This window comes from Panicum virgatum, chromosome 6K (genome assembly GCF_016808335.1).
Source record: "Panicum virgatum strain AP13 chromosome 6K, P.virgatum_v5, whole genome shotgun sequence".
Taxonomy (NCBI): domain Eukaryota; kingdom Viridiplantae; phylum Streptophyta; class Magnoliopsida; order Poales; family Poaceae; genus Panicum; species Panicum virgatum.
Window position 1 is genome coordinate 15,848,061 of NC_053141.1, and position 72,089 is coordinate 15,920,149.

General features: G+C 44.2%; 2 protein-coding genes, 1 non-coding gene and 2 pseudogenes across 3 annotated transcripts; 4 read left to right on the forward strand and 1 right to left on the reverse strand.

Moving 5' to 3' along the window:
- Positions 1-9,921: 9,921 nt before the first annotated feature.
- Positions 9,922-10,681, forward strand: LOC120639110 (copper transporter 4-like). Its single transcript, XM_039915148.1, has one exon. The coding sequence runs from the start codon at positions 10,030-10,032 to the stop codon at positions 10,534-10,536; it is 507 nt and encodes a 168-aa protein (XP_039771082.1). The 5' UTR covers positions 9,922-10,029; the 3' UTR covers positions 10,537-10,681.
- Positions 10,682-16,640: 5,959 nt separating this feature from the next.
- LOC120639111 lies at positions 16,641-17,894 on the forward strand (annotated as a pseudogene).
- Positions 17,895-29,844: 11,950 nt separating this feature from the next.
- On the forward strand, positions 29,845-31,287 carry LOC120639112 (BTB/POZ and MATH domain-containing protein 1-like). The gene has a single exon (XM_039915150.1). It carries the CDS (start codon positions 29,898-29,900, stop codon positions 31,035-31,037), a length of 1,140 nt encoding a protein of 379 aa, XP_039771084.1. The 5' UTR covers positions 29,845-29,897; the 3' UTR covers positions 31,038-31,287.
- An 11,095-nt stretch (positions 31,288-42,382) lies between these two features.
- LOC120639415 lies at positions 42,383-42,489 on the reverse strand. Its single transcript, XR_005661418.1, has one exon. It is a non-coding gene; the product is annotated as a small nucleolar RNA R71 (small nucleolar RNA).
- A 26,111-nt stretch (positions 42,490-68,600) lies between these two features.
- On the forward strand, positions 68,601-70,044 carry LOC120711883 (annotated as a pseudogene).
- The last annotated feature ends 2,045 nt before the right edge of the window (positions 70,045-72,089 follow it).

Here is a 72,089-nt window from a genome sequence, read left to right on the forward strand (position 1 = left end):
GAGTACTCGGGCCATGTCTATTCGCATGTGAGCCCATAGGGTCACACACTTAAAGGAAAGAACCCTGATAAGGATGAGATCCGAATTAGACTGGGCTTAGGTGCACTAATGACTCTTTTAGGCCCAAAAGGGGGCGCCCAAGGTGGGGCCCAACACAGCCCACCTAAGGGGCTATATAAACAGAAGGGGGGCGCACCTAAAAAACCCTAATTGGTTGTTATGGAGATGGATATTTTGGGGTAACTAGGCCTTATGCTTTGCCAAGAGATTGAGAGATTGAGGGGGACTAGAATTGTTTCTTCATTGTTAATTGCTTTTCTTAAAAGAGATACAATCCCATTCTTATATAGATGGGCTGACTTGACCCTTAAGAAACCCTGACTTAACTCTTAAGAAACCAATCCCTAAATTTAAGGAAATAACAAACCAATCTAATCTAATCTTTCCTAATATCTGAGCTCTGTTACTGTTCACAGCCGTGAACAGTACTTCCTACCCATGACATCTCCTCCCTCCTTCGAAGACAGCTCGCCCTCGAGCTGTGGTGGTCAGGTGGAGGCCATGGCTCCAGTCCTTCATAGCCCCACGGCAGATGTACGCGGGTGCTGGAAGGATAGCCATCTAGAAGCTGCTTCTCTGCTCCCAAAATGCTTCCACAGGAAGGAACTGCAGGGCCCGACGGCGTATGAACAACGTCGGCTCCACCATGAATGTAGTCCCCATGCAGAACGACAGTAATCACTGCCGTGTGGTTGAGCGCCAGATGATCCAACAATGTATCTGGTAGCTTCTCCTTGCGTAGAAGCTGCAGTTGCTGGTGTCCCTCGATGGTAGTCGATGCTAGACTCGAAGTAATCGGAGAAGGGCCTGAGGTAGTCGGAGGAGATGGCGTTGGGAGCGCCAAGCATTGGGGCGACAGCAGGATGTTGTGGTGCTGGAATTGATGGGGCGTCGATGAAGGCGCCGCTGTGGTCGATGCTGGGCCTAGCGGTGCTGTCGGGGCGGGGCTGGCAACCCTAGGCGCTGCGGCGATGGAAGGATGCCATGGTGTTGATGGCGAGGGGGCGGGGGGCGGGGGTGCTGGTGCTGGGGGAGGGCCGAAGCGAAGATGCAGCAGCTCGGTGAAGCGGCGCCATGGTGGCGTGCCCTCGTCGGGCTGGACCCGGATGTACCATAGATGGGCGCCGGCTTCAAAGTTGGAGGAGGCCATCCAGACCTTCTCCTCTTCCATGATGCGCTGCTGAAGGAAGTAGGACTCGCAACGGTTGATGAACGCTAGCGAATCTGATTTGCCATCATACTTGGGGAAGTCCATCTGCTGGAATCGAGGCGGCCGATCCTGATGGTGCTCGCCGGAGCCGAACCGTGGACCGGACGAGGAAGACGACGACGGCTGCTACGCCTTGTGCAGGCGTTGGATCGCCAGGGAGTTGGCCTCAACCGAGGCTTGCAGGGACTTGAGGGAGGCGGCCAGCGTCTCCAGCGTGGTTTGCAGGGTGTTGCTGTTGTCACCCATGGCGGCAGGGTGGTGTGGTGCGGGCGGCGTGGACGCAGAGCGTTGCGGCGGCGGCGGCGAGGGTGGGCGGCGCGGCGAGGAAGGCCTGGATAGTGATACCAGATGTTATGGAGATGGATATTTTGGGGTAACTAGGCCTTATGCTTTGCCAAGAGCTTGAGAGATTGAGGGGGACTAGAATTGTTTCTTTATTGTTAATTGCTTTTCTTAAAAGAGATACAATCACATCCTTATATAGATGGGCTGACTTGACCCTTAAAAAACCCTGACTTAACTCTTAAGAAACCAATCCCTAAATTTAAGAAAATAACAAACCAATCTAATCTAACATAGTCTTTCCTAATAACTGAGATCTGTTACTGTTCACGGCCGTGAACAGTACTTCCTGCCCATGACATTGGTGCTACAGTACCTCAGGCTTTCATCTGCACTACACCGGCGCGCTACAGAAGTTCCGCAACCGCGCGTCTAGTGGTAATCCCGTGATCTATAACTGCAGTAATCCTAGTTTATGTGGTAGAAAATTTTTGTTTCTGCCACCCCATATTCTTACAAAGGTTTCATATATAAACATGTTAAAATTATATGTAGGTAGGATTCAAAAGAAAAAAATATGAAGATGATGAAAAGGCATATATAGTAAGTGGTAACCAATGCATATCACAACAAGATAAAAATAGAAACATATGCCTTTATAAGTATTGTGTTTGAATATGAACAAGTGGGAGGAAAAATAAGCAATTTCAAATAGTTAGTTGTGGCCTCAACATTTATTCATAAATTTGTAACAATTGTATCTCTTGCAATTACCAACCTGAAGCACGGGTCGTTCCTTGTTATCCTACATATAAATGGGTGAACTACATGTAGCACAAAAAGGTCCATAATTTACAATAACATGGGTTGGAAAAGGCTGATACAAAAAGGGCATATAACAAATACATACACTTTTATTTTGAAGGCTAGAAGACAGAAATGTGGTATGTGGCGTGTGCATGTGAAACACTGAGACCAGGGGTCAGATCCCGTAAAAACTTGAACTTGGACTAAATTTACTGTAGCAAATTTCAACTGAAGGTTAACGATTAGAAGAACTAAACATGATTTAATTATAAAACTAATTATGAATGGGCATTAGAGGAACTAAATATGATCTAATTATTAAACTAATTATATGGATGGACAGGAAATCATGAGACGAATCTATTAAGCCTAATTAATACGTATATCATTAGAGGTTGTTTACTGTAGCACATTATTATCTAATCATGGTTCAATTAGACTTAAAAAGATTTGTCTCGCAATAATATTCGGGGTTATGAAATGGGTTTTGTCAGTTATCCACATTTAATACTCGAGCTGTAGTGCTGGAAAAATTTTAAGATGTAAACACACCTGTTGTTTTGTAATTAAAATAGCCTATGCAGTTTGCCAGGAGGGCGTTGAACTTGGTTTGGCAATTTGGCCTAGACCACACGTCAAAAGCTGCTAGTGCTGACTAGACGCACGCTTGCCTGCTGTACGAGGAAAGCCTGCTATTTCCAAATTTTCCTGCCGAAAGTGAGGTGTTCTTATCCAGAAAAATAAATAATTAGGCGTTCTTCTTGCTTGGGATAATGGGAAGTCTGCGAGCTGGATTGATTTGACGCTGCCCAAACAGTGCATGCGTCCATGATTTGGCTATGTTTTTCTTTTCCAGAGAGAGAGAGCATTTCTTTGTTCTTCGTACAAAATCAAATAGGATATGCAACTGAATCTATAGCGCAAATATTTCTATACATATATGATGATTAAATAGAAAAAACGTATTGTGAAGGCTAATATATAATGCAAGCCTATCCGAGTTCGAGATTTGCATTTTCTTAGGAGTTGTTTGGTTTCAGGAGCTAAATTTTAGTCTATGTCACATCAAAGAGAATCTTAGTATTTAGAAGTATTAAATAAATGTTAATTATAAAACTAACTGCAGAACCCTAGGGCCAAACCGCGAGATGAATCTAATGAGATATATTAATCCATGTTTAGCGGATGATACTGTAGCATCACTGTATCAAAGATTAATTAGACTCATTAGATTCGTCTCACGAATTAGCACTCAGCTGTCAAAATTTTTTTATAAACATATTTTATTTAATACTTCCAAATAGTAAAATTCATTTTAATGTGACAGAGACTTAAAGACTGGGACTTAAAAAAAAGTCCCTGTAAACAAATAACCCCTTAATATCAAAGTGGGGGTGGGGTGGGTGGGGTGGCGGCTGTCTTTCCCATCAAGTTTTTTTTTTTAAATAGGGTTAATGACGTGTTCAGGCTTGAACGTGATGGTTTGATGAATGGAGTGTTGATGTATATTTGTTTAGTGATGATCCTCTGACGTCGCTTCACTTCTACTCCAGCTTACTAGGTGTTGAAGATTTAAACCCCCTCAACCTTGCATATATTTTCATAATTCATACCCAAAAAAGCAAAGCCGGAGAAGTTGACAAACAGGTCACCTGTTTATCTTTTTTTTTTCCTGAGCAAAAGGTCCTCTGTTTATCTGTTCCAATTCCTTTTCGCAGGCAATTTTCGAGGCTGCACATGGAGCAACGAAGCGTGGGGAACTCACGCGCCACGATCGGATTCACTAATCAAATTAACCGGTAATTTCTTCACATCATTTTTGTTTGAGGCCATGGAATTGATCCAACGAAATCCAGCCCACAGACACAGAGGTCAGCAGAATGGAGCCTGCAACCCTGCATAAGCCCCTTTGTTTAAACTCCTCTCAAACTAACCCCCACAACTGAAACTTTGGGCCCATCAAGCCCACCTTATGCTTCGGTAGTCCTCCAAGGTCGTTTTGCCATTTCGTGATACGTAGAGTGTGTACATTCGCAGCAACTATATGTCTTCGCGGGCTATAAAGTAAGGATCCATCGTCGGAAGAAATTTATGTGAATTGAGAATTCTAATTCAGCTCAATGTACAATGTTTTCTGTGGCCCAATGTGAATATCAGCCCAAATATTCATCTTGTGGATGCCCGAAGCCTCTGTATCCTTGTTTTTGCTGTTGTTTTTTTGTTTTTGTTTTTGAAGTCTCTCTTGGTTGGTGCATGCAGCATGCATGTGACTTTCTTTCTTCCTTTTTGAAGGAACATGCGTGTGACTTTCACATGCCTGGCGGACACTAAATCTCAAAAAAAAAAAATCTGTTTCCTCTTTGTACGTTGGTTTCATTTAGTTTCTGGTACTTTTTTTATCTTCTGTTTTCTTTCTACCGCCACTTTCTTTTCTTTCTTCCAATTTTGCGAATATATTTAGTCCGTTCCTTTTCTATTTGTTTCTTCCCCCTTTTCTTCATCCTGTCACTCATTTTAATTTTTAATGTTTTAAGTGTGTGAGTGATATAATACATTAATACTTGGCATTTCTACTTACTGGTATGTTTTATTTTTATTATATTTAGTCTGTTATTCCTATCTATTCATTCATATTTTAAAATAGCTCATGCTTAATGTATACCAATTTTATTTGCATACTCAGTTGGTATGTAAAAGAATTTACTTTTTTCATATAGTAATATTTGTTTCGTGTCCATGACGTAGTTGTTTGAGGCGTATAATCTATTTGTTCGCTTTGTATATTATATTGTTCGGCCATGTTGATTTGTTTGTTCGTGATATTTATTTTTTATTAGCTATCCAATACAATCAAATGTTCGTGATGCTTAATACTTTGTTCGTAGTACAATATTATTTGTTCGTCATGTTTAACTTTTTGTTCATAGAAAATAATTATTTGTTCGTGTTGTTAAAATATTTGTCCCCACTAGCTGAAACTAATTAACTATTATTTAAATTTTTTTTATAGATTTTGTGGAAATATAGGCAAGTGTGGTCTTGTTTCGAATATCTTTTCATAAGAAAGATGATGGTGCAAACCAAATTTAGTTTGGACACTCAGTTTAATACTTATAGATTTTTTAAATTTTAGACCTACATGCATGTGAATGATGTCATCGGCTTTATCCTGTTAGCATGTCTATAATCTCTCTCCTCTTTAAATGGAATCATCGTGCAACGCAATATGTGGAAATAGTCCCGTAGTTGGGCTGATTAGGGCCTACTTAATATATCTTCAGGCGATGGTTTCGATGGTTGTTGCCTTGAGTGATATATAGACTCACCCGTGTACATTGCCACCATGTTGGTCGTGGCCAAATACTATATAGCCACAGTATATCCGTTGCAACTACACACTGTATATCGCCATGGATACATGGTTTGGTGGCAATAATTTGTTTTGTGACGGAAATTGTTTAGAGGTAAGAAAAGATGCCACAACAGAAGATAGGTCAAGGTTATTTAGTATTACGGCATCACTCAACTATGGTGACAATAAGTTGGTTTTGCAATGAAAAATATTTAGAAGCAAGAAATGATATTGCAACAAAATGTTTGCCAAGACTACTAGGTATTTTTTCAATGGTATACACAGAGTCTAATTTGGCAAAAGTTTAAGACAAACTTACAAATGGGCACCCAAGTGCAAAGAAAAATGTACAGGTTGGTGTGTTTGTTGTATGTTTGTGAAAAAAAATCTCTCAAACTTGAAGGAACCCATCCGTATATGACATGTATATTACTTGTTTCTTTTGATATAATCACTCGATCTAAGAAGTGTCAAGATAATCCTCTCCATCAACATCCCCACAAGGAGAGCAACTACCGTCCACTACTTAAAAAAAAAGTGTGGTACCTGCTTCTGCTTCTTGCAGCTAGAAACAACTGTTTATAGGGGTGAAACATGTCCGCCCCATAAAAACCCATTAACCCGCCCTTGGAAATCCATTTTCAGCGGCGGTTGAGCCCATGCTTCACCCTGAAAATGGATTTTCATGGGTGGCTTAGGGCATATGACCCGTCCCTGGAAACATCCGGCTCACCAAAAAAATCATAGATTTGAATTTTCAAAATATTTTTTTGATGTTTTTAAAATTTAAATTCCTACCAATTTTAATCTATCTAGACAGTGCACAATTGAATGTCGTAGTGATCAACATAGATCATAAATATAATTAATCAAGCATCCAAAATTAAATCATACTGAAATAGAACATATATATTATTACAATGCATTAGAGTACATTATAAAAGTGCACACTGAATATATAGTTTGCTCCTATTCCCTACAAACGCTAGTGGAGCCGGTACGGTGCTGCTGAGCCTCCCACTCAGGAAGACCAATGCATTTTTTTTCCAGTTGCCAATTCGTGTTCAGGGTGAACAAAATCCCCCTTGTATTGATCACTTCATGCATAATTAAACAGTATAAATCAACGACTACATAGAAGTTCTTTCTCATGGAGTTGCTAATTGTGGATTGGAAGCTGTATCTACAATTAATAATTAAGCTAAGTATTTGATAGATGTAAAAACAATATGTACATATGCATCTATCCCTAACAAAGAGTAGCCTCTAACATGTTTGGGATTAGCAGTGTATCTCCCGAGCACCCTCATGTGCTCGCACATATGTAATACCCGCAGTAATCAAGCCTGCAGGTTGCTTATTATGGTACGGGAAGTTTTCTTCTGTTCTCCTCGAGGATGAATTCCTCCTTTGGAAATGTAGCTAACATGTTGAGGATACCTGTGAATTCTTTGTATCTTTTCTTATCCCAATCAGCGGAGTCCAATACGAGAACTTTTCTAAGCTTTGGCTGTATAAGAAAATCAATCAAGTCATTTCTACAAAAATATTATATATAATTTTTAAACATGGATCGGAGCAAGTGCATACTATAAAAAAATGATTCAAATGACACTAGACGTAGGCACCCATATGACATCTCTGTCTTGCCAATATTGCATCTGAAGCAATACATGGATCCACCATCTTCACAATCTCTCTAAGAAGTTCTTTTCTTTTCGCTTATTTCTCCTTGCGTGTCTAGTTTGACACATCTATTGCTTATTATGGTTGTTCATCCACCACATTGGCCCAAGGTGCTTGGCCTCGCAAATAGCTTGAGGGTCAAGAGACCCGACCTTACATTTTAGAAAAGGCATATTTTTCTTGCATCCTGTAGGATATAATGTACCATGATTAATTAGATATGCATATATAGTGTTGTAGGCCATAGCATATAAGATATTACTATCGATAAGGCACTTACAGGCACCAGAGTCTAACCATTTCTATGCATAGTTCTCTAAGGTGGAATGTATTTTGGATATCTTGAAAATCGATCATATGATATCAGTGATGCTAATATCTTTAGGTCTGAATATATCTGGTTCGTACCGAGCCCATAGGCCAGTGAGCCCAAGTCTACATGCTCTCGTGTACCAACTACGCATCCTCTGCATTTCACTTAGAATACCCCACCCCCTCCCCAATTGGCCTGTTGGTTAGAAATGGTTTGCCATACTCAAACTGTAGAGGACAATCCGCTAAGTCTGGAATTGTATGGACCCCAACTTCCTAATAGTGCTCAGTGTTAGTGCGGGGCAAGGAATAACCTGGTCGTCTACTGGCACTAGAATTTTAATCATCCTTTGACTTAGCCTTTGTATGATCCTTTGACATAATCTTGTTTGTGGTGTGCTATATATCTGCAATCTCTTACCCCTTTAGTTCTTGTAAGACCGTATCACTTGTAGAATTTTTGGAAAGGAGGCTAACTCCGCTTGTTCAGATTTCCTTTTCAATCAAAATTCTACACGCCCCACACAGCAAAGCAACACAAAATAAGGCCTTGTTTAGTTTCTCGTCAAAAACTTTACATATGAATCACATCAATATTTGGACACATGCATGGCGTATTAAATAATGTAGATGAAAAAAAATCAGTTTTCACCGATTGCTTGTAAATTACGAGACGAATCTTTTGAGCCTAATTCGTCCGTGATTAGACAATAAATTACTATAGTAAACATGCGCTAATGACAGATTCGTTAGTCTTAATAAATTCGTCTCGTAGTTTACAAACGAGTTATGTAATTAGTTTTATGATTAGTCTATATTTAATACTTCAAATGTGAAAAGATTCTATTTTAAAAATCTTACCCAGGGGAACTAAACAAGGCCTAAATATGCAAACATCATTTTTAGTCTCCGTTATCCAGTGGGTGTGCCGTGTGTGCATGCATATGAAGGGGCAAGGAAATAAGAAAAAATGGTGAATGATGTCATCGTGTTCATGCATATGTGAGGGGAGAAAAAGAATGCATAGCTGTGGGCATGCACATAATAATTCCAAAATGAAAAGACCTTAGTTTCAAAATCGAGCATCAAAATCAGAATCCGATTACACAATCGTGTTTGTTTCAATAAGAGCTTCAACATAAGAGCTCACACCATTATATTTCAATGATATATTTTTTGTGAGAGAAAATACTTTTTAGTGTGCTCTAATTTTCATATGATGTTTGCAAAAATTCATGTTGTGAAGACAGATTGTTTGCAATGTTTTAAATAGTGGGCTATAGGATTTAGCGGTAGGGTCTTCAAAATGCTTTTAGTGCCGCTATAGCCTGCTATAGCACGCTGTTTTGTACTGCAGTTGTAGCTCTGCGAAAAGCCGAAAACCGTTATAGCCCGCTATTTAAAACACATTGTTTGGTGTGATCAGTTGATGCGTGTAAACAACTTTACTTGGTATGTGAATGTTTATTACATGATCAATAATAGACAACTTTACCATATCACTTGAGCATTTTAACTACTTTATATTCATATTTTCCATTATAAAATAATTTATGCGTCTTTGAAAAATATTTTCAAAACATATACAAATGAGATCTTATTTTGAAAGTCCCATGCATTAAAAGGGATATAGTTGCGAATTTGAATTTGATAGATAATTTATGAAATACAATTTTTTTAAAAAATTCTGAAATTTCTTGCACGCTCTTACTTGCCTCTATGTGCCCGCCAGCCGATAATCCGAACATACACCCTTCAGTTACAGTGACAATAGGGGGTTCCATGAATAATAATTATCTATGTTTATTTGTCCACGTCTACCCAGAGGTTAAACACAGCACCACTGGGCTTCGAGACAAAACAGTGCCTCGTTTTCTCCGTGATGTCCCCACTCTATGAACACTAAGCCTAAGCACACCACAAAACCAAGTAGTTTTCTTGTGTGTTCCTCGTTCTTGCCGTCATCCCTCTTCTTTCCATTACACTCCATAGGAGTTGCCGCCTTCCACAGCTCGCTTTCCATTACATTCCTCGTTCTTGCCGTCATCACTCTGTTAGCCGGACTGGAGCGGGAACTGGTGGCTAGAGCTGGAGTGGTGTGAGAGAAAAATACTGTTGGCTGGCTGGTGGCTGGAAGCTGGTGCTGGAGCGGTGTGAGAGGAAAACACTGTTGGGCTGGAGACTGCTGGAGCTGCCGAACAGAGTGAACACTTCTTATTTACAGCATGCTGCCAAAGTTCTCACTACCAGGTAACAAGCTAGCAAGTAAACATCCACACTCTACTACGGCTGCAATCTCCAAGAAAGCTCGACGGCGGCGATGCCGCCGCCGATGCAAATGGGGCCTCCGGCCTCCCCCGGCACGCCGCCTACAGACGGGAGCATGGACATGCCCGGCATGCCCGCGATGCACATGGCCTTCTTCTGGGGGCACCGGGTGCAGGTGCTCTTCTCGAACTGGCCAGGGGACCGCGATGGCGTCGGCATGTACGTCCTTTGCCTCCTAGTCGTGTTTGCGCTCGCTGCGCTCGTCGAGGTGCTCTCGGCATGGTCCCGTGGTCTCGCCCGCCGCCGCAGCCGTGACTCCAACGCGTTGGGGACCCTGCTGATGACGGGGATACACGCGGTGAAGGTCGGCCTCTCTTACTTGGTGATGCTGGCCACCATGTCCTTCAACGGCGGGGTCTTTATAGCCGTCTTGGCTGGCCACGCCGCTGGGTTCTTCCTCGCGCGGAGAGGGATTCTCGGCGGCCATGCAGCCCATGACGAGGTGCCTACTACGAACGGTGCTCTCCATCCACCAGAACTGAAACCTGAAATCTTCTGAATGCTTGGAAAATGAATTAGTTGTGTTGGCGAAATGCAAATACTGGATGTTGCTTAGTCATCTCTGTTGAGGGAAGTTGTATGTGTCGCCATGAACGAATCATAAATATATGTAAGGCTAGGATCATTCTAGTGTTTTTCTCATATTTATTAGATTCTAGATTTTGTGCATGCAACCCCACTTTTTTAAGAAATACTAAACATTTAACATTGTTATTCTATACATCTTAGTCTTTTCGAGCCTTTTGACACCCTAGTTTTCCCTTAACCATTTTTTTCTTAGGTGAATCTAGAGATGTGATAAGAAAATTTTATGGTTTTAGACTCTTATTGGAAGTCCTTAGAGTATATAGATATAATCCGCAAGCGGACAGATACCGATATGATGTAGCTTTCACCAAGAAGTTTGCCCGCGTATATCGAATCCATGGAAAGATAATCGGTACTAGCCTAGAACTAGTTCAACCGTACCAGATCCAATTGGGAGAAGAAAGGTGCGTGAAAGGACCTAATAACATCAGCTAGCCAACTAATTACCTAGAAGATTTTTAACTACACTAACCTGATCTGCTTCAGCAACCTCAGACAGGAATTCAGCAGGGATGAGAAGTGAGTTCCCAACAGTCGGCAACTACTCCTATAAAAACACGACGAATGTGGTGGACTAAAAGGGCCAGACAGGGATGCAACCACCTACCACACAATGTTGTGGGAGCCTATACAGATATGATCCGCAAGCATACAGACACCGATGTAGTTTTAACTTGGAAGTTTATGTGGGTATATCGAATCCACGGAACGATAATTAAGCGGTACTAGCCCTAAAATTAGTTCAATCGGATCCACTTGGGAGAAGAAAGGTACGCAAGTAGAGGGTCTAATGTCGACTAGCCAACTAGTTATGCAGATGACTTGTTACTACACTAACCTACAAACAACTCAATTTGGTGCAACAACTTGACAAGTAGATGCGGATTGGTGCAACAACCTGTAAAATGCTTACTTTAATGTAAGAAAAGATACAATAGCACATAGGCAAGGCGGTACTGGGCCTCGGCCCAAAACAGATACTCCCTCAGTTTCAAACGGTAAGTCATTCCAACTTTTTTGGAGAGTTAAAATTTATTCAAGTTTGACCAACTTCTTTTAATAAAGTACTAACATTTATGGTACCAAATAAGTATCATTAAAATTTTCATTTAATATACTTTCAGTATATCTATTTGGTGCTATAAACCTTTAAAATCATTTTTATAATATTGGTCAAATATAAAGTTAGTTTGACTCTCCAAGAAATTTGGAATGACTTATAATTTGAAATGGAGGGAGTAGAAAAGATGCAACGATACTGGATGATAGGAAACAGGGGCAGAGACAGGGGGGGCCTAGCCCCCCCTAATGATCCCGTAGCACCATTATCAAAAGTGGAACTTATCCCAGCGACAGCTTGCGGCAAGACTTTTGGCCCCTCCAACGATCAAATTCTGGCTCCGCCCCTAATAGGAAAGATGGCTATTCCTATATATCTTCTGGCAGAAAGTTGCTTACGTATTTTCCGCTTCAAGACTCGTGCTAAGTTTAAAATTTGATGGACCAGATTCTATCATGCATGTTGAGAGATGGGCTGAGGCAGATCGGTTAGCCCATCAATAAGACAATGAATGTGGGAGAGGACCAGGAGGTTAGCAGGTTGGCAATCTGTTGCTCGACCACGGATTGATTGAGTTCCATATTTCAAACCTAATTTTCTTCCTAACCATGCATGCAATTTCAATTCGATTTGAACCATCATGTCCTTTACAATTATTTTAACAAATGAGATCCAATATCACTATATTTTCTCATAATTCAAATACCACCATTTTAAATATGCCACTTCAACATTTAGGTATACTATTTCAACATTAGTTGATAAAATGTTGAACTCGTTTATTCATAATGTTGAACTACATCTGTAAAAATGTTGAATATAGTATTTTTAATGTTGAATACACTAGCTCAGCTTTTATCCTATTTTATTTTTGAAAAAGATAAGTATATACCACAGTTTTTTCAGGTATGATGAGAGTGAGTAAAAAAAATATTACCGTGTACATAGATCGATGCCCACATCAGTTTAGTAACGACATCAGCTCACGGCGTTCTGTACCATCATCTATGCTGCTTTCTTTTTAGAAAAAAATCATCTTTTTTTTAGAAAAGGGTTGGATTTATTGATATAATACTTTTACATCCAAGCCCCTGATCGGGTACTCCTTGAAGAAAGTAAAATTACACATAAGTACACAAGAAAAGTAGCCGGTGCTCTTTGCCGTCTCCAACCATCACTACTGCATCCTGATTCTCCTCCATCTCCCACCATGAAGAATCTCTAGAAAGACGCTTTCGACCGACTTCTGATTCGACAAAATTTTAAGCCCATCAGTAGCACGATGTGCTGTTGGATCGGTGAACGCCCCGGGCAGTCCCCATCAATACCGAAAACAGATGCCAGATATATCTCCAGCAATCTCTGGCCAATAAACAGCAATCCCACAAAGGGGATCCAAGAACACCGGTCCCCAACCAGGGGTAGGTGGAAACTGGACCTCACAAAGAAACTCCTTGGAGGTACCAAAATCCGATGAAAAAATCACCGGCACAAGCTCTGAAACTCCTTCGACCAGTAAGTATGTTGTAGGCAATGGATTTGGCAGCACCATAGATGAGAAAAACACAGACGACCCAAGGAAGCACACAGAAGGATTGAACATTGACGCAGAAGAAGGGAACAAATAACATATCACCGATGTCAAAACAACTACAAATGATAACATCGTTGTGCATCTCCCGCCTATGGAGTAGCTCAGTAACCCGCCTCCCAACAACAGATCTCAAGTCGGAGAATCTCGGCAAAGGTTCCAACCCTCAATCTATCCTAGAACCCAAACCGACGAAGATGGAGACAGGGAAGCCGAAGTCGACAAAGAAGCTCCCACCGAAGGTCGATTGGGAAGCACCCTCACCTTGTCATCGTCATCCGCTGAAGCCGCAACAGCGCCAGTAAGAGAATCCACTCCGCATCACCGGAATGGAGAGACCCAATCCTACTCTACCAACTACAAACCTAGTAGATAGGGATATATACACTGCACGATGAAATCGAGGTTCCCCCAGCCTCCAGTTCTGATATGGCCACCGGAGGCGAAGGGGAGCTGGCGAAATCACCGGCAGAAGATCGGTTGGCCTCGATTCACCATTTTTACTGTTCCCCACCCTTGTTTCGTCCTTTTTTTACTGTGGGTGGGGAACGAGATCCAAGAAGAGTGACACTCTTTTGCTGTGCAAAGAAGAGTGACACTTTTTTGCTGTGCGTCATGGGTGAACCGCTGCTTGTTTTGCGCCATTTGGGCCTCCTAATAAGATGGGAACGTATTAGGTGCAAACTAATCTCTCCGTGCAAACTATGGAAACTTCAATCTAGATCATTGGATCAACATTCAAGGAGCATGGGGGATTAGGTAATTTTACATTCTGGACCCGCCCTTTGATTGAGTAATCATACTTTTGCAAATTCCACCTTCCACCTCCCTTTGCCCCTCCCCTGGGATGTTGATCTGATGGCCCAGATTGAAATTTCTATAGTTTGCACGGAGAGGTTGGTTTGCACCTAATATGTTCCCTAATAAGATATATTAGCTAACTATCTACAAGAAATAGATAGGGGGCCTCGAGAGCGGGAAAAATCACGTGCTTGGCCCAAGAGATCAAGTTGGGCGGGCAAAACAAAATCGAAATTAAAGGAAAATAACTTCTTTGATATGTAGAAACCAAATTAACTCAAGTTTATTTGGAGGGAACATATTAGGTGCAAGCGAACCCCTTCGTGCAAATCCTGCAAACTTCAATCTGGGGTGCACAGGGGGTGGGAGGGGGATTTGCAAAAATGTGATTAGAGGCGGGTAGTTAATTGTAAAATTATTCAATCCTCCCATGCCCCTTGGATATTGATCAGGTGACCCAAATTGAAGTTTCCACGGTTTGCACCTGATATGTGCCTTTATTTGAATTACTATTTTGTGCTTTTACAAAACCATAAATGAATCCTATATTATTAATCATTATACATCAAATGTTTATATTTATGTTGCGAAAACATGTATTTCTTTTGTTATACTAATCAATCTCTTATGAGATTTTCTTAGTTATACTATCGGATGATGCTTCATCCACGTCATTTGTTGTTTCAATGCATGAGGTTTTGTGTTTGGCTGACCTTTTCGTTTTGCTGCCCATTACGGAAACCACTGAAGAAAGTGCTCTAACAAATGGCACACTTGTGGGTGGGGCAAAGCCACTAAGGGATTCCCCGTAAAAGACCGAAATGCACGAGTCAAAGGCTTTGTGTGTGCATGCAACACACGGCGAAGTGCACAAACATCGGGCAGCAAAGCCACGTGTTAGCCGTGGGTTCTTTTTTGGACACATGGCAAAGCTTTTGCCATGTGCTGTTTTGGCCTAGGGCAAAAAAAGCACTCAGTAATATTTAAACGACAAAAACCCTCTGAAAAAATAGCAAAAGCTTTTTTTAATAGGGAAAGGCCCCACCGGTCGTCCTCCGCCCGTCCCTGATTGCAAGTCACGGCATTTTTCGCGCAAAATTTGCGTGCTATGCGGCCGGCGGGATTCGAACCCACGACCTCTCTCTCGCGTGTAATCTCATCTACTACTGCACCACACTCTCACTTTTGTCCATACTCCGTTTTATTTCTTTTCCCACATATTATACTAAACCGAGAGTAAATTGCTTGTTTGAGGCTATAAATGAATTCAAATGAAAAAGTTGTCAACTATAAAGTTTCATAATTTTTCGAGATCTACAACTTTTATTTTGGTTGTTTCCCCATTCGGGGTCATTTACAAAATTTGAATCTCACCTTGTTGTGTGCCATATCAAGGGCACATGGCAAAACCTGGTCATTTGCTATGTGCCTTGATCTTTTGCTTTGCTGTGTCTACACACGACACAATTTTTTTCCTTCAATTTTTTTACCATTCAATTTGTTCCACAATTTCATGTTTGCATAACTTTGTCACAACTTTTACCTTGCCAAAGTGACTCAACAATCTAAATTTTCTATTGCATATGCAAAAATTTTTGCAGTCAAACCCCAATTCCACCGTCACTTTGACTCAAAATCTGAATGACTCTTTCACAACTCCATAGATCTTCTCCGGAGATGCTTCGATTTGTAAGGGGTGTACGTGATAATTTGTGCGAAACCTTCTCAATTTTTTTTACCTTAGCCACCACGTATGAAATTATGATATCATGACAAATCTTATGATTTTGAGACTTTGTTTGCTTTTTATAGAATTTTAGAACGATTCGGCCACACGTTCGTGATCAGGGTTTGTGAGAAAGATCTTAGAAATTTCCTTCCATTTCATGGATACGGCCTCACATTGGACTCCATAATGCGAATATCACTTTTTGATTCATTATATTCCATTATTTAAAATGCTTGCAGTTCAAATTTGATTTATCCTCAAAAAATTCTTTTAATGAAATAAAATAACTAAATATAGCAAAAAGACCGAAAAATATACCAAAACTTAACTTAGAGTACCACTTGCAGTACGCGTGGATAGCAGAAAAAGTTGGGAGGGCAGAATCAACATTTTTTCAAAAACTTTGCCATGTGCTTGACCCGAGGCACACGACAAAGAAAAAATATACATGACAAAATTTTTTATTTGCCGAGTGCCTTACTTGGCACACGACAAAGAGATTGTTTGCCGCCCTTTGCCGTCTGCCGATATTTTGCACACGTCAAAGACTAGTACACGGCAAATGTGCCGTTTCCGGTAGTGAGCCAACTTGCCAGGATATATTAGATTATTAGATCGAATCTGGCTTTGTTCGGTGCAGGGTACTATGGATCAGTTTTAAATAATAATCACCATCACAAACATGCCAATATTCGATTATTGGATGCACTGTACCCTGAGAAATTAACAAACTGGGTGGGGCTAACCAAGCCACCGTTAATTTAGCTGGTGGTGCGCGCGGCAGCCTCCACGCGCACTCTGTCCTCTAAAGGCTCGCCACCTCCGTCTCCATTCTCGTCCCATAGCCACCACCATCTCCTACCGATTCCCCCACGCAAACGCCGGCCATGGCGTCCCGGAGTCCAAGGATGAGGACGGCGTCGACATCCACCGTGGAGACGGTGAAGGGCACGCACTCGTTCAAGATCACCGACTACAGACTGCACAAGGAACTCAGCACCGACAAATGCTTCTGCTCCGCCATCTTCGCGGTCGGCAGCCACAATTGGCGTATCCGCTACTACTATGAAGGACAGGATCCCAGAGAGGATTATGTCTCCGTCTTCATCGAGCTCTCAGGTGATCTTGTCGAGGTGACGGCAAGCTTCGAATTAAGGATGGTCAACCCAGTGACAGGGCTGTCATCGCCGCGCAATATCTCCTCGCCGGTGGTGTTCAACGGTGAAAATCCGACCCGGGGTTTCGCCATATTCGTGAAGAAGGATGACCTGGAATTCTCATCGAAATACGTGGTAGATGGCTGCCTCGTTATAGAGTGCGATGTCATGGTAATCAAAGAAATACAGGTGAAGGAGACAACCGTCACCTCCGACTTTGATATCCAGCCCCCCCCCCCCCCCCCCCCCCCCCCCCCCCCGCAGACTTATCACACGACCTTAGAAGGCTGCTAGAGTCAGAGGAGGAAGCAGATGTAACATTCAAGGTAAAAGGGGAGGTTTACCATGCCCACAAGATTCTGCTCGCGATGGGGTCGCCGGTGTTTAAGGCGGAATTCTATGGCCCGATGAGCGACAACATGGGGGATGAGAGCAAGACAGTCGAAGGTATGGACCCTATTATTGTCTTCAAGGCATTGCTTCATTTCATATATACAGATAGCTTTCCTGTTATGGAAGATCTTGACTGCGACGAGAAAGAGGATATGGTTAAGCACTTGCTCGTGGCAGCAGACACATATGGCATGGAAAGGATGAAGTTGATTTGTGAAGGCATCCTTTGTAAGAGGATCGATGTTGAAAGTGTTGCATATACCTTGGCTCTGGCTGCCCAGCACCACTGCATCAAGCTTAAAAACGCATGCATTGAATTTATCATCTCCCGGAATAGAATGGATGCTGTGTTAGCAAGCCAAGGGTATGAGCACCTCAAGAGAGCATGCCCTGATGTTGCTGTTGAATTATGGGAGAAAGCGGCAAAGTCTTTTATGACGAGATCAGGGTCAAATTATGAAGTGCTATCTTAGTTGATCGATCTAAATAATGTTTGTCTGAATATTACAATATGTATGCATGTCATGTGAGCGTTGACAGCCAAATTTGGCATGTACCGAGACCGACCGGTTTGACCAGTCGGGCCGACCGGTCAGACCGGTCTAGTCTGTGCAGTCCGAATATGTTTAGGATTTTTGTTAAGAGTCCTTTTGTAAACCTATTCGTGAAGGGGTACATCTTCCCCGGCCTATAAATATAAAGGCTAAGGCCGATTGAGGTTAATCCTAATCGATTCACACAAATCCTTTACTTTTTATTTTCAAACCCTAGCTTTTCCAACCCCATCTGCTGTTCTTTGCTCGTCTCTATGGCGTTCTGAGTGGCCTGCCGACCTCAGAGCAACCCTAGATCCACGAGCTCCGACGGGGTCCCTCCCGAGCTTGGGGTTTTAGGTTTTCGCGGTGTTCTATGTAGAACCGGTCTGACCAGTTACACTGATTGGTCTGACCGGTCTGTGTGCAGGGAGCTTGTTTGTGAAGATCGTGTCGACGATCAACACGCGTTCTAGTGCATTCGAGTGTGTGACCGGATTTTGCATCAACACACATTTTGGCGACTCCCCTGGGGATCAGATTAATCTGGTTATTCAAAAACTGATCTAATCTACTCTCCAAAGAAGATGGGTTCTGCAAACGAGATCAGCAAAGAGAACATCATCACGGCGACGATGGAGGAGCTCACCGAGGAGGAGCGCGCAGCATACCTGGTTCTTGAGGAGCACATCAAGAAGCAATTCTTGAAGGGCTTCAAGAAGGATCGTGGTGGCTTCGTCAAGAGGGTAGAAGAGTTCGTCTTGCCATCCATCAAGATGAACAACAATCAAGTTGAAGAGGTTCCCCCTGCAAGTACTCAATCCTCTGATTTGATGCAGCAATTGTCACTCATGATGGATGAGAAAATTCATGCTGCACAAATTGCAGCGGGCAATGTATTTGCTAAGATGAATAGTGATATAGATGCGCTTAGAGGTAAAAAACCTGTAGATGCATCATGTTCATCAGGTACTAGTTCGGCTACACCATCATCTGCACCTGCACAAATATACGGTATGCCGCTGAACTTGTTTGTAGGGCAGACGGCGCAACCATCATTGGTCTACACAGAACCGGTCACACCGATCCCAGCGACAGGTCAGACCGGTGCCATGGTGGCGAGTCCACCGTCACCTACACCGCTTGCATCCATCCCTAGTTCGGCGGCCCCTGGCCGAACCAATGAGATGGTACTGTATACACCTCCCCACACAGCAGCAGGCAACACGCCGCAGGGATCTGGTCCTCACTATGGACCGACTCCTAATGCTACACAGACAATGTCATACACTAACCCTAGTGCTCATCGTCTTGCTTCTGCATCGCATACTTCAACCAGCAGTAGTTATCATGCCAATCTCGTTAGATTCAAAGAAGATCTGGCCAACATAATTAAAAATAAACTTGGTGTGGATTTGGGTAGTTCACGTTTATATCAAAAGTCATATCCTCTTGAGTTTGATTTTGTTTCTTATCCTACTGGTTTGCGTGTTCCCGAGTTCATTAAATTTAATGGTGATGATTCTCGTACCACTTGGGAACATGTTAGTCAATATATTTTGCAGTTGGGAGAAGCGAGTTTCAATGATGCTTTGTGTGTTCGTTTGTTTTCTTTGTCATTGACTGGACCCGCTTTCTCTTGGTTTTCTTCGTTTGCTCCAAACTCAATTTTAAATTGGAATCAATTGGAGCATAAATTTCATGAATACTTCTTTAGCTGAGAAAATGAGGCTAAATTGTCAGACTTGACATCGGTTAGACAAGGCCGAGATGAGCCCGCTTCGGATTATTTCCAAAGGTTCAAAGACATAAAAACTGATGTTTAATTTGATGATTTCTGAAAAAGATTTGGCAGAATTGGCTTTCAAAGGTTTCGTTCTTATTTGAAAGAAAAACTTGAAGGCTTAGAATTTCTTACCGTTAATCATTTGCAAATGAGAGTCTTGGGTTTGGAATTTCAGATTAAAGGAAGCAAAAGATGCCTATAAAACTCATCGGTCCAATACGCATGTTGTTGATCATGATTCCGATAATTCGGACGATGAGGAAAAAGAGGTTTACGCCGCCGAGTATGTTTGGCCATCAAAGGCCAAACCTTCTTCTTGTCCTTCACTAAAGCCGACTCAAAAGAATCGGTAAAATGAAGTAAAATTTACTTTTGATGTTTCTAAATGTGATCGTATTTTTGATGAATTGCTTAAGAATGGAAACATCAGGTTATCTCATGCTATACCATCGGCGGAAGAATTAAAACGGCATACATATTGTAAGTGGCATAATTCTTTTTCGCATGCAACTAATGATTGTAAAGTTTTCCGCCGTCTGGTACAATCGGCTGTTAATTCTGAGATGCAAGTTGATAAGGCTCCCTTCCCTGTGCATACCAATATTCATACACTGGATTTGAACAATCCAAAGGTGCTGATTTGGCTAGAACAAGCCAAAGGAGCTAAGGGGAAGAATGTCATCATTGGCGAGCCAAGACCGAACAATGTCAATGATAAAGTTCTGGTCAGAAAGGTTGTTCTGGACAAGGCTCCTTATGGTAAGGAGTCTATGAAGGTCACCATCAATGCTCCAAGACTCGAGGGGCAAGAGAGCCCTACATCAGATGCCCGTCGACCTGCTGTCCAAGTGCGACCGGTCCGACCGGTTCCCCCTACCGGTCAGACCGGTCCAGTGATCAAACCCGGACCTTCGAGCCAAAGCGTTCGGAAGTGGGTACTTGGAAGACGAATAGGCCGAAGGTGCAGGGAAGATCTGCAAATCAAGGACCTACCTTTGGTCAGCTGTTGAACAAGTACACAAAGGCCGTTCAAAAGGATCGGCCACTAAAAAAGAGACCGCGCTCACCACCGCGTCAAGACAGGCCTTCATCTCCTAGAAGGGAATCCAGCAGATGCAGGGGTGATGTTATTTTTTTCCCTCCACAAAAAGTATATGCTACCATGCCATGGGCACCGCCAGCGTCAATTTCTATAAATTCGACATGGGAGCATGTGGGAATCTGGATGCAATGCTTCCCAATGCCATATCCACCACCATATCAGAGGGAAGAAAGATCCAGGACACCAGTACATGACCGATTGGGGCCACACCAATCTGGTCTAGTGCAGCAAGCGCACTAGTCAGACTGGTCCCCAATGACCAGTCAGGCCGGTCTTAGCAGATCCTTCTCCGAGGCTCGAGTACCGTGTCAAGGAGAAGAAGGAAGAGGTGCAGCCCAAGGAAGCTGATTCAGGCAAGGCCAACGGCGATGATGTTGTGCAGCTCAGTGAGGTCAAGGTAGTTGTTTAAGACAAGGGCAAAGGACTGATGGTGTTTGGCAAGTCTGTCAATTCTCCTGCTCGGAAGTCAGCTATGGCCAATGATCATGAGGCCAGTAGCAGTAAGGTTGCAGACAAGTACCATCAACCCAGGTGGTGTCCTCTGGGGTTGATGCATACACAAAAGAGGAAGCTGCAACATCTTCCCAACAAGGAGAAGAAGGAACAGGAGGCAGAGAAGCCGAGGGACGAGCACTTCAACAAATACAGGCCCATAGTCCGTCAGGGCAAAGTTTGGCAAGCCAAGACGGCTGACCAGCCAGCTGACCGTTCAGACCGCTTCTTCAGACCGGTTAGACCGCCATGAGCAACCGGTCGAGTCCAGTGCAGAGCAGATTGCCGAACCGGCAGTGCCCACTTCGGCTCCTTGTGATGAAGCCCCACCAGTTCCTACAGTCCAGGAGGATGAGGAGTTGGTGGATTATGAGGCATCTCCAGAGCGCAGTGTTGACGGTCTATTTCGACTAATTCTGACCGTCAACTCATGCACAAAACCAACGCATATCTTGGAATAAATATTAGGATAGGTTTATTTACTAACAAATTCTATAGATGTTGGTTTAGAATGTATGCAAGTGATTTTGAACAAGATTTGCAGCGAATTTGAGCAAACAATTATTAGAATATATTTCCAGGTTCAAATGGACCGAAAGAAGCCCAAGGACCAAAGTAAATGGGCTTAGGACAGGACCTTGCACCTCAATTGGACATGAGGACGGCCAGGACAGTCCACACCCCGAAGTTGGGGGTGGTTGGAGCCATGGGCTGGCCGGCCGACCACCCTGGGGGGAGAGTGGGGTGGAGTCGGGGAAGTGCCTGGTTTGTCGGCACTCTTCTCCGCCTGTACCATGACAGATGCTTATCGGTCATTGTAAGTGTTCGTGACATTCCTTTGTTATTTCAGAAATAGAGTTCTAGTGCAAGTACTAGTGTCCTCTCTTTTACTGGATTGAGTATTTGCTTATTGGTAGCGAATGATCCTAGCTTAAGACTCCTGATAGAGACGGACTAAATTTTACCACTTAATTATTTTATACCCCACGGTTTGTAGAGGTAGCCATCAGGTGGTGACAGCCCTGTCCGATGCCCTAGTAATCCTCCATGTTCGGGTATATAATGGCGCGCAGTTTTCGGAGTGTCTGGTATTGGTCTAAGGGAACCCGTTAGCCCGAAGTAAAAGAATACACTAGATCTTTACTAGACTTAAGTTCTGAACCTTAGGAAGTCCTCTCATTCCTCCTATCCTACACAAGTGTGTGTCCTTGGATGAGCCTAAACCCGTAGATAGTGTACTCATGTTCCTCTGTGGATACGATACCCTAGAATACTCTTAGATGAAAGCTACAACGGTATCCGTGCGCTTGCGGATTTCTATTCGTGATATTACAAAGTACCAACAAGCTTTCTAGTGCCGTTGCCGGGGAACTGTAGCTACATTATCTTCGTACTTAGTCGTCCTCGTATCTTTTTCATTTTCTTTACTTCTATCTTAACCCCCGCTACCCATGGATAAGCTATCCCTTCACCAGCTATCCACACCCAAGAACGAGTTCTATGAGCCACCAACACCCACTGCTCCAATTCTTTCCACTAGCTATGAACTCAGTTCAGGCTATATAACCTTAGTTCAGGAACATTCCTTTTCCGGAAGGGATTGTGAAAATCCCTACCATCATCTGTGCGAATTCGAGAAAGTGTGTTCATGTTTGAAAATTTCAGGCATGACACACGAAACTCTAAAATGGAAGTTGTTTCCTTTCTCCCTTTCGGAGGAGGCGAGGCAATGGTACATTCGTGTCATAGGATGTGTAAATGGAAGTTGGAATGAACTTCAGGACAGATTTTGTTCTGCGTTCTTCCCGCTCTCCCGAATATGCGCTCTACGAACGGAAGTCTTAACCTTCCGTCAGAATGACAAGGAATCAATCGGTGTAGCTTGGGCCCGATTTACCTTATTGGTTCAATCAGGTCCAGACTTGCCATTACCCGAGCATTTATTGCTCCAGCATTTTTATGCTAGTCTTGACAAGGAGTCTGCACACCACCTCGATCTCACTTCTGGAGGATCTTTCACTCATCTTACCCCAACCGAAGGTCGGGAAGTCCTCAACAGGATTTTGGACCGAACTTCTTTCGTTTGTGTTCACGAGCCAGCTCCATCAGAACCCGAGGTGTGTCATGAGGAAGCTCCAGTAGTTGAATCAAAACCCTTAGAAAGCCAACCAGTAGATTCAACTTCTGAGCCCTCTCCTGAACTTAAATCCGAGACACCGGAAGAAGAGGATCCTGTACCTCTGGAGTTTCTTCAGAATTTCGAGGATAATCTTTTTGAAGATTATGGGAACACCTCGAACTTCTTCTATCAAAAGCGACCATTGGATCATGTCACTCATATAGACCTTCCTGAGGAGGACTATATTCGAGAGACAATTCAAGAGTTAACAATAGTAATCGGCAACGAATGGTTGCAGGAAGGAGAGTTAGCATTGAACCTAATTCAGTTTGATTCCCCCTCCTCATCTTTCCGTTGCCATTTGCACGATCAAGATGTGGACGCTCTTTATAACCCTAGTGTCGGAGCTAATTTCATGTTAGATGAATTCGTGTTAGCCTTTTTAGGCGACAGAATTCTAACTCATACAGAAAGGAAGCTCAGGAGACCTTCCGGTTCTCTTGTAAATAGCTATGGGGTACAAGCAACGTCGGTGCAACAGAGGGCCGAGAGGAGCCAGAAAGAGGCCGCCCGGCCTCCCCTAGGCCGGCCGGCCTGGACTTGTCTGCTTTCGGGCAACGCAAGCTACACCGATTCCAGGAGGCAATCAGGGATGTCCACGCAAAGGCGGTGGCCAGATGGCCAAAATCCTAGGCCGGCCGGCCTAGGAGAGGCTGGCCGGCCCCACTCTGCAGCCGCTGTGACATCTCAGAGTTTTAAAATGCTAAGCAAGAAATATTAAATATGATAACATGCATAATCAACTAAGAAAAATTGAATCGAATACATTTATGTGTGCATGCATGTGTATGTGTATATGTGCATAGGTCAGAAACCTTAAATAATTTTTAATCCAATGCAAGTATACATATGAAATTGAATATGCATCTCACTAACGTTATGATAAACCAAATGCTTGTTGAAGTAAAAGTGAGAAAATGAAATTTTGCACATGAAATGACGAGCCTTTCAAACCACAGTTTTCAAACAATTAAACTGTCCTTCAAATTTTAAACAAATATGCTATAAAAATAATTTCTAAAATATAGCTCAAATGAACTTTTGCCTAAAACCAAAACTGTAGGGTTTCAAATGATGAACGACTTTCGTGTTCAAAGTTTTTCAAGTTGCTATACAAAAATTGAAGGAAAATTTTGAATTCAAACTTGAATAGGGCAATAATGTACATTCCTCAAGAATTTAAATTTAACTCTTTAACTAGGCTTCAAATGAGTTTATGCTTGAAATGAAAGTTGTAGAATTTTAAATTTTGAACAACTTTTGTATTAAAAAATTTTCGAGTTCATGTGGAAAATTTTGAGAAAAATTGAGTTTTGACTCGGTCAAATCTATTTCTCTCTCTCTACTCTCTCTCTCTCTTCTCTCTCCCTCCCCTGTTCTGCGCCAGCCGAGCCGAGGCCGCCGGCCACGCGACATGCCCTCACTGCGCCCCCGGCCCTCCACTGTCCCTGGTTTCTCCCGAAGTCTCTCGGCCTCTCCATGCGGCGCCACCTCCCTGCGCGCACGCCGAGGACGGCCGCTCGACGCGCCACGGCGACGACGCGCCGAGCCGTGCCGTGCGCCACTTCCTCAGCTCGCTGGCACCCTCGCCCATCTCCTCCCCCTTTGTCCCGCGCAGCAGACGTTCTCAACCTCCCTCTCCACTCCTTTCCCATCCCTGAGCCGAATCGGGCTCGCCGCCCACCATGGCCGCCGCCGCCTCCTTGGCTGCCGCGGAGCCCCCTCCTCCGCCCTTCCTTGTGCCCAACGTACCCCGCAGCAAGCTCCCCTGTCCTCCACCGGTGCTCCCCGACCCGCTCACCATCGCCCAAGACCGCTGGACGGCCGTCGCCGCCGCTCGCCGCCACTGCCGGCCACTTCTCTCCGCGGCGCTGCCCGCTCCGGTCACCCCAGCCCCAACCGAGCTCACCCCTAGGTTCCTCTCGCCCTCCTTGTGCCTCCCCCCCACTAGGCCCTCGCCGCCGGCGACCACAGGCACCGGATTCCGGCCACCCGCCGCCTCCCCTGCTCCAAAGTCCGGCCAGGGGCATATTTACAAGCCCGCAAATCATTCCAGGGGCCTAGATGCAAGATTTCATTTACTTTTTCTTTTGTTTTAAAAAACAGCAAACTTGTAAAATCAATATAAATTCGTAGAAAAATCAGAAAAATGCAAACTCAATTGTTCTGAGTTTCTTGTTACTATTCTACAACTTTCATTATATGCACTTTTTCATTTTCTCACCGGTTTTTGTTCTAGATTAAATACAAATTTATTAGTCCTTTATTTAGATCTCAAGTTCTATCCATGATATGTAGGTAATTTTTGGAAAAATTGTTGTAGACTGCAAGTGTAGGAAGTCATGGGTTGGATTTATTGATATAATACTTTTACATCCAAGCCCCTGATCGGGTACTCCTTGAAGAAAGTAAAATTACACATAAGTACACAAGTGTAGTTCATCTATGCTGCTTTCTTTTTAGAAAAAAATCATCTTTTTTTTAGAAAAGGGTTGGATTTATTGATATAATACTTTTACATCCAAGCCCCTGATCGGGTACTCCTTGAAGAAAGTAAAATTACACATAAGTACACAAGAAAAGTAGCCGGTGCTCTTTGCCGTCTCCAACCATCACTACTGCATCCTGATTCTCCTCCATCTCCCACCATGAAGAATCTCTAGAAAGACGCTTTCGACCGACTTCTGATTCGACAAAATTTTAAGCCCATCAGTAGCACGATGTGCTGTTGGATCGGTGAACGCCCCGGACAGTCCCCATCAATACCGAAAACAGATGCCAGACATATCTCCAGCAATCTCTGGCCAATAAACAGCAATCCCACAAAGGGGATCCAAGAACACCGGTCCCCAACCAGGGGTAGGTGGAAACTGGACCTCACAAAGAAACTCCTTGGAGGTACCAAAATCCGATGAAAAAATCACCGGCACAAGCTCTGAAACTCCTTCGACCAGTAAGTATGTTGTAGGCAATGGATTTGGCAGCACCATAGATGAGAAAAACACAGACGACCCAAGGAAGCACACAGAAGGATTGAACATTGACGCAGAAGAAGGGAACAAATAACATATCACCGATGTCAAAACAACTACAAATGATAACATCGTTGTGCATCTCCCGCCTATGGAGTAGCTCAGTAACCCGCCTCCCAACAACAGATCTCAAGTCGGAGAATCTCGGCAAAGGTTCCAACCCTCAATCTATCCTAGAACCCAAACCGACGAAGATGGAGACAGGGAAGCCAAAGTCGACAAAGAAGCTCCCACCGAAGGTCGATTGGGAAGCACCCTCACCTTGTCATCGTCATCCGCTGAAGCCGCAACAGCGCCAGTAAGAGAATCCACTCCGCATCACCGGAATGGAGAGACCCAATCCTACTCTACCAACTACAAACCTAGTAGATAGGGATATATACACTGCACGATGAAAATCGAGGTTCCCCCAGCCTCCAGTTCTGATATGGCCACCGGAGGCGAAGGGGAGCTGGCGAAATCACCGGCAGAAGATCGGTTGGCCTCGATTCACCATTTTTTACTGTTCCCCACCCTTGTTTCGTCCTTTTTTTACTGTGGGTGGGGAACGAGATCCAAGAAGAGTGACACTCTTTTGCTGTGCAAAGAAGAGTGACACTTTTTTGCTGTGCGTCATGGGTGAACCGCTGCTTGTTTTGCGCCATTTGGGCCTCCTAATAAGATGGGAACGTATTAGGTGCAAACTAATCTCTCCGTGCAAACTATGGAAACTTCAATCTAGATCATTGGATCAACATTCAAGGAGCATGGGGGATTAGGTAATTTTACATTCTGGACCCGCCCTTTGATTGAGTAATCATACTTTTGCAAATTCCACCTTCCACCTCCCTTTGCCCCTCCCCTGGGATGTTGATCTGATGGCCCAGATTGAAATTTCTATAGTTTGCACGGAGAGGTTGGTTTGCACCTAATATGTTCCCTAATAAGATATATTAGCTAACTATCTACAAGAAATAGATAGGGGGCCTCGAGAGCGGGAAAAATCACGTGCTTGGCCCAAGAGATCAAGTTGGGCGGGCAAAACAAAATCGAAATTAAAGGAAAATAACTTCTTTGATATGTAGAAACCAAATTAACTCAAGTTTATTTGGAGGGAACATATTAGGTGCAAGCGAACCCCTTCGTGCAAATCCTGCAAACTTCAATCTGGGGTGCACAGGGGGTGGGAGGGGGATTTGCAAAAATGTGATTAGAGGCGGGTAGTTAATTGTAAAATTATTCAATCCTCCCATGCCCCTTGGATATTGATCAGGTGACCCAAATTGAAGTTTCCACGGTTTGCACCTGATATGTGCCTTTATTTGAATTACTATTTTGTGCTTTTACAAAACCATAAATGAATCCTATATTATTAATCATTATACATCAAATGTTTATATTTATGTTGCGAAAACATGTATTTCTTTTGTTATACTAATCAATCTCTTATGAGATTTTCTTAGTTATACTATCGGATGATGCTTCATCCACGTCATTTGTTGTTTCAATGCATGAGGTTTTGTGTTTGGCTGACCTTTTCGTTTTGCTGCCCATTACGGAAACCACTGAAGAAAGTGCTCTAACAAATGGCACACTTGTGGGTGGGGCAAAGCCACTAAGGGATTCCCCGTAAAAGACCGAAATGCACGAGTCAAAGGCTTTGTGTGTGCATGCAACACACGGCGAAGTGCACAAACATCGGGCAGCAAAGCCACGTGTTAGCCGTGGGTTCTTTTTTGGACACATGGCAAAGCTTTTGCCATGTGCTGTTTTGGCCTAGGGCAAAAAAAGCACTCAGTAATATTTAAACGACAAAAACCCTCTGAAAAAATAGCAAAAGCTTTTTTTAATAGGGAAAGGCCCCACCGGTCGTCCTCCGCCCGTCCCTGATTGCAAGTCACGGCATTTTTCGCGCAAAATTTGCGTGCTATGCGGCCGGCGGGATTCGAACCCACGACCTCTCTCTCGCGTGTAATCTCATCTACTACTGCACCACACTCTCACTTTTGTCCATACTCCGTTTTATTTCTTTTCCCACATATTATACTAAACCGAGAGTAAATTGCTTGTTTGAGGCTATAAATGAATTCAAATGAAAAAGTTGTCAACTATAAAGTTTCATAATTTTTCGAGATCTACAACTTTTATTTTGGTTGTTTCCCCATTCGGGGTCATTTACAAAATTTGAATCTCACCTTGTTGTGTGCCATATCAAGGGCACATGGCAAAACCTGGTCATTTGCTATGTGCCTTGATCTTTTGCTTTGCTGTGTCTACACACGACACAATTTTTTTCCTTCAATTTTTTTACCATTCAATTTGTTCCACAATTTCATGTTTGCATAACTTTGTCACAACTTTTACCTTGCCAAAGTGACTCAACAATCTAAATTTTCTATTGCATATGCAAAAATTTTTGCAGTCAAACCCCAATTCCACCGTCACTTTGACTCAAAATCTGAATGACTCTTTCACAACTCCATAGATCTTCTCCGGAGATGCTTCGATTTGTAAGGGGTGTACGTGATAATTTGTGCGAAACCTTCTCAATTTTTTTTTACCTTAGCCACCACGTATGAAATTATGATATCATGACAAATCTTATGATTTTGAGACTTTGTTTGCTTTTTATAGAATTTTAGAACGATTCGGCCACACGTTCGTGATCAGGGTTTGTGAGAAAGATCTTAGAAATTTCCTTCCATTTCATGGATACGGCCTCACATTGGACTCCATAATGCGAATATCACTTTTTGATTCATTATATTCCATTATTTAAAATGCTTGCAGTTCAAATTTGATTTATCCTCAAAAAATTCTTTTAATGAAATAAAATAACTAAATATAGCAAAAAGACCGAAAAATATACCAAAACTTAACTTAGAGTACCACTTGCAGTACGCGTGGATAGCAGAAAAAGTTGGGAGGGCAGAATCAACATTTTTTCAAAAACTTTGCCATGTGCTTGACCCGAGGCACACGACAAAGAAAAAATATACATGACAAAAATTTTTATTTGCCGAGTGCCTTACTTGGCACACGACAAAGAGATTGTTTGCCGCCCTTTGCCGTCTGCCGATATTTTGCACACGTCAAAGACTAGTACACGGCAAATGTGCCGTTTCCGGTAGTGAGCCAACTTGCCAGGATATATTAGATTATTAGATCGAATCTGGCTTTGTTCGGTGCAGGGTACTATGGATCAGTTTTAAATAATAATCACCATCACAAACATGCCAATATTCGATTATTGGATGCACTGTACCCTGAGAAATTAACAAACTGGGTGGGGCTAACCAAGCCACCGTTAATTTAGCTGGTGGTGCGCGCGGCAGCCTCCACGCGCACTCTGTCCTCTAAAGGCTCGCCACCTCCGTCTCCATTCTCGTCCCATAGCCACCACCATCTCCTACCGATTCCCCCACGCAAACGCCGGCCATGGCGTCCCGGAGTCCAAGGATGAGGACGGCGTCGACATCCACCGTGGAGACGGTGAAGGGCACGCACTCGTTCAAGATCACCGACTACAGACTGCACAAGGAACTCAGCACCGACAAATGCTTCTGCTCCGCCATCTTCGCGGTCGGCAGCCACAATTGGCGTATCCGCTACTACTATGAAGGACAGGATCCCAGAGAGGATTATGTCTCCGTCTTCATCGAGCTCTCAGGTGATCTTGTCGAGGTGACGGCAAGCTTCGAATTAAGGATGGTCAACCCAGTGACAGGGCTGTCATCGCCGCGCAATATCTCCTCGCCGGTGGTGTTCAACGGTGAAAATCCGACCCGGGGTTTCGCCATATTCGTGAAGAAGGATGACCTGGAATTCTCATCGAAATACGTGGTAGATGGCTGCCTCGTTATAGAGTGCGATGTCATGGTAATCAAAGAAATACAGGTGAAGGAGACAACCGTCACCTCCGACTTTGATATCCAGCCCCCCCCCCCCCCCCCCCCCCCCCCCCCCCCCCCCGCAGACTTATCACACGACCTTAGAAGGCTGCTAGAGTCAGAGGAGGAAGCAGATGTAACATTCAAGGTAAAAGGGGAGGTTTACCATGCCCACAAGATTCTGCTCGCGATGGGGTCGCCGGTGTTTAAGGCGGAATTCTATGGCCCGATGAGCGACAACATGGGGGATGAGAGCAAGACAGTCGAAGGTATGGACCCTATTATTGTCTTCAAGGCATTGCTTCATTTCATATATACAGATAGCTTTCCTGTTATGGAAGATCTTGACTGCGACGAGAAAGAGGATATGGTTAAGCACTTGCTCGTGGCAGCAGACACATATGGCATGGAAAGGATGAAGTTGATTTGTGAAGGCATCCTTTGTAAGAGGATCGATGTTGAAAGTGTTGCATATACCTTGGCTCTGGCTGCCCAGCACCACTGCATCAAGCTTAAAAACGCATGCATTGAATTTATCATCTCCCGGAATAGAATGGATGCTGTGTTAGCAAGCCAAGGGTATGAGCACCTCAAGAGAGCATGCCCTGATGTTGCTGTTGAATTATGGGAGAAAGCGGCAAAGTCTTTTATGACGAGATCAGGGTCAAATTATGAAGTGCTATCTTAGTTGATCGATCTAAATAATGTTTGTCTGAATATTACAATATGTATGCATGTCATGTGAGCGTTGACAGCCAAATTTGGCATGTACCGAGACCGACCGGTTTGACCAGTCGGGCTGACCGGTCAGACCGGTCTAGTCTGTGCAGTCCGAATATGTTTAGGATTTTTGTTAAGAGTCCTTTTGTAAACCTATTCGTGAAGGGGTACATCTTCCCCGGCCTATAAATATAAAGGCTAAGGCCGATTGAGGTTAATCCTAATCGATTCACACAAATCCTTTACTTTTTATTTTCAAACCCTAGCTTTTCCAACCCCATCTGCTGTTCTTTGCTCGTCTCTATGGCGTTCTGAGTGGCCTGCCGACCTCAGAGCAACCCTAGATCCACGAGCTCCGACGGGGTCCCTCCCGAGCTTGGGGTTTTAGGTTTTCGCGGTGTTCTATGTAGAACCGGTCTGACCAGTTACACTGATTGGTCTGACCGGTCTGTGTGCAGGGAGCTTGTTTGTGAAGATCGTGTCGACGATCAACACGCGTTCTAGTGCATTCGAGTGTGTGACCGGATTTTGCATCAACACACATTTTGGCGACTCCCCTGGGGATCAGATTAATCTGGTTATTCAAAAACTGATCTAATCTACTCTCCAAAGAAGATGGGTTCTGCAAACGAGATCAGCAAAGAGAACATCATCACGGCGACGATGGAGGAGCTCACCGAGGAGGAGCGCGCAGCATACCTGGTTCTTGAGGAGCACATCAAGAAGCAATTCTTGAAGGGCTTCAAGAAGGATCGTGGTGGCTTCGTCAAGAGGGTAGAAGAGTTCGTCTTGCCATCCATCAAGATGAACAACAATCAAGTTGAAGAGGTTCCCCCTGCAAGTACTCAATCCTCTGATTTGATGCAGCAATTGTCACTCATGATGGATGAGAAAATTCATGCTGCACAAATTGCAGCGGGCAATGTATTTGCTAAGATGAATAGTGATATAGATGCGCTTAGAGGTAAAAAACCTGTAGATGCATCATGTTCATCAGGTACTAGTTCGGCTACACCATCATCTGCACCTGCACAAATATACGGTATGCTGCTGAACTTGTTTGTAGGGCAGACGGCGCAACCATCATTGGTCTACACAGAACCGGTCACACCGATCCCAGCGACAGGTCAGACCGGTGCCATGGTGGCGAGTCCACCGTCACCTACACCGCTTGCATCCATCCCTAGTTCGGCGGCCCCTGGCCGAACCAATGAGATGGTACTGTATACACCTCCCCACACAGCAGCAGGCAACACGCCGCAGGGATCTGGTCCTCACTATGGACCGACTCCTAATGCTACACAGACAATGTCATACACTAACCCTAGTGCTCATCGTCTTGCTTCTGCATCGCATACTTCAACCAGCAGTAGTTATCATGCCAATCTCGTTAGATTCAAAGAAGATCTGGCCAACATAATTAAAAATAAACTTGGTGTGGATTTGGGTAGTTCACGTTTATATCAAAAGTCATATCCTCTTGAGTTTGATTTTGTTTCTTATCCTACTGGTTTGCGTGTTCCCGAGTTCATTAAATTTAATGGTGATGATTCTCGTACCACTTGGGAACATGTTAGTCAATATATTTTGCAGTTGGGAGAAGCGAGTTTCAATGATGCTTTGTGTGTTCGTTTGTTTTCTTTGTCATTGACTGGACCCGCTTTCTCTTGGTTTTCTTCGTTTGCTCCGAACTCAATTTTAAATTGGAATCAATTGGAGCATAAATTTCATGAATACTTCTTTAGCTGAGAAAATGAGGCTAAATTGTCAGACTTGACATCGGTTAGACAAGGCCGAGATGAGCCCGCTTCGGATTATTTCCAAAGGTTCAAAGACATAAAAACTGATGTTTAATTTGATGATTTCTGAAAAAGATTTGGCAGAATTGGCTTTCAAAGGTTTCGTTCTTATTTGAAAGAAAAACTTGAAGGCTTAGAATTTCTTACCGTTAATCATTTGCAAATGAGAGTCTTGGGTTTGGAATTTCAGATTAAAGGAAGCAAAAGATGCCTATAAAACTCATCGGTCCAATACGCATGTTGTTGATCATGATTCCGATAATTCGGACGATGAGGAAAAAGAGGTTTACGCCGCCGAGTATGTTTGGCCATCAAAGGCCAAACCTTCTTCTTGTCCTTCACTAAAGCCGACTCAAAAGAATCGGTAAAATGAAGTAAAATTTACTTTTGATGTTTCTAAATGTGATCGTATTTTTGATGAATTGCTTAAGAATGGAAACATCAGGTTATCTCATGCTATACCATCGGCGGAAGAATTAAAACGGCATACATATTGTAAGTGGCATAATTCTTTTTCGCATGCAACTAATGATTGTAAAGTTTTCCGCCGTCTGGTACAATCGGCTGTTAATTCTGAGATGCAAGTTGATAAGGCTCCCTTCCCTGTGCATACCAATATTCATACACTGGATTTGAACAATCCAAAGGTGCTGATTTGGCTAGAACAAGCCAAAGGAGCTAAGGGGAAGAATGTCATCATTGGCGAGCCAAGACCGAACAATGTCAATGATAAAGTTCTGGTCAGAAAGGTTGTTCTGGACAAGGCTCCTTATGGTAAGGAGTCTATGAAGGTCACCATCAATGCTCCAAGACTCGAGGGGCAAGAGAGCCCTACATCAGATGCCCGTCGACCTGCTGTCCAAGTGCGACCGGTCCGACCGGTTCCCCCTACCGGTCAGACCGGTCCAGTGATCAAACCCGGACCTTCGAGCCAAAGCGTTCGGAAGTGGGTACTTGGAAGACGAATAGGCCGAAGGTGCAGGGAAGATCTGCAAATCAAGGACCTACCTTTGGTCAGCTGTTGAACAAGTACACAAAGGCCGTTCAAAAGGATCGGCCACTAAAAAAGAGACCGCGCTCACCACCGCGTCAAGACAGGCCTTCATCTCCTAGAAGGGAATCCAGCAGATGCAGGGGTGATGTTATTTTTTTCCCTCCACAAAAAGTATATGCTACCATGCCATGGGCACCGCCAGCGTCAATTTCTATAAATTCGACATGGGAGCATGTGGGAATCTGGATGCAATGCTTCCCAATGCCATATCCACCACCATATCAGAGGGAAGAAAGATCCAGGACACCAGTACATGACCGATTGGGGCCACACCAATCTGGTCTAGTGCAGCAAGCGCACTAGTCAGACTGGTCCCCAATGACCAGTCAGGCCGGTCTTAGCAGATCCTTCTCCGAGGCTCGAGTACCGTGTCAAGGAGAAGAAGGAAGAGGTGCAGCCCAAGGAAGCTGATTCAGGCAAGGCCAACGGCGATGATGTTGTGCAGCTCAGTGAGGTCAAGGTAGTTGTTTAAGACAAGGGCAAAGGACTGATGGTGTTTGGCAAGTCTGTCAATTCTCCTGCTCGGAAGTCAGCTATGGCCAATGATCATGAGGCCAGTAGCAGTAAGGTTGCAGACAAGTACCATCAACCCAGGTGGTGTCCTCTGGGGTTGATGCATACACAAAAGAGGAAGCTGCAACATCTTCCCAACAAGGAGAAGAAGGAACAGGAGGCAGAGAAGCCGAGGGACGAGCACTTCAACAAATACAGGCCCATAGTCCGTCAGGGCAAAGTTTGGCAAGCCAAGACGGCTGACCAGCCAGCTGACCGTTCAGACCGCTTCTTCAGACCGGTTAGACCGCCATGAGCAACCGGTCGAGTCCAGTGCAGAGCAGATTGCCGAACCGGCAGTGCCCACTTCGGCTCCTTGTGATGAAGCCCCACCAGTTCCTACAGTCCAGGAGGATGAGGAGTTGGTGGATTATGAGGCATCTCCAGAGCGCAGTGTTGACGGTCTATTTCGACTAATTCTGACCGTCAACTCCTGCACAAAACCAACGCATATCTTGGAATAAATATTAGGATAGGTTTATTTACTAACAAATTCTATAGATGTTGGTTTAGAATGTATGCAAGTGATTTTGAACAAGATTTGCAGCGAATTTGAGCAAACAATTATTAGAATATATTTCCAGGTTCAAATGGACCGAAAGAAGCCCAAGGACCAAAGTAAATGGGCTTAGGACAGGACCTTGCACCTCAATTGGACATGAGGACGGCCAGGACAGTCCACACCCCGAAGTTGGGGGTGGTTGGAGCCATGGGCTGGCCGGCCGACCACCCTGGGGGGAGAGTGGGGTGGAGTCGGGGAAGTGCCTGGTTTGTCGGCACTCTTCTCCGCCTGTACCATGACAGATGCTTATCGGTCATTGTAAGTGTTCGTGACATTCCTTTGTTATTTCAGAAATAGAGTTCTAGTGCAAGTACTAGTGTCCTCTCTTTTACTGGATTGAGTATTTGCTTATTGGTAGCGAATGATCCTAGCTTAAGACTCCTGATAGAGACGGACTAAATTTTACCACTTAATTATTTTATACCCCACGGTTTGTAGAGGTAGCCATCAGGTGGTGACAGCCCTGTCCGATGCCCTAGTAATCCTCCATGTTCGGGTATATAATGGCGCGCAGTTTTCGGAGTGTCTGGTATTGGTCTAAGGGAACCCGTTAGCCCGAAGTAAAAGAATACACTAGATCTTTACTAGACTTAAGTTCTGAACCTTAGGAAGTCCTCTCATTCCTCCTATCCTACACAAGTGTGTGTCCTTGGATGAGCCTAAACCCGTAGATAGTGTACTCATGTTCCTCTGTGGATACGATACCCTAGAATACTCTTAGATGAAAGCTACAACGGTATCCGTGCGCTTGCGGATTTCTATTCGTGATATTACAAAGTACCAACAAGCTTTCTAGTGCCGTTGCCGGGGAACTGTAGCTACATTATCTTCGTACTTAGTCGTCCTCGTATCTTTTTCATTTTCTTTACTTCTATCTTAACCCCCGCTACCCATGGATAAGCTATCCCTTCACCAGCTATCCACACCCAAGAACGAGTTCTATGAGCCACCAACACCCACTGCTCCAATTCTTTCCACTAGCTATGAACTCAGTTCAGGCTATATAACCTTAGTTCAGGAACATTCCTTTTCCGGAAGGGATTGTGAAAATCCCTACCATCATCTGTGCGAATTCGAGAAAGTGTGTTCATGTTTGAAAATTTCAGGCATGACACACGAAACTCTAAAATGGAAGTTGTTTCCTTTCTCCCTTTCGGAGGAGGCGAGGCAATGGTACATTCGTGTCATAGGATGTGTAAATGGAAGTTGGAATGAACTTCAGGACAGATTTTGTTCTGCGTTCTTCCCGCTCTCCCGAATATGCGCTCTACGAACGGAAGTCTTAACCTTCCGTCAGAATGACAAGGAATCAATCGGTGTAGCTTGGGCCCGATTTACCTTATTGGTTCAATCAGGTCCAGACTTGCCATTACCCGAGCATTTATTGCTCCAGCATTTTTATGCTAGTCTTGACAAGGAGTCTGCACACCACCTCGATCTCACTTCTGGAGGATCTTTCACTCATCTTACCCCAACCGAAGGTCGGGAAGTCCTCAACAGGATTTTGGACCGAACTTCTTTCGTTTGTGTTCACGAGCCAGCTCCATCAGAACCCGAGGTGTGTCATGAGGAAGCTCCAGTAGTTGAATCAAAACCCTTAGAAAGCCAACCAGTAGATTCAACTTCTGAGCCCTCTCCTGAACTTAAATCCGAGACACCGGAAGAAGAGGATCCTGTACCTCTGGAGTTTCTTCAGAATTTCGAGGATAATCTTTTTGAAGATTATGGGAACACCTCGAACTTCTTCTATCAAAAGCGACCATTGGATCATGTCACTCATATAGACCTTCCTGAGGAGGACTATATTCGAGAGACAATTCAAGAGTTAACAATAGTAATCGGCAACGAATGGTTGCAGGAAGGAGAGTTAGCATTGAACCTAATTCAGTTTGATTCCCCCTCCTCATCTTTCCGTTGCCATTTGCACGATCAAGATGTGGACGCTCTTTATAACCCTAGTGTCGGAGCTAATTTCATGTTAGATGAATTCGTGTTAGCCTTTTTAGGCGACAGAATTCTAACTCATACAGAAAGGAAGCTCAGGAGACCTTCCGGTTCTCTTGTAAATAGCTATGGGGTACAAGCAACGTCGGTGCAACAGAGGGCCGAGAGGAGCCAGAAAGAGGCCGCCCGGCCTCCCCTAGGCCGGCCGGCCTGGACTTGTCTGCTTTCGGGCAACGCAAGCTACACCGATTCCAGGAGGCAATCAGGGATGTCCACGCAAAGGCGGTGGCCAGATGGCCAAAATCCTAGGCCGGCCGGCCTAGGAGAGGCTGGCCGGCCCCACTCTGCAGCCGCTGTGACATCTCAGAGTTTTAAAATGCTAAGCAAGAAATATTAAATATGATAACATGCATAATCAACTAAGAAAAATTGAATCGAATACATTTATGTGTGCATGCATGTGTATGTGTATATGTGCATAGGTCAGAAACCTTAAATAATTTTTAATCCAATGCAAGTATACATATGAAATTGAATATGCATCTCACTAACGTTATGATAAACCAAATGCTTGTTGAAGTAAAAGTGAGAAAATGAAATTTTGCACATGAAATGACGAGCCTTTCAAACCACAGTTTTCAAACAATTAAACTGTCCTTCAAATTTTAAACAAATATGCTATAAAAATAATTTCTAAAATATAGCTCAAATGAACTTTTGCCTAAAACCAAAACTGTAGGGTTTCAAATGATGAACGACTTTCGTGTTCAAAGTTTTTCAAGTTGCTATACAAAAATTGAAGGAAAATTTTGAATTCAAACTTGAATAGGGCAATAATGTACATTCCTCAAGAATTTAAATTTAACTCTTTAACTAGGCTCAAATGAGTTTATGCTTGAAATGAAAGTTGTAGAATTTTAAATTTTGAACAACTTTTGTATTAAAAAATTTTCGAGTTCATGTGGAAAATTTTGAGAAAAATTGAGTTTTGACTCGGTCAAATCTATTTCTCTCTCTCTACTCTCTCTCTCTCTCTTCTCTCTCCCTCCCCTGTTCTGCGCCAGCCGAGCCGAGGCCGCCGGCCACGCGACATGCCCTCGCTGCGCCCCCGGCCCTCCACTGTCCCTGGTTTCTCCCGAAGTCTCTCGGCCTCTCCATGCGGCGCCACCTCCCTGCGCGCACGCCGAGGACGGCCGCTCGACGCGCCACGGCGACGACGCGCCGAGCCGTGCCGTGCGCCACTTCCTCAGCTCGCTGGCACCCTCGCCCATCTCCTCCCCCTTTGTCCCGCGCAGCAGACGTTCTCAACCTCCCTCTCCACTCCTTTCCCATCCCTGAGCCGAATCGGGCTCGCCGCCCACCATGGCCGCCGCCGCCTCCTTGGCTGCCGCGGAGCCCCCTCCTCCGCCCTTCCTTGTGCCCAACGTACCCCGCAGCAAGCTCCCCTGTCCTCCACCGGTGCTCCCCGACCCGCTCACCATCGCCCAAGACCGCTGGACGGCCGTCGCCGCCGCTCGCCGCCACTGCCGGCCACTTCTCTCCGCGGCGCTGCCCGCTCCGGTCACCCCAGCCCCAACCGAGCTCACCCCTAGGTTCCTCTCGCCCTCCTTGTGCCTCCCCCCCCACTGGGCCCTCGCCGCCGGCGACCACAGGCACCGGATTCCGGCCACCCGCCGCCTCCCCTGCTCCAAAGTCCGGCCAGGGGCATATTTACAAGCCCGCAAATCATTCCAGGGGCCTAGATGCAAGATTTCATTTACTTTTTCTTTTGTTTTAAAAAACAGCAAACTTGTAAAATCAATATAAATTCGTAGAAAAATCAGAAAAATGCAAACTCAATTGTTCTGAGTTTCTTGTTACTATTCTACAACTTTCATTATATGCACTTTTTCATTTTCTCACCGGTTTTTGTTCTAGATTAAATACAAATTTATTAGTCCTTTATTTAGATCTCAAGTTCTATCCATGATATGTAGGTAATTTTTGGAAAAATTGTTGTAGACTGCAAGTGTAGGACTCTGTAAAAATTTGAGGTCCATTTGACACTCCAAACTTTAGGTTTATTTAAAATTTTCTTTATGTCTTGATTAATTAGTTTTGTTTGTACTTGCTGGTTAACTTTGTTTCATGAGCTGTAACTTTTACAAAACCTTTCAATTGATGGCTAGTTACTGTACAAAAATTTTGAGAAATTTTAGATAAGTGGAACCACTCCAACTAATTAATAGTATGAATATTTACACTAAATAATGAAAAATAGTTCATTAGCATGTAAAAATCTAATATTTTTACCAGAGCTGTTATTTGAGTACTGTATCGTGTTGGAAAAATTTGAACCTCTAGAACTCAGTAGAACTAGCTGTGAAAATTAATTTTGTTCCATGTAGCTCTATTTTATTACATTTTTTCATGCCTAGTGTACTGCTCCTTTAAATCTGAAAAATTTACAGTAGGCTCATAATAGGATCATAAACACTTAGTTAAATTGTCACTACTAGTACTTACCTGGTTTGATCTATACAAATTAATCTTGTTTCTAGCAGTGGCTGTGTAAAATAATTATCATGTTTTTTTTCTGCTACATGAAACTTGCTGAAATTCTTACAGTAGGATGTTAATTAAGTGGCCCGGTGAGTGGACTTCTCCCTCACCATCTTTGAATGTTTTTCTCATGCGCGCACATACGGGTGCAGAGCGGGGCTCTGTAGTCGAGGATGGTGACCCTGATCCACAACCCGGAAAGAAAGGGGAAATGTTGCACGTGTGACTTTGGGAGTAACCACGTGACGTGTGTTTAGGTCTGCCTGGCCAGGTTAACAAATTTGATTCGAATCGTCTGTTTCTCACCGGTTATTGAGACTGCTTAACCGTTTTGCCACATAGAGTAAGAAGTGGAACATGATGATGATGATGAATATGGTTGATTGATTAAAGATAAATATTGTTCACCATGTATGTTATTCGATAGATGCTCACCTAGAAAGGTCAATTGAACTAGAACCTTGAAGCTAAAATTAAAAGTAAGGACCTACACTCTATTACTTTTCGGCAAAACAAACCCCTCAAGCCAAAGGCCTTGCATGTCTAGATAGTGGGCTAAGTATACCTTCAGTCGGGTAAGCCTTGCTGAGTATTAGTGTACTTAGCCTTGCTTGTGGCTATAATTTGTTTCAGGTGAAACCTTTGAGGATATGATTGCCAGTCTGACCTGGCCTTGCACTCTCCCACCTGGTTGGTCCGTGGAGTGAGATACGTCCCCGGCCAATGATGACAAGAACGAGTGATGTCATGAATCAGGCTTCATCGTGACACCCCTATCGTCGTTAGTTCTCGTGTTTACTTTCCGCTAAAATAAAGGTCTCTGGTGAATTTCTTTTATATTGGCACTACAAAGCACTTTGTTAAGTGTGGAACTTGGTTTGTAATCCTAAAATTATGTTAAACTCTCTGTGTTGTAATATATGGTGTAGTGTTGTAATCTCTGGACTCGCCTTCGCGTGAGTTATGCTGCTTTGTTCGATCCAGGTTTAAGTGGTTTCATCGGGATTTTACCCGACGGGCTGCCGATGTGCTCCGTCTGATGTGCGAGTTAAACCTAATTGTCTTTGCAATGATGGTTAACGCACGTAAGCCGGTTTATGTCGGGCGGTTCTGCCACAGCCACTCAGGCTCTGGCTTCGCATGAAGGTTAAGCATAACTGTCACAACCACCTCCAACCGACGCCACGTGCTTCACCTGCTCAGAACCGACCTTGGAAGGGCTATAAATAGAGCACTCATCCCTCACTTGTAACACACACACCTTGGAGCTCATTTCTCTCTTCACTTTCTAGTGTAGGATTAGTAGTTTTGGAGTTAGAGTTGAGTCGAGTTTGCTCGGGATTCCGGAGTTCTCGGAAGTCTGGTAAAGCTCTTGTATCTTTCTTTCGAAGTTATCAATATAAGTTATCTTCTCTACTTTTCTGAGTCAGCTTTACTTTCCGCTTTCTTTTATCTTCTCGAGTCTGAGTGTTCAGCTCGAGCGCGGAAGTTTTATCCTTTAGCTTAGGCTAAGTTATCTCTCTGATATTCGGGAATTTATCTTACGGGTTTTCTTGCCCGGACTATAGTATCTCAAGTTAGTGCTCTAGGTTGAGGGGGATTTCTCTCGAGGGCCTCGAGAGAAATCCTAACACCGAGTGCAGATGTGGTGTCTGAGCTTAGTGTTAGCTAGAAATTGTGTTCCACCCCATGGTACCGTTGTGGTAGGCGGCAGGTGGTGACAGCCCTGTTCGTCCCTTATAGTCCACCACGTTCAGGTGTTTTCATAGCAGTAGTGCCGACTGCCATTGGACTCCCTTCTCATCCCATTCTGAGTCCTTCCCTGAGGCCGCCGAAGTAAGCTCTTCTTTCCCGAGGATTAGTTAGATAGTTAGTCTAATCTAGAGAGGCTATCTCGATAGTTCAGAACTGTATCGGGTGTCTTATCTCGCTCGTTGTCCTCCCAACTGCTACCTCTCTAAGGAATTGAGTCTCCGTGTGTCACTCGGTCATAGAGTGGCCATTTATCTTATCCTTGTATCTGGCTTACCCCCGTCTAAATTAGTCGGTTGATCAAACTAGTATAGTTATCATTCGATTTATGATACCCTTTACCATAGTGCTTCCCTGAGGAAAAATACGATACCCTAGAATACTCCATGGTGAAGTGCTACAGCGGTGATTCTGTGTGCTTGTGGAATTGATATTCTATTGGGGCATAAGAAACGCCAACAAGCATTTCTGGCGCCGTTGCCGGGGAAGCAATTGGCTAAAGATATCGTAAATAGTCTGATAGATTTTACTAGTTTGTCACCGCTAATCTTAGCGGGCTTACCATTGCTCTCTCTATCTTCTTGATTGTTGCAGAGCAGTGCATGACCTGTTTCGACTTACCAAGTAAATTCAATCCAAACCCAGAAAGAATTGGGAGAATCATGAGACGCCGCGTCGTCCCACCTCAGAAAAGACTTACCTTGCCCATTAGTTTACCATCCACTTCAGTCGCATCATCCATGGCCCAAAAGTCTCTTCGTCAGTTCTCGGCCCCGTCCAGTAGCCACATTCCCTCTGGACTGAACCAAGACCAAGCCGGCAATGACGGCTTTGAGCTGAAGATTGGACTGGTGAACATGGTTCAAGCTAGTCCGTTCTGTGGAAAGGCATCCGAGGATGCCAATGCCCATATCCAGAATTTTCTGGAGGTGAGTAACACCATCAACCCCAAAGGTACTACGATGGATATCGTCCGCCTTCGGTTATTCCCGTTCTCACAACTCGGGAAGGCCAAGACGTGGTTTTACTCCAACAAAGAGGCTTTCAACACATGGGAAGCTTGTTCAAATGCATTCCTGGCCAAGTACTTCCCGGTGGGCAAGACCAACGCCCTCCGGAACAGAATCTCCGGTATTCAGCAACTACCGGATGAGACCATCCCAGAGGCCTGGGAGCGTCTACAGGAATACATTCAGGCATGCCCACACCACGGCATGGAGGAGTGGCTGATTATCCAGAACTTCTTCCATGGCCTGAATCAGCAAGCCAAGGACCACGTAGATGCAGCAGCGGGTGGTTCCTTCCTCTCTCTCGATGTTACGTGAGCGAAGACGCTTATTGACAAGATAGCCTCCAATCAGAGTTGGAGAGGTAACAAGCAGCCAGCCCGTCCGAGGGGTGTGCATCAGTTCGACAGCATCGATATGCTGGCTGCCAAGATAGATCTTCTCATTAAGAAACTGGAATCTCCGCACATGGAGGCTAACCAGGTCTCGGAGTCTCGGATGACATGTGAAACATGTGGCGAGACTGGGCACTCGGGCATGTCATGCCCCCTTACTCAAGAGGACGCGAACTTCGTTGGCACCAACAACAATAATCCCAACCTCCCCTTCGAAAATCAGCAAGGTATGAACTTTAATAACAATTTTCAGCCTTCTTTAAAAGACTTACTTTATGGCCAGAAGCAAATAAATGACAACATCAGCAAGAAGTTTCTTGCTAATGACAAAGTCTTGAAATCCTTGGCCTCACAACTAGAGGGCTTTAGCTTTGTTATTAAAAACCAGTTGAGCTTCAATAAAATGATAAAAACCCAGGTAGCTCAGCTAGCCTCATCCTGTCCTAATGCTAACATGGGGAAACTGCCCGGGCAACCGGAAGTTCCCTCAAAAGAAAATGTTAATGCGGTGACTACGCATGGCGGTAAGTCCACACGGGAGCCACCCCTCCCACAGGATGCAGGAACCTGGCGGAAAGCCGTATCCGCCAGCCATATCGAAGCTGAAGAAGAAGAGCAGGAGGAGGCTATCGACTCCAACACTATTGCAGCCCAGGAAGACCCTGTGGAACCCCCTAGAACTTCACGGGACTACCACGACACAACTGCCTTACCATTTCCAGAACGGATAAGGAAGCCGGTGGCCGACGAACAATTCGGCAAGTTCATCGAGGTAATAAAGAAGCTCTATGTCAATATACCGCTTCTTGAAGCTATGCAGGTGCCTACGTATGCCAAGTATATCAAAGATATTCTTGGAAACAAGAGAGCGCTGCCCACCACCGAGGTCGTGCAGTTAACAGAAGAGTGTAGCGCTGCTATACTCAATCCTCTCCTGGTGAGAAAGAAGGACCCAGGCTGCCCAACCATCACATGCTCTATCGGGACTCAACATTTCTCAAACGCTTTATGTGCCTTGGGAGCAAGCGTCAGCGTCATGCCCAAGGTAGTCTATGACCGCCCTAATCATCATGCGCTTGCCCCTACTACCATGTGTTTGCAGCTAGCGGACCAATCAGTTCGCTACCCCGTGGGAGTAGCGGAAAACATTCCGGTGAAAATTCGGAATTTCCTCATCCCCGTAGACTTCGTCGTCCTCGACATGGAAGTTGACACCAAGACACCTCTCCTCCTTGGGAGGCCATTCTTGAGTACCGCAAACGCAAGTATTGATGTGGGAGCTAGAGAAATTCAGCTCAACGTCAATGGTCAAAAGGAGACGTTCGCCTTCAAACCGAAGGTCAAACAATGTTCACAAGTCAAGGCAATCAACTTGAAAAAGAGGTCCGAGAAAGAGCCGGAGAAGCCATCGATCCCACCTATTGAAGACCTCATTGAGTACGAAGAAAGTCTACGGATTCAAGAGGAGGCGAAGCAAATCAAGCTTCACAACTACAGAAATGCGAGACGAAGAATCCAACATAAGAAATTTCTGGAATCGGAGAAGAAAGAGGTCGAATAAAAACTCACACCCAAGAAGTGTGGCGGAAGGAAGGGTCGTCGTCGAAAACTCCACGTTCGGGTGTTTTCATAGCAGTAGTGCCGACTGCCGTTGGACTCCCTTCTCATCCCATTCTGAGTCCTTCCCTGAGGCCGCCGAAGTAAGCTCTTCTTTCCCGAGGATTAGTTTGATAGTTAGTCTGATCTAGAGAGGCTAGCTCGATAGTTCAAAAGTGTATCAGGTGTCTTATCTCGCTTGTTGTGCTCCCAACTGCTACCTCTCTAAGGAATTGAGTCTCCGTGTGTCACTCGGTCATAGACTGGCCATTTATCTTATCCTTGTTTCTGGCTTACCCCTGTCTAAATTAGTCGGTTGATCAAACTAATACAGTTATCATTCGATTTACGATACCCTTTACCATAGTGCTTCCCGAAGGAAAAATACGATACCCTGGAATACTCCATGGTGAATTGCTACAGCGGTGATTCTGTGCACTTGTGGAATTGATATTCTATTGGGGCATAAGAAATGCCAACAATCGGGCTTGGTATATGGTGCGCGATGTACTCGCGCTCCATATGGAGTAGCCCCCGAGCCTTGGTTTGATTCGATGAATCAGGTTTAGGATCAGCTATCTTCTGTGTTCTTCGGCCTTTTGTTTGATGTCTCGAACTTTTTTTTGAAAAAAGTTGCCTTTTATGACACATATCCTACAGCCCCCGAGCCTTGAATTCAAATCTGCGATTTGGGGTTAAGGGTCCTGGAGATATTGTGTCCTCTGCAATCTTTCTGAGCTCATCAGTGCTACAGCAAACTTCTGAAAAGGTGACAGTGCGGTGTACTGTTTGCCCGTGGGTTCACGTGGCGAGTACTGCTGTAGAATCTTTTATGTTTCACCCGTGAGTCCTCCTGCTTCTTGGATGACATGGGCTGGTATGTGGCTCTGTTGCTTCTTCTATTTAAGCAGTGACTCTGGTACTTGTTTCCTCAGTCTTTGCAGTTGTAGCAATGGGTTCCAAGTGGAGTTCTTTGCTTGAGAGTACTCGGCCTCCTGATGGGAGTACTCGATTTGTCCTTGTAGGTGCTAGAAGAGTGTTTGCGAGCAGCACAAACAATTGTTTTCTCTCAGGCCACCACTTTTGCTCCTTACATCGCAGCCATTCCGGTTGTGTTGGAGCGGAGCTGGTGGAAGCCGTTTCCGAAGCCTTTTCGGGTGGGGACTGTGGTTGTCTCCCCCGATGGCCTCTGGAGAGATGTCATTGTTTTTGTTGCAAAACATATCAGGGAGAAGAGCAGATGCAAGAAGAGGATTTGTGATGTTCTGGATCTATCCATATCTTCTTACAACATGCCTTTTCCTCCCTAAATGTATTCGGGTTGCTCCCTTTTGGGAGTAACAAGCTTTGTATCCTTGTATCAGCCTTTGGGCTGTTCTCTGTATAGTTGAGATTGAGTGGTTTCGAGTGAAGGAACCCTTGAGATCTGTGTATTCTTCTTTATTGGAATGTAATCCTTGAATGGAATTTTCCATTTTTGCGCTGGTTCCGCCTTTTCTGTGGAGAGAACCGGGATTTGTTGGCTGAAATAACTCTGAAACCGGTGCCTGACCTTTGGGCTTCTTGTTATTTTACCATACTGCCACTAGCTTTATTTATTTAACCGCTTGAGTAAATCTAGGGTTAGCACGCTTCCTCATCTTTCTTCTCCGCCGCCGCTGAACTCACTGCTCTCGTCCTCGAGTGCCACGAGAAACTAACCACTGCTAGCCCCCGAGCGTGAAGTGAGAAAAGCTTGTTCTGATGGTGCTGAAGAGACCTGCTTCGAAGGGGAAGGTTGACGATGCTGCGGTTGGCGGGGGTGGGGGGTGGAGGTCCACGGGTGGAAGTCGAGTAAGTGCTCCGACTCCCACCTTTTTAATCTGGTGGAAAAGCATCTTCTTCAACCCCGCAGCGTGATCCGTTGGCGTGGATCTGCAGGGGAATCTTTTCCCCATGAGGAAGGGAACGAATCTGTTGTTTTCCTTCCTCATGTTCTTCGGGGCCTCTGTTTTCCTGTTTCCAATTTCTTCCGGGGCCTCCTTTTTCATTGGGGGGGGGGGGTTCAGGTGCATCACTTGACCCCTAACTCCATTCTCCACATCTCGATTTTCGTCCACTTGTGTGAAGCTTTCCTGGGGATCGAGCCCCATTTTGACTTGTTTCAGTATTTCTTTCATCTGAAACCCCATCCGAACAATTCGAAGGTAGATGTAGTTGGGGGAGCCGGGTTGCAATTCCGTCATGGGAGGAAACCCAAGTACATGCCTTATGATTTGAGTGACAAAGTCATCGACTGGAAGTCGATGTGGTTTTATGTTAGGAATCTTTCTTCTTCCCTTCCTCTTCGGACTCCTGGCCCCCCTGTGAAGAGACCGAGTTTGATTTCCAAAGGGAGCGGGGGAGATCAAGTTAACTTTCTCCTTGGGGAGATCGAGAGGCTGAAGGCGGATCACCAGATCTGTTGTGCTTCTGTGATTGCGCACTGTTTGATGCGCAGGATCTAGCCGCTGCAACGGCGGATCAATTTAGGCTTTCAGTATACGGGGGAGGTGGATCCTTCCTGTTATATCCGATCCAAGATTTCTGAAGATGATCTGAAGGATCGGGTACTTTTGTTGGAGAACGTGCCAGGGACGGCCAATGTTGCTGGGACTTTCAACGCTGTCAGGCGTCCTCGGGAGGTACTGCTTCGAGTAGTCGACTGAAGTGTAGTTTGAGTACTTTTTCTCGAGTAGTCGAGTTGATCCGGTATCTTTCGTTCAGATTAATCCCGAAAACTTTCAGAGTAGGCCTCCGCTGCGTGAAAATGTGCCATTGGCGCATACTGACTCAAGTGTGCCTCTGACTTCTTTTGTCTTGATTTTGATTCAGATTGATCATTGGAACCTTGATTGATCGCAATTGAATCTTGTTTGCAGGTCCTTCGGTTAGTCGGACGGCATCAGACGTCCAGGAGCGGGCGGCGGATGAGCCGGACGTTGTGTCTGTGAGGACTCGGAAGCGGAGCTCCGCTTCTACTGGGAGTAGTGATAGGTGAGTACGGGTTGTACTTTTCTAGGGGGGGTTGCACTTGGTTTTGATGGCTTTTCCTCTTTTTAGGCCTCCTTCTCCTTCCAAGAGGCAGGCGGTGGGCTCTGTTGTGAGTCCGGCCATCATGACTCCCACAGCGCCGGCTGAGTCCGGTGGGAGGCAGAGTGCTTTGGGACTGAGTATGGTCCCGAAGTTTACTAGATCGAGGAAGTTTGTGCTCAAACACTCCTCTCAGTAAGTGCGATTGTTGATCGACTGCTTTCTGTTTTCCTTTGATTTTGTTGTTGATGTATTGAGTACTTCTTTTTGTAGCAACCCGGATGCTCTGGATTTGATGAGTCGGAGAAGGGGATTTTTTATTCCCTTAAGAATATTACACGGCTGCCTCTGGATTCGCCGAAAGAGGGGGATCGATTAGCCGATTCCGCTGTTGGCTCGGCGAGGGATCTGGTCCTCGGGGAAGCAGACAAGAATTCTCTGGTCTCGGGCACTGGTAAGTGACTTGATGTGATCAACTAGTTTTTTTGTCGAGTTTTTGTTAATGTCTTTTGTGCTTTTTAGACAAGCAGACCGGGGATCCACTGAAGAGTCCTGCGGCTGCAGGAAATGTTGGTCCGATTCTGCTGGAGCCGTCGCAGCAGGAGGCGAAGAAGCCAGTCGATGGATTGACTGCCGTAGCCCGGGAGATTCTGGGCTGTCATTCTGCTCTAGCCATAAGTAGTTTCTTGTGCTCGGGTACTTTTGTTGGGTCATCGAGTACTTTGTCTTGACCGTGCTTTGTTGGCAGTGTCTGGCCAAACAATTCTCTGAGCAAGCCGAGCTCCTTCGGCAGACTGGAGAGGGTCTCCAGTTAACAGCTGACCTGGAGTTGCAGCTTGAGAAGATGGCTGCTCTTGAGAAGCTTTCTCAAGAGCAGTCAGAAAAGGTCAAGCTTCTAGAAGCTCGAGTTGAGACTTTAGAGCAGGATAATTCTGCTTTGAAGGATAAGGCTTCCAAGCTGCAGGAGAAGGCCCAGGCTGCTGCCAAGGAGAAGAAAGGTATTCTTTTCCTTTTTTGATGCTTATCCTTCAAGTAGTTTTCTTATGTGCTCATTTTTTCCTTGCTTTGACAGAGCTTAAAAGCTTGTTGTTGCGAAAGGATAATGAGGTGACTGGTCTGACCAATTTTATGTATCATCACGCAGATGCTTTGGAGAAGCTGTCTAAGATCAAGGCTGATGCTAACAGGCAGATGGTCAGCGATATGAAGCAGATCAGGGAGTTGGCGGGTGATCGTGATCAGAAAGCTCAGCAGCTGGCTGATCTTGAGGCAGCGGCTCAAGTAGTCATCGACATGGTCGAGGATGAGGAAGCTGGTGGCAAGAGTTTGCTGGATCGCCTTCGTGAAGCCCCCCAGCGACTTAGTAGCTTCTTCTCCGACACCTCTAGAGACTGCTTAGCTCATGCCTTAGGATTAGTTAAGTCATTTCTCCCTTCTGTGAATTTGTCCTTTATTGGCGATAGGGTTGCCGTTGGCTGTACGGAGGAGCGATTCTCTGAATATGTCGCGGAAATGAAACCCATCGCTGATAAGGTTATCAGCAGCTTGGAGCCAGTGCCAGAGGCTTGAACGATTGTTGTAATATCCTTCTGATGTATAGTACTTTTTCTCTTGAGTTGTCGATTGTTCGACTGATTGCCTTTTTATGAAGTTTGTCATCGGCTTTGTTGGGTTGCATCTTCGAGTACCTTAGTAGTCGATTGGGTTGTCGTCTCGTGGACGAGTAGTTCCTTTGTAGGAAAGGGAGAATTTGTTCGAGTACTAAAGTAGTCGATTATTCTATGCCTTTATGGGTGATCAGAATTGAGTACGTAGCAGTCGATGAGTTGTTATCTCTTGGATGGTTAAGTCCTTGGAGATAGGGAACTTGTCCCATCCGGGGATTGAGTACCGGAGTAGTCAATCAGTTGTTGTCTCGTGGACGAAGAAATTCCTCTTGGGAGATAGGGAACTTGTCCCGTCCGAAGATTGAGTACCGTGGTAGTAGATAATTTGTCGCCTTATGGGCGAAGAGTTCTTGGGAGATAGGGAGCTTGCCCCATCGAGTACCATAGTAGTCGATCAAAGGTCGCCTCATGGATGAGAAGATTCCTCTTGGAAAATAGGGAGCTTGTCCCATCCGTAGGTTGAGTACCGCAGTAGTCGGTATGTTGTTGACTTATAGACGAGAGTATCTTCTTGAGGTAGGAAGCTTGTCCCTCCGAAGGTCGAGTACCGTAGTAGTCGATTGGTTGTCTTCTCTTGGACGAGAAAATCCTCTTGAGAGATAGGGAGCCTATCCCTCCAAATGCCGAGTACCGAAGTAGTAGATCAATTGTCGTCTCATGGACGAGAAAAATCTTCTTGAGAGATATGGAACTTGTCCCTTCAAAGGTCGAGTACCGAAGTAGTCGATAATTTGCCGTCTCATGGACGAAGAATTCCTCTTGGGAAATAGGGAACTTGTCCCATCCGTAGATCGAGTACCGAAGTAGTCGATAATTTGTCGCCTCGTGGAGAAAGAATTCCTCTTGGGAAATAGGGAACTTGTCCCATCCGTAGATCAAGTACCGAAGTAGTCGATAATTTGTCGCCTCATGGACGAAGAATTCCTCTTGGGAAATAGGGAACTTGTCCCATCCATAGATTGAGTACCGAAGTAGTCGATAATTTGTCGCCTCAAGGACAAAGAATTCCTCTTGGGAAATAGGGAACTTGTCCCAACCGTAGATCGAGTACCGAAGTAGTCGATAATTTGTCGCCTCATGGACGAAGAAGTTCCTCTTGGGAAATAGGGAGCTTGCCCCATCGAGTACCATAGTAGTCGATCAATTGTCGCCTCATGGGCGGGGGTAGATAACTCGTCTCTATGGCCGTAGGCCCCAACTACTCGATTCGCCGTGCCTTTGACTTTGAGTGAACAAAGAAAGGTTGGTATTCGAGGTAGTCGAAGGAGTTACCACCCCTTGGGAGGGGGAGCTCATGTCTCTTAGGTTTTACTCCTGAGGGTAGAGAACTCGTCTCTAGGGCTGCAAGGCACATGTCCCTTAGCCCCAGCTACCCGATTCGCCGTGCCTTTGACCTTGAGTGAACAAAGAAAGGTTGGTATTTGGAGTAGCTGATGGAGTATCGACTCCTGAAGAAGTGACCCTTTGGGAGGGGGGAGCTCATGTCTCTGGTGACGAAATCTTCTCTTTCATCCAAATTTGAAGCACTTGAATTCTTTATATTAGAATTTTCCTCGGGTGGATCCATCCTGGCCTTTATTGGGTGTGAGACCGGGGACATTTCGAGTATTTGCCTTCTGCCAACATGAGTGGTGAACTGTGTCACTCAGGCGAACCCATCCTAGCCTTTATTGGGTGTAAGACCGGGGGTAAGCCCAATAGATGACTCGAGTCAGAGCTCGGAAGAACCCATCCTAGCCTTTATTGGGTGTAAGACCGGGGGTAATCCCTATAGATGACTTGGTTGCCAATACGAGTAATTTTGATGTTGAGTCAGAGCTCGGTCGGACCCATCCTAGCCTTTATTGGGTATAAGACCGGGGGTAAGCCCAATAGATGACTCGATTGCCAGTACGAGTAGTTTTGATGTTGAGTCAGAGCTCAAGCGAACCCATCCTAGCCTTTATTGGGTATAAGACCGGGGGTAAGCCCTATAGATGACTCCATTATGTAACTGGCACATTTGTCTTCATTTGTTAGACATGAAATTGCTCGTATTGGCTCTCTTCTTTGTTGTCTTTGTTGGAAGAAATTGGAGGTGCTCCGAGTGCTTTGCGAAGGGGGATGCATTGGAAACTCGAGTACTTTCCTTTGGGGTGCAGGAAGCATCTTGAGTGAATTTTCTGGTGAGTGGAATCAATCTTTGACAGCTTTGGTTGGGAAGGAGGTGCCGCTTTGTCACGGCGCCTTTTCCGCGAGTTGTACCCGTAGATATCGGGTATCCGATAATTGGATGTCGGACTGAAGGCTTCGACTTCTTCATGGTCTTCCCCTTTGTGGATGATGACTGTTTTCGCGTTGCGACCAATGTTGATAACGTTGTGTAAATCGCTATTGGAATAGTCAAAGGAGTCATCGAGTTGTTGATGGTGCTCTGTTTTGAGGATCATCTTCGGGGTGTTGTCTAGATGAACAGTGACTGTGATTCCTGGTGGAGGTGAAGGAATTTCACAGCTAGTTGTTGTTGCTTCATTCACCTCTGGTTCAGAAAGGAGATCATCATAGTCCAGATCTTCCAATGCTGTGGAATTAGCTTTTTGGTTCGCGGCGTCAGAGAGAAAGGCCATGAAAATTTCGCGATTGTGGCTGCAAATTTTTGGATTGGCGATATCTTCTTTGAGCGGGAAGCCTTACTGGAACGGTAGTTCTTCGTCTTCTGAGAATTGCTGTCCCCCTTTCTGAATTAAGGGCTGCAGTTCTCCTTTTATAGTAACTGTGGAAATCGAATACTGGTCGTGTTCGGTCCTCTTGTCCGAATCAGGTTGTAGTGCGAGTCGGTTAATGTCTTGCTTGACTCGGGGATGGAGTCCAAGAGTGTGTCGCAGAAGGTCTTCGTCGTATTGGATTTGGTCCGCTGGGGGCCATCCGCCTTTGATTCAAACTGACAGTTCATTTATGAATTTGTCGTATTTGTCCAAATTGTCCCGTTTTCCTGAAGAACTCTTCTGCAGCATGCGGTGATCTTCTTGCGGGGTAGGGGAATTTGGAGTTTGAACAACGTTACACCAGTGACCCATGTAATCCTCAATTGACACAGAGTCTTCTGCAGGGTGGTGTTGCGATAAATGTTGATCCAGTGACCTGTGCGAGTCATCCCACAGCTTCTTCGCTTTGGACTGTTCCCAGAGAGTTTCAAGCTTGTCGGGATTAGATAATCCTTCCATGAATAGGTCAATGTCGTGTGACCATTCAGCTAGTTCGTCTTTGGAAATTGTTTCGTCCAATTCTTCGAGGTATTTGATGAAAGCTTTGTCTTGTCCCAGCTCTGCATAGTTGAGAGTCCACTAGTTGGAGAATTCCTCGAGAGAAGTGTTGACACTGAACGTGTCTTCAGCTTTCTGGAGGCAGTGCTCGATCTTTTCATCGATATCATTGATGTTTGGAAAAGTGTTTTTCGGCTGCTTCTTTTTGCGAGTAGATTTCTTGAAGTTAGCCTTTGACTTTTTCTTCCAAAGACTTGGTTCAGCAACGCGGATGTCATTGGAAAGTGTGGTCTTTCCGTTCGTGGAAGTTTCTTGCTTGGAATCTTCCAGCAATTTTTCCAAGTTCTCTTCCAATTCAGAGAGTGTTTTGGCTTTGATTCCGTCGAATTCGGGTTGAATTCGGGCTTCATTGTTGAGGTTCAAAAATCCGATTTTTTCGAGTTGATCGATGAATTCGTCGAATTCCCTTTGTTTTGCAGCTTCTAAAATTTCCGAAGGATCTTGATCGATTAAGTAGCTTTCGAAGCCGCCTGATCTGGGCGATGAAGATCCAGGAGCCGACACGAAGGGAAGTGCCTTTTCAAGCATAGGATTGTCGTCGCGAGAAGCCATCGAATTCTTCTGACTATCATTGGCGAGAGCCCCACGGTGGGCGCCAGTTGTTGGTGTTTTATCGTCGAATTCTCTGAGGGGTATCCCGAGGAGAGTGGTTATGAGTAGGGACTCACCGAGGTCAGAACGCGATGGTTCTAGGAACACAAAGATTTAGACAGGTTCGGGCCGCCAGAGCGTAATACCCTACGTCCTGTGTGGTGGCTTGTATTCCCTGTAGTGTTGTTCGATGTTTTGGAGGGGTCCCTGCTCACCCTTATATGATCTGGGGGAGCAGGGTTACATGGAAGTCCTAGTCGAGTTCTGTTAGGATTCTAGTCCGAGAGGTTCGGCTAGTTCCCGAGACCGTCGACTAGTTCTACTCCTATTTAGGTAGATACAAAAAGAGGTAGGGCATAACCATGTGCTACTCCCTACTCTAGAATATTCCGTCCTGATGAGCAGTCCTGCTGCCCCAGGTCTGGCAGGAACCACCGATAAATGACTTCCTTTGGGATGATATGCTTCTCAAGGTATCAACTTCACACCCCTGGTATGCGAATATTGTGAACTTCATGGTTTCAAGGTATGTACCCCCGGGGGAAAACAAAAAGAAGTTGGTATATGAGAGCAGACGCCACCTATGGGATGCACCATACCTTTATTGAGTATGTGCAGATGGGTTACTCTGAAGATGTGTACCCACGGCAGAAGGACGTAAGATCATAGAGAAATGCCATGCAGAACCATATGGAGGCCACTATGGTGTGTTTCGCACTCAAGCGAAAATCAGGTAGAGTGGATTCTTTTGGCCATCAATGTATGAAGACTCTAAAAACTTCATATGGAGATGTCCAAACTACCAGAAGCATGGAGGAATCACAGCTCGCAATGCGATGCCATTAACTTACAATCTTCAAGTGGAACTTTTCGATGTTTGGGGCATCGATTATATGGGACCCTTCCCAAGGTCTCATAATTGCGAGTACATCCTTGTCGCCGTGGATTACGTCTCCAAATGGGTAGAAGCCCTGCCATGCAGAACAGCTGATGCAGCTCATGCTCGAAAAATGTTTCGAGAGATTATCTTTCCAAGGATTGGCACACCAAGAATAGTAATCAGTAACGGAGGGTCGCATTTCACAAATACGGCTTTCCGAAACTTTCTCAAGGAACTAGGGACTAAGCACAGCATTGCAACTCCCTATCATCCTCAGACCAGCAGTCAAGCAGAAACATCGAACAAACAGATCAAGAACATTCTGCAAAAGACCATTGATGAAATGGGAAAGGCATGGAAGCTAAAATTGTCTGACGCTTTATGGGCATACCGTACAGTGTACAAGACACCCATTGGAATGTCACCCTACCAGATCGTCTATGGGAAAATATGTCACCTACCTGTAGAGCTGGAGCATAGAGCATAGTGGGCTATCCGGAAAAGGAACATGGATCTTAAACAAGCCGGAGAGCACAGAAAACTCCAAATCTCGGAGCTGGAAGAATGGAGAGACAAGGCATATCACAGTGCCTCTATTTATAAGGAGAGAACTAAACAGTGGCACGATAAGCGGTTGAAGCCCAAGATCTTCAACCTAGGAGACAAGGTACTGTTGTTCAACTCCAGGGTTAAATTGTTTGGTCATGGAAAGTTACGAAGCAAATAGTTGGGACTATACCTCATCGTCGACACATCACCTCATGGGGCTATCACGATCCAAGACGATGACGGTAACATCTCTAAGGTAAATGGTCATCGCCTCAAGCTCTTTCTTGACCACAACAAAGCTCTTGATGAGGAAATAGACGTGATCGACATCATTGATCACAACTATATGCCTAATTAAGGGCCATATAGGCCGAATAAAAAGTTGGGCCCACTTGAATTAAAATACACTTAGCCCAGCTTAGCGACTAGAGGAAACTGGGGCCCATCGGGGCCCAGCCCTGGTCGGCCGGCCATGGGTCGACCCCGACGCGGCCCAACTTTGGTCCACGGCCTGTTTAGCCCGAGGAGAGTCCAACCCGAGCAGCCACGACGTATCTTCGTGAGAATAGAAAGGGTTTCTTGTATCCTCTTCCTCAGAACCCTAAAACCCTTTCTTCCACCTTGTTTCCATCTCCTTTACACCTCCACCAAACTCTAGTAGCATCCCATACTCAGACCACCATGGCCGGCGAAGGAACCCCAAAACCCTTGGGCACTAACCTCGCCATCGCCAGTCCGACGGCTCCGTCATCGATCCACGCACCAATTCCAGCCAAAGGCGCCATGGTGGAGGACCAGGCCATCTTCGTGCAGCCCCTGGCCATACTCCCTCCATTAGGAAACAACGGGGGGACCAGTAGCGCCACCCAGAGGCTGGCCGACCACCATGGTCGGCCGACCAGGGGGCGGGACACCACGCGCCCCCGTTTGACGGCGCGATCGGAATCCCCCCTCAAAGTGCAGAAACAGAGGGCTCGTGCACAGAGTCCCTACAAGAGGCCACCTACAGAGATGCAATCTCCATGGAAGACGGCGGCCAAACAACTCTACAAGGAGGGTGCCGCATCGGGATCGTCCGCGCCACCACAAGGCGTTCCCGTGGGTCCTATCCCTCAGATGAACATCCCAGTGCCCGAGCAGGGGGCAACCCCTACTCGAGCGCCGGATGTGAAGGGAAAGGAGACTGCAGCCAGTCCGTCACCACAGAAGGTCCGGCCCCAGCAGCAGTAACCAGCCGAGCCAAGGAGCAACACGGCCTCTGACGGTCCTACCATTGCCGACCTCACTGCCATGGTCCAGTAGCTGCACATGGAGAATAAGCGCCTTGGAGTCTAGCTTTCAGAGAGGAAGCTGGAGGTCGATGAGCTACGGGACAAGCTTCAGACCATTCGCCGTGGCCTGAATGCTAAGCTCAAACGGTTGTATGAGCTTTCAGGCCACAAGGACCTCTATGAGGATTCATCTTAGGAGGTTCAGTATCATTAGTTTTAGTCAGGTGCCAGGTAAATTTAGGTTTGCTAGTTCGGTTTAGTTTCGGTTTGTTTCACGCCCTAGGATTTGATTAGTTATAAACATTTGGCTCCCTGGTGTTAATGCGGTAGGGCCCTTGCATTTTATTTCTTTATTTTTCTATGATCGATGAGCAAGTCGAAAACAAGTGTGGGGGAGACCCTCGTGACGCTTGACATACGCACACGTATCTATCCTCTTTCTACGTCACGCCCGCCGCGTACTCCGACTGCCGAGTTTGCACTCATCTCACTTGTTTTCTCCCAACAAAGTTTTAAACATGAGCATAATCTTTGATAAATTTAAAATAGTTTGAAACTTGAATATGGTGATATTCTTCTGACTTGATGAACACTTGTACAAATTTTATTCTTTACTAAGCTTAATTTTGTGAACCATATTTTAAGGAACCCATAATGTTTAACTTGTTGATCAATGTGATATGAATTGCTTTCCAAGTTGCTTATCCTTTCATGACTATAAGTTTGGGGAAATTTATCTTTAAAAGAGAAAAACTTTGTTCATGGTCTCTTCCTTCATATGTCATACTACCAGAGCCATATAATTTTCCACAGAAATATTCTATATATATATGCATCTTGATATCGTTTTGAGCTTGATCAAATTTTGTGACCTATTATGGAAACAATGTGTTTATCTTTTCTGATTATGGTAAAGGTGCACAAAATAAATTATTCCAAAGTATTGACTGCCAGTCCTCTAAAAAAAATAGAAAAGATGGCATGCCCAAGAAGCATGACCCAATAAAATAAAGAGGAGTCAGTTAAGAAAGAGTCATGTTTAATTGTGCACCAGCCTGATCAGTCAAAATAAATACAAGTATTATCCCTATAGATCCAATATTTGATCTTGCAAAAGATTCGATACAAGAAGGTGCCGAGCTCCACCTCCGCCATTTAATTAAATAGGAATAGATAAGGGTAAGTTTTGGTAAGGTCATACACATGAGCGTCAAAGAGAGATCCAATAAAGAGTGAGACCATGAATAAACTCTTTTTGTGCAAAAAATTTCCAAACCCCCAATCTTGCAGCATGACAAGGACTGCACTTGGATCAACGCCATTCCATTCCTCAACAATCCAAAGCATCATGGTAGACAATCAAAGTTCACAAAGGCAAGCAAGGTATGGAATAATTTTTGTGCAGGATGTTCTATCATTCCTCAACAATCCAAAGCATCATGGTAGACAATCAAAGTTCACAAAGGCAAGCAAGGTATGGAATAATTTTTGTGCAGGATGTTCTATCAATGAGCTACCAGTTCACCCTAGTTCTAACCTTTACTCGAGACGAGCAAAGAGATAAGTGTGGGGGATTCTGTTGACGGTCGATTTCGACTAATTTTGACTGTTAACTCCTGCACAAAACTAACGCATATCTTGGAATAAATACTAGGATACGTTTATTTACTAACGAATTCCACAGATGTTGGTTTAGAATGTATGCAGGTGATTTTGAGCAAGATTTGCAGCGAATTTGAGCAAACAATTATCAGAATATATTTTCAAGCTCAAATGGACCGAAAGAAGCCCAAGGACCGAAGTAAATGGGCTTAGGACAGGACCTTGTACCTCAATTGGACATGAGGACGGCCAGGACAGCCCACACCCCAAAGTTGGGGGTGGTTGGAGCCATGGGCTGGCCGGCCGACCACCCTGGTCGGCCGCCAAGGCCCGTGGGCCCCACCTCCTCAACTTGCCACGTGGAGGTGTGCCATTGGTCCATGAAGTCAGTTTCAGCTACAAGGGGTGCTCATCAGTGGCAGAAGAGGGGTGTCACCCCCCTATGTATTTGAGAGGGGGGTAGAAATGAAGAACACATCCACACCTTGAGCTTCACCTCTTCCTCCTTCATTTGGAGTTGTGATCTTCATCCTAGATGCATTAGGCAGCCTAGGAGTGTAGGAGAGTAGGGAGAGAGTGGGGTGGAGTCGGGGAAGTGCCGGGTTTGTCGGCACTCTTCTCCGCCTGTACCACGACGGATGCTTATCGGTCATTGTAAGTATTCGTGACTTTCCTTTGTTATTTCAGAAATAGAGTTCTAGTGCAAGTACTAGTGTCCTCCCTTTTACTGGATTGAGTGTTTGCTTATTGGTAGCGAATGATCCTAGCCTAAGACTCCTGATAGAGATGGATAATCTTGGCTAGGGTTAGGATCAGTACGGTATAGTGTAGACGTGGTGTCTAGACTAAACTTTACCACTTAATTGTTTTATACCCCACAGTTTGTAGAGGTAGCCGGCAGGTGGTGACAACCCTGTCCGATGCCCTAGTAATCCTCCACGTTCGGGTATATAATAGCTCGCAGTTTTCGGAGCGTCTGGTATTGGTCCAGGGGAACCCGTTAGCCCGAAGTAAAAGGATACACTAGATCTTCACTAGACTTAGGTTATGAACCTTAGGAAGTCCTCTCATTCCTCCTATTCTACACAAGTGTGTGTCCTTGGATGAGCCTGAACCCGTAGATAGTGTACTCACGTTCCTCTGTGGATACGATACCCTAGAATACTCTTGGGTGAAAGCTACAGCGGTATCCGTGCACTTGCGGATTTCTATTCGTGACGTTACAAAGTACCAACACGCAGCAACATGGAGATTAATGTTGTGCATCTATCTTTCGATTACTTCGTGGTTCCAGAGGAGGAGGTTGCTTATCTTCAGTTTGGGCCTCGTGATGCTGTGTTCCAGAAGCCCAAAGAATCGGACAACCACTTGAAGGCTCTCTACATGAGGGGGCATATTAATGGGAAGCCGATTTCTCGCATGCTCGTGGATGGTGAAGCCATTGTAAATCTTATGCTCTACTCGCTGTACAAGAAGCTTGGCGGAGAGGATGATGATCTCATCAAGACCAACATGATGGTTAGCGGCGTGGGTGGAGGTGATCCCATTGGTGCTTAGAGAGTTGCCTCTATGGAGTTGACCATCAGAAGCAAGACGCTCGCCACAGCCTTCTTCGTGTCTGAGGTGCAAGGTAACTTCAGTTTAATTTTTGGATGTGATTGGATTCATGCCAATAAATACGTACCGTCTACCTTGCATTAATTTCTTATTCAGTGGATCAGTGATGAGATTGAGGTAGTGCATGGTGATACCTCATCTTTCATTGCTACGGCCTATTCTAATTCTATTGGTGCACATGACAACATCAAGTGCTTATCGGGCTTGGATCTGTCCGATTATGAACTGATCAGTTGCACCAAGGATGGTTTTGTCCCTGCTACTCTGAAGCCGATGGAGAATCGGCTCAATCATTTAATGTGATCAAAATGAGTCAAGCAGGCGACTCAGCCTCACCTGTCAGACCGGGTTCCACGACCGGTCAGACCAGTCCTCTTCGGATCGGCCACCAGAGCCGACCAGTTGGACCGGTGGGTCAGACCGATCGAACGCAGACTGGCTACAGCAGAGGATTGATCACTATTGGGCGCGTACGAACGATATGTGTGAAGCCATTGAAGATTCTAGAGATCTAGATAAGCTTGGCCAGGGGTTTACGTCGGCTGATCCTTTAGAAAAAGTAGATCTAGGTGATGGTTCTATTCCTAGGCCAACTTTTGTAGACAAAAATTTATCGGTTGAGTATAAAGCCGATTTGATTAAATTATTGAAAGAATATATTGATTGCTTTGCTTGGGAGTATTCTGAAATGCCTGGTTTGAGTCGTGATCTTGTTGAACATCGTTTACCAATCAAAGCCGGTTTTAGACCTTACAAGCAACCAGCTAGGCGTTTCAATCCTGCTATTTATGACTGAATTAAAGAAAAGATTAATCGCTTGTTAGATGCTGGTTTTATTCGGTCTTGTCGTTATGCTGATTGGATGTCTAATATTGTGCCCGTTGACAAAAAAGATTCGGGCAAGATTAGAGTTTGTATTGATTTTAGAGATCTCAATAAAGCTACTCCCAAAGATGAATATCCTATGCCTATAGCCGATATGTTGGTTAATGAAGCTTCTGGACATCGTGTTATTAGCTTTCTTGATGGTAATGCCAGTTATAATCAAATATTAATGGCCGGAGAAGATACGTCTAAAATGGCCTTTATATGTCCAGGTTTTGTTGGCTTGTTTGAGTGAGTTGTCATGACTTTTGGTTTGAAAAATGCTGGTGCAACTTATCAAAGAGCTATGAATTTGATCTTCCATGATTTGTTTGGTGTCACCTTTGTAACACCCTAGGTATTTGAAATGCTAAACAAGAAATCTTAAACATGATATAATGCATAATGAACATAGAATCATGCTTAATAAACAAGAACAATTCAAATTATGCATCTCTTTAGGAATACAAATATATGTATGTATGTGTGTAGTTGTGCATGTGCAAAATTCTTACAACTTTCAAACCAATGCAAATATGTGTATGAAATTGAATAGGCATATCACTAATGTCATGATAAACAAAAGTCTAGTTGAAGCCTAAGGGAGAAAATGAAAGTTTTCACATAAAATGACAAGTTGAATAAATCTTGAAATTCGAAATTTTGAAATAGCTTTTAAACCAAAACTCAAATGATTTTTTGCCAAACATAAAAGTTGTAGATTTTTTTTCAATTTCCTACAAGTTTGATGTTTACAGTTTTTCGAGTTTCAATATAAAACTTAGGGAAAATTTTAGTTTTCACTTTAGCCCCTCCCTTCTCTCTTTTTCTCTCTTTCTCCCTCTCTCTTCTCTCTGCTCCCTCCCGTCCCCTGTCTCCCGACCACCGGCGCCACGCGCCGCGCGAGCCAGGGCAGCTGTGCCGCAGCCACCACGCACCCCGACAGCTTTACCCGAACCCGCCCTTGCGCCCCCGGTTTCGACCAAACCAGTCCCTGGCGCTACATGGCCTCGCCACACGCCCCCTCCTTCTGCACGAGCGCCATGAGGATGGCCGTCTGTCGTGCCACGCCCTGCCCTCCCTGTCCTGGCCGTTCCTTCCCCACTAAGCCTCCCAGTGCCCCTCCTCCCCCTCGCCCTTGCCTATAAAAGTAGAGCCCGAGCACCCCTGCTCGCCCAAACCACCGCCGCGGCCTCCATTGCCGCCGCCCATGGCCTCCATGCCGAGCCACGACCCCAACCATCCACTACCCAAATGGACCACCTATCTTGCTTGCCCTGCCCTCCCTGAAGCTCCTCGGCCCGACCTCGCCCTTCCTCCTCCACCGGAGCACCGCCACCACCGCCATCAACCGCCACCGTACCTCTGTTCACGCCAGCGAGCCGCCTCCGACCGTCCGAGCCAACACCGAGAACACCCTGAGGTAGATCTCGCTCCCCTCTACCTACTCCACCCTTTGCCCCTCGCCGCCGGCGAGGAGGATCACCAGATTTTGGCCGGCAACCTCCGCCCCCATGAACCAGGGACCACATTGCAAGGAAACCAAATTTTTTTCCAGGGACCTAAATGTAGAACTTAAAACTAAATCCTAGATCCAAAATAGAGAACTTGTAAATTTGATAACAATTCATAAAAAAATCCTAAAAATGCAAACTAAAATGTTTTGGAATTCTTGGAACGAAATCTACAACTTTGCTTACATGCACATATTAAAATTCTGTTTCAATAATTGTCTAGGTTAAAGATTAGTAAAAATAGTATTTAATTGTATCTAATGATAAAAAACAATGCTAGGTATGATTTTCGGAAAATAAATTCATCTTGGAATGTTTAGCTCTGTGTAAAATTTTCAGAGCCATATCACTTACCAATACTATGTTTCCCTGTAGATCTAAGGATGAACTTTTATCTGTAGATTCTAGTTGCTAAAATAATGTCAGTGTGAAATTTTGGAACACCTTTTCACTGTCTAGCATCCACCTTGATTTTGTTCTTGAATAAGTGCACTAATTCAAGATAAATATTTATATTACTTATAAAAATATACAAAAATTACCAGATTTTAGTCTTGAGTAGATGAGCATGCTTGCCAAATCTGCATACAAGATTCTTTGTTGAACAGAAGTTAAAAATATATTCTTTCCATGCTGGATCTAAAATGTTTATTTTGTTTCTGATGTTTTACTACACATCTTGCCATGAAACTTATACAGAACCATGATATGAATGTATAAAGACTACAAAAAAAGTTTGGAACCTGTTAATCAACTATATCTTGCTAAATAAATTTTGCCCTATTTAAATAAGTAAAAACAAAACCAGTAGTTTTTTTAATGAGAAAATTGTGAAATTTTTATCAATGGATACTTTTGAGTAGGTAATTCGGAAGAAAAAGTTTTAGAACCACAAACCCCATGGAACTCTCTGAATAATTAGATATTGATAAATGTAGTTCTAGATTGGACATTTTATTGCCTCTGGATCCTGCATAGAAAAAATCTGGAAAATTCACAGTATGTTTGATATGGAATTATACATACTCAGTAAATATTTGAGAACTATTACTTACATGGTTAGTTCTGTATAAATGAATCTTGGTTCTAGCAGTAGCTGTTTACTTTATTTTTCATGTCTAATCTGCTGCATCAAATAGGCTAAAATTTATATAGTAAATAGTTTACTCAGATAAGTAACTTGTATAAAAATTTTGACACCAGAAACCATGTATAACTCTAGTTATAAGCATCACATTGTTCTTCTAGTGTTAGTTAAGAAAAATCCAATTTCTGCACAATGATAAAATGGAAAAACAGCAAAACCTTTACTTTATGAACTAAGAGAAGTAATTACTACTCTATAAATGATTGCACAAGAAAATGTAATTAAAGTGTTCCTTAATAAAACATAAGTTTTACAACTTTTTAGTGAAATAAATTATAGGACTTGATCATCACTACAACTCATACATGTGCATTCATATAGAAGCGACGACTCTAGCTGACGGGACATACGAGCTGGTGCCGGAGTACGAGAACGAACAACAAGAAGCCCAAGTAAACTTGACTGAACTGACTGAAGACCCGGACCAAGTTCGGAAGAGCCCAAGGCTAATTTTTGCTTAGGAAGGCAAGCCCCGGAGCATGAATTTCCGTATTTTCAACTTATGCAATTTATGTTTCTATATTTGTATGCTTGTGCATTAGGTTGCAGGAGTTGATTGGAATCATAGTTGCATGATCCTAGGTACCCATGTTCTGAATACTAGAGGTTAAATTTGAGTAGTTGCTTTGCTAATAGGACCGGTAAAAGTCGAGTGATTTCCTGTCACTCGCGAGATTATAGGAGTTGAATGTCTACTACATACTGCAACTATGAGGTGTTCGGGCGGGGCAGGGTACTATATTTCTGGTTGAGATCCCGTCTGTTTAGTGAAAAGATGTTAAGGCCGCAGTGTGTGGTACACTTGTTAAGCTTTTGAAAGTACTAACCACATGCCGAGAAATATGGTAATCGATAACCTTAAGTACCTGATTGAACCGGCAAGTGGACTTTTTCCTCACCCTCTTGAACATTGCACATTGTTCTCATGCGGCCAACATGCGGGTGCAGAGTAGTCGTACTCTGTAGTCGAGGGGGGTGACCCTGATCCACGGACTGGAAAGAAAGAGAAAAAGTCATGTGGGTGACTTCATTCCCCATACGTGTGTGTTAGGTTTGCCTTGCAAAGTTAAGAATTCGATTCAAATCGGCCGCCGCTCATGGTCAATGAGACTGCTTAATACATCTGCCACATAGAGTAACAAGTGGAACAATGAGGATGATGAATATGGATGGATGTTTAATTATTTTCCAACATGTTTGGCTAGAGATTGATGCTCATATAGAATGGTTAATTGAACTAAAATTTTGAAAGCTAAAATTTGAAAATAAGGACATACTCTTTGTTTCTTTTAGGCAAAACAAACCCCTCCAGCCAAAAAGCCTTGCATGTCTAGGTAAAGTGGGCTAAGTATACCCATCGTCAGGTAAGCCTTGCTGAGTATTAGTATACTCAGCCTTGCTTGTGGCTTTGTTTTCAGGTGATGCATTTGAGGATATGATTGATGTCATGTACGGGCTTCATCATAATGTCTTGCATCGTCGCTAAACTATCATTTATTTTTCTGCTACAATAAAGAACTCTGATGAACTCATTTATGTCTAAAAGTACTTTTCTGAATTTGAACTTGGTCTGTAATAATAAAGTTATGTTGGACTGTGTGATGTAATAAATTCTGGAATGTTGTAATCTCTGGACTCGCCTTTGTGTGAGTGTTCTGCAAGCTTTGGGTTCGATCGAAGTTCAGGTGGTTTCATCGGGACTTTACCCGACAGAGCCGTCAGATTACTCCATTTGAAGTGCGTGTTAACTCGTATTGCCTTTATGGTGATGGTTAGCGCACTTGAGCTGGATTAATTCGGGTGGTTCTGCCACAATCTTGGAAGTTTATATTGATGATATTGTAATTAAATCGACCGGGTTACATGATCATTTAGGTGATTTAAGACTTGCTCTTGAAAGGATGTGTCGGTATGGTTTGAAGATGAATCTACTCAAGTGTGCTTTCGGTGTATCGGCTGGAAAGTTTCTTGGTTTCATTATTTATGATAAGGGCATAGAAATTGATCCTAAACGAATTGAAGCCATGAAGAAAGTTGAGACTCCTACTTGTAAGAAAGACTTGCAGAAGTTTCTAGGCAAGATAAATTTCTTGAGAAGGTTTATATCTAACTTGTCTGGGAAAATTGATGCTTTTACTCCTATTTTTCAGTTAAAGAATGAAGCCGAATTTACTTTGGGGGCAAAACAGCAAGAGGCATTTGAGAAAATCAAGCAATATTTGTCTTCACCACCGGTTCTTAAGGCGCCTAGGAGAGGGGTTCCTTTCAGGCTTTATGTAGCAGTAGAAGACAAGGTTATTGGGGCTATTTTGACTCAAGAAACCGAAAGTAAGGAGTATGTTGTTACTTATATAAGCCGACGACTTATTGATGCGGAGACAATGTATAAATTTATTGAAAAGTTATCTTTGTCTCTCTATTATGCTTGTACCAAATTGAGACATTATCTACTATCTAGTACTTGCATAGTGGTATGTCAAACCGATGTGATCTAGCATATATTGCAAAGACCAATTTTGAGTGGTAGAATCGGCAAGTGGGCTTATGCTTTAGTTGAATATGATTTGGCCCGTGAACCTTTGAAGTCTATGAGAGGCCAAATTGTAGCGGATTTTATTGTTGAGCATCGGATTAATGATGAACATGATTTAGAAGTTGGCTATATTACTTGCACACCATGGAAGTGGTAGTTTGATGGATCGGTTTGTGATGATGGAAAAGGAATTGGTGCTGTTCTTATTACTCCGAATGGTGCTGTTTTTGAGTTCTCGAACCAATTAGAAGAATATTGCATAAATAATCAAGTTAAGTATGAAGCACTTCTATTTGGCTTGAAATTTTTGCAATCCATGGGCGTGAAATATGTTGAAGCCTTTGGGGATTCGCTTCTGGTGGTGCAGCAAGTATCTAAGGTATGCCAATGCTATAATGGTTGTTTAAATGCATATCTTGATAAATGCCTCGACATTGTTTCCTCCTTTGATGAATTTGTTATAAGACATATACTAAGGGAGGAGAATGGGCAAGCTAATGCTCCGGCTATAATGTTGACAAGAAAAACTTTAACATTCGAAAGCCGATGCGAGCAAAAGCCGAGTTGCAGGTTCTGGACGAACCGGTCCGATCGGTCAGTGCAACCGGTCTGACCGCCGAAATCGGTCTAACCGGTCAGAACGCACAGACTGTTGAAAACACTGATTCGGCTACGAAAAATTCAATTGTTAAAGCCGAAGATCAAGATTGGAGGCTTCCTTTGATATCTTATTTAAAGGATCCTGGTCGTGGTGCAGAGAGAAGTATTCGGCGTATAGCATTTAAATATATTTTGATCGACGATGAACTTTATCATCAAACCGCCGATGATTTGCTTCTTAAGTGTTTAGACTCGGATCAGGCCAGAGTTGCTATGGGTGAGGTTCATGAAGGCATTTGTGGTACTCATCAATCGGTCCCTAAGATGAAGTGGTTGCTTAGAAGAGCCGGTTTTTATTGGCCTTCCATGATGTCCGATTGTTTCAAATATTATAAAGGGTGTGAAGAATGTCAATGGTTTGGTGATTTGCAATTGGTGCCAGCTGCGTTGATGCATTCTATTATTAAACCATGACCGTTCCGAGGTTGGGGGTTGGATTTTATTGGATAAATTAATCCTCCATCTTTGAAGGGGCATCACTTCGTGTTGGTTGCTACGGATTATTTTACTAAATGGACCGAAGTAGTTCCTTTGAAAAATATGACACATAGAGAGGTGATTGAGTTCATTACAGAGCATATTATTCATAGATTCGGTATTCCTCAAACTTTGACGACGGATCAATGTTCTTCATTTATTTCAAAGAAGGTGCGTGCATTTACTGAATTATACAAGATTAAGTTGCTCAATTCATCTCCCTATTATACTCAGGCCAATGGTCAGGCCGAGTCAAGTAATAAGGTTTTGATCAAGCTTATCAAGAAGAAAATAGAAGAAAATCCTAAGAGGTGGCATGAGACATTATCCGAAATATTATGGGCTCATCGTATATCTAGACATTGTGCTACTAAGGTTACTCTTTTGAAGCTTGTGTATGGTCAAGAGGCCATTTTGCCCATTGAGGTAAATCTGGACACTTATAGATTGGCTAAACAGAATGACCTTTCCGCTGTTGATTACCATAATTTGATGATGGATAATATCGATTAGGTAACCGACAAGCGTTTAAAGGCTTTAAAGAAGATTGAGAAGGACAAGCTTCGGATTGCTAGAGCTTACAACAAAAAGGTAAAGGGTAAATCTTTTCAGGTTGGTGAGCTGGTTTGGAAAACGATATTGCCTCTTGAGACGAAAAGTAATAAGTTTGGTAAGTGGTCGTCAAGTTGGGAGGGTCCGTACAAGATTATTAAAGTTATTTTTGGGAATTCATATATGATGGAGACGTTGTAAGGAGATCGTCTACCCAGGGCTATCAATGGAAGATACTTGAAGAAATACTACCCAAGCGTGTGGTAGGATGCATGAAGACGGAGATGGCCGATACGTGATATCGCCCTTGGTAGTGTTTTTTAGGCCCATGTATTGTATAGAATGATTCTGGTACTTGCTTTTTATTTTGCAAAGCTCACTAAAAAGCTGGAGGCATATGTTGACAGCCAAATTTGGCATGTACCGAGACCGATCGGTCCGATCAGTCGGGTCGACCGGTCAGACCGGTCTAGTCTGTGTAGTCCGAGTAGTTTTAGGGTTTTTGTTAAGAGTTCTTTTGTAAACCTATTCCTGAAGGGGTATGTCTTCCCCGGCCTATAAATATAAAGGCTAAGGCCGATTGAGGTTAATCCCAATCGATTCACACAATTATCCTTTACTTTTTATCTTCAAACCCTAACTTTTCCAACCCCATCTGCTGTTCTTCGCTCGTCACTACGGCGTCCGATGGCGTTCTGAGTGGCCTGCCGACCTTAGAGCAACCCTAGATCCACGAGCTCCGACGGGGTCCCTCCCGAGCTGAGGTTTTAGGTTTTCGCGGTGTTCTCTGTAGAACCGGTCTGACCGTTTGCCCTGACCGGTCTAACCGGTCTGTGTGCAGGGAGCTCGTTTGTGAAGATCATATCGACGATCAACGCGCGTTCTAGCATATTGGAGTGTGTGACCGGATTTTGCGTCAACAGTATGGATTTATGAATCTTTTGCTATCATACTGATATGATCAGGTGTTTAGATCTACTGATCAATAAGCTATACTTGGAGTATCGCCAGCCGTTTCTTTGTAAGTTTTCAATAATTTCAATAGTTCACACTTCAATGTATCGAGGCTTCGCTATGGTGTGGTGGCTGATGTGACCGATGAGGTGTTGCTTTCTCTGCCATTGAATTTATAAAAGGCTATCACAAGAAGGGTCCACATACTAGAATTTCCTAGTCCAATGGTTAGAAATATTGGTTCGTGTAACCGGTCTCATATGTTGTCTCATTCAATTTTAAGCAGGATTTTTCATAACGTCCAGAAAAAGAGAGGAGATAACAGAAGAAGATGGTGGTTTGCGAAGCAACCGCCTAAGCTAGAATTTAGGATTATAAGTGACACCACTCCCTTACCATCCACAAGTTATTATTATCATACAACTTATAATGTTACCACCAAAGGATGTTGATGATTTATTTAATCATTGGTTAAAAAATTAGGTCATAAATCAAAAAACACTTATTGATAGGCATATCGGCTATGTGTTGGGTTATTTGGCTCCTTAGAAATGATGTTATTTTTAACAAATGTCAACCAAAAATTTTTATGCAGGTTTTATTAAGGGAATGTATTGGCTACGCCATTGGGCGCAGTTACAGCGCAGTGAGATCAAAAGAGAGGATGATTTAGGCACATCCACTACCGGAAACCAGTTATTTATTAGGGGAACATCACTCGCTGGTGATGTCGGCTCTTTGTTTCTTAGCATCCCATGGATGGCTTTTTAGATTACGGATTGGCTTTAAATAAGCATGCTTTATACCTTAAACGCTTTGTGAGAACGTGGAGTGGTTGCTACTGCGTGTAATAATGTTGGTCTGATCTCCTTTGATGAGGAGGGTGAAGCCGGATATTTTTTTCCATTATCAAAAAAAAATATATGATCAGCCAAGTGGCAAGAACCATCTACTGGTCAACATTCGTACAATGGATTGGTTTTCAACAATAATCATCATCACAACACACGCCAGCATTCGATTATTGGATGCACTGTACCTTGAGAATGAAATTACAACAAACTGGGTGGGGGCTAACCAAGCCAAAGTTAATATAGTTGGTGCTGCGCAGGGCAGCCTCTACGCGCACTAAAGGCTAGCCACCTCCATCTCCATCCCCCTATAGGTAGCCACCACCATCTCCTACCAATTCCCCCCACTCAAACGCCGGCCATGGCATCTCGGAGTCCAAGTATGAGGACGGAGTCGACATCCACCGTGGAGACGGTGCAGGGGACGCACTCGTTCAAGATCACCGACTACAGGCTGCACAAGGAACTCAGCACCGACAAATGCTTCTGCTCCGCCATCTTCGCGGTCGGCGGCCACAATTGGTGCATCCGCTACTACTCCGAAGGACAGGATCCCAGATCTGATTTTGTCTCCATCTTTCTCCAGCTCACAGGTGAGTTTGTCGAGGTGACGTCAAGCTTCAAATTTAGGATAATGGCCAACACGGGCTGTTACCGTCGCTCCATACGGCCCATACCACCTCGAATGTGGTGTTCAACGGTGAAAACCCGATGCAGGGTTTCACCTCGTTCATGAGGAAAAAAGACCTGGAATTTTTACTGAAGGACGTGAAAGATGGCTGCCTCGTTATAGAGTGCGACATCACAGTAATCAAAGAAATACAGGTGAAGAAGAGCACCATCACCTCCGACTTTGATATCCATGTCCCCCCCCCCCCCCTCAGACTTATCATACGACCTTAGAAGACTGCTAGAGTCGGAGGAGGAAGCAGATGTAACATTCAAGGTAAAAGGGGAGGTTTTCCGTGCCCACAAGATTCTGCTCGCGGTGCGGTCACCCGTGTTTAAGGCGGAGTTCTACGCGCGGCCCCATGAGCGACATGGGGGAAGAGAGCAAGACAGTTGAAGGTATGGACCCCATTGTTTTCAAGTCATTGCTTCATTTCATATATACAGACACCTTTCCTGTTATGGAAGATCTTGACTCTGACGAGAAAGAGGACATGGTTAAGCACTTGCTCGTGGCAGCAGATACATATGGCATGGAAAGGATGAAGTTGATTTGTGAAGGCATCCTTTGTAAGAGGATCGATGTTGAAAGTGTTGCATATACCTTGGCTCTGGCTGCCCAGCACCACTGCATCAAGCTTAAAAACGCATGCATTGAATTTATCATCTCCCGGAATAGAATGGATGCTGTGTTAGCAAGCCAAGGGTATGAGTACCTCAAGAGAGCATGCCCTGATGTTGCTGTTGAATTATGGGAGAAAGCGGCAAAGTCTTTTATGAAGAGATCAGGGCCAAATAATATATGACGTGCGCTATCTTAGTTGATGGACCCAAAAAATGAGTCTGAATGAATGTTATACAATATGTATGCATGTCATGTGTGAGGATTTATGAATCTTTTGTTATCATACTGATATGATCTAAGGTGTTTCGATCTACTGCTCAATAAACTATACTATGTGAGTATCGCCAGCCGTTTCTTTGTAAGTTCTGAATAATTCAATAGTTCACACTTCAATGTATCGAGGCACTAAAGCTCCTGAGGTTATTTCGCTATGGTGGATGGTGGTGGCTGATGTGACCGATAAGGTGTTGCTTTCTCTGCCATTGTATTTATAAAAGGCTATCACAAGAAGGGCCCACACACTAGAATTTCCTAGTCGAATGGTTAGAAATATTGGTAAGTGTAACCGGTCTCATATGTTGTCTCGTTCAATTTTAAGCAGGATTTTTCATAACGTGCAGAAAAGAGAGGAGATAACAGAAGAAGATGGTTGTTTTGCGAAGCAACCGCCTAAGCTAGAATTTAGGACTATAAGTGACACCTCTCTCTTACCGTCCACAAGTTATTGTTATCATACAACTTAGTATAATGTTACCTTTTCTATTTACAAAATAAGAGACTGTGGACTTACTTTTTTTTGGAAAAGGGAAACTTTATTAATTTCAAGTGGATACATCAAGATGATACATCGCCTTAAAATTTTCCCAGCCTCTGCTCTAAGAGCACACAGTGTTTTACAGAAAGAACAAACAAAACCGACACATTAATGATTGCCAATTCTATGACTAGACCGCCACCCATGTGCCTGGACAAAAAAAAAGCCTTGACCACATGAGCCAAGAAATGAGACGCCGCTACAAGCGTATCCTGTGAGGTAGGCTGCTGAAGAATAGCCCACATACAGAGCCAGTGAGTAGTCGAGTTGATAACCTGCAAAAAGGAAGATTTTTTGTTATAAAAAATCACAGCATTTCTGCAGAGCCACCAACACAAGACTGTCGTACCTACAAGGACTAGTTGTTTAAGATTTTTTGTTAATCCATTTAGCCAGTTCCCAAACATGTTAGCGAAGCTGCGTGGTTTTGGGATACCCCAAGCCGCATAAACCGTTGCCCAACCTAAACACAACATTTGGCAATCAAAGAACAAATGTTGTATCGTTTTATTTTCATGACAGAAACAACACAGTTGATTTCCTTGCCAGTTCCTTTTAGCTAGATTGTCTTTAGTTAGTGTGACACCTTGCTTGAGGAACCAAAGGAAAATTTTTATCTTAAGTGGAGTTTTCAGTTTCCAAATGCTCTTATTCATATTATTTGGGATTTGGTTTATTAGACCCAGATAATGTGATTTAACCCAAAAAACACCATGCTGGTCTAGGTTCTATTTGAATTCATCTCGGTCGTGCGTTACCACCACGTTTGCAAGCCGTGAGACAAGGTTATTCCACATCACCAACTTGCTGCCTATTAGGTCTCTACGCCAGGATAGATTAGGACTCGGTGTCCTTAGTACCTCAGCTACCGTATCCTGCTTTTTTCTGACGATATTATAGAGTTGAGGATATTATTCGCGAAGGGGGCTGTTCCCAAGCCAAATATCCTCCCAAAATCTTACTTGTGACCCATCTTTAATTACAAAATTTCTGAACCTTAGAAAATCTCTTTTTACCTTCATTAGACTTGCCCAGAGGTTTAGTCCCTAGATATTTATTGTGTATGATCTTCTGCCAAGTACCATCTGTTGTTAACAGACGATATAGCCATTTACTGAGTAAAGCTATGTTCTTTAAATCTAAATTTTGTATCCCTAGTCCTCTTTGGTCTTTTGGTTGACACAGGATATTCCATTTAGCTAGCCGATATTTCCGCTTCTGCTCATCGCACTGCCAAAAAAAATGTGAATGGAAGTAATCTAACTTTTTGCGGACTCCCTTTGGAATCTCAAAGAAGGACATCATATATATGGGTAAGCTGCTGAGAACAGAGTTGATAAGTGTTAAATGACCTCCAGCTGATAGGTTTTTTCCTTTCCAACTGCTGAGATGTTTTTCGAATCTTTGTTGCACTTTCAACCCATCGTTATTAGACAGCCTCCTAAAGTGAATCGGAATCCCTAAATATCGAATAGGGAACTTGCCTACTTGACAACCAAACATCTCCATGTAGTGTCTTTCAAAATTCTTGGCGTCACCAAAGCAAAAAATTTCACTCTTTTGGAAATTGATTTTTTAGACCCGATAATTGCTCGAATGCACAAAGAATTGTCTTCATGCTGTGAGCT

Coding starts and splice junctions, on each gene's coding strand:
- LOC120639110 (XM_039915148.1), top strand. CDS start 10,030: ATGCCGCCGCCGATGCAAATGGGGCCTCCGGCCTCCCCCGGCACGCCG.
- LOC120639112 (XM_039915150.1), top strand. CDS start 29,898: ATGGCGTCCCGGAGTCCAAGGATGAGGACGGCGTCGACATCCACCGTG.